Raw genomic sequence first — 72,089 nt, forward strand, 5'->3', positions numbered from 1 at the left:
GTGTGAAACAGCAAGATTTAATTGACCACTACTTTTGATGGACTGGAAAAGACACAGCACTTGGCATGGGTCACACTGGACACTGTACATGGTTAAATTGACACACTCAAGAAGCAATGTACAGTCATGTATTTTTGTGACACCATGTGTACTGAATAAGGATCAACTATGTACAGATTTGAATTTTTTACCTAACACTACTATCCCCTTGAATTAATCCCACACCCCCTCCCCCACTACCCACCCACACCCAATACCCCAACACCACCTCCCCCAATACCACAACACCCCCTACCCCCCTACACCAACTAACCCTTCCCAACTACTCCCTCCCCACATGCAGTAGTCACTTGGCCTATTTACTGCCCCTTTTTGGAGGTTGGGGGTGAGCCTTTGGTGGGCGACTGAGTTGCTGTGACCGACGCACAGGGCTACTCTGAATGGAACTGGTCGGTGTTGTGCTAGACCATGGGCCGAGTGTGGTGGTGATGTGCTGTTGTTCGGCTATAGTGGCCACCAACATGTTAATTGGACATCACTCCATTTCCCTCTCGCACATGCCTCACCAGGTGGTACAAACCCTCTGTGGCTTTGCCGAGCATTCTTCCCATGTTGCGTGAGGTGTCCTGCATTGTCTGCCATGTCAGTTGTGCCTCAGTAAGGTACTGGGTGACCAATGTCTTGAATGTGCCGGAGTCCAGGCAGTGGCAAGGGAGGTGGGCTGCGAGGGCCTGGGGGAGTGAACACAGCTTCGTCCTCATGTCCACCATCATGCTGTGTGTCGGGCCCACTGAACTCCACAGTGCTGTGTGCTCCAGAGCCATCTGTTGGTGTTGCAGGTTTGGGCGCCTGGCTGGGTGGTGGGGATTCAGGCACTTCTTGCAGGCTCTGGATAGGGAAATCAGGCTTGCTCTTCATGCAGCCTCTGGACTGGGGATTCAGGCTCTTCATGCAGGCTTTGGACTCTGGGTTCAGGCTCTTCCTGAAGTGCTGCCTGTTTGGCCGCACATGTTGCGGGCTGATATGCCTGCTTGGCCGCAGATGTTTTGGGCTGATGTGCCTGCTTGGCCACAGGTTTTGTAGACTGCCGGGGCTGCTTGGCCGCAGGTATTGGAGGCTGCCGGGGCTGCTTGGCTGCAGGTGTTGTGGACTGCCGGGGATTCTGAGCAGCTGGTGTTGTAGACTGCTGGAGATTCTGGGCAGCTTGTATTGTAGACTGCCGGGGATTCTGGGCAGCTGGTGTTGCAGACTGCCGGGGATTATGGGCAGCTGGTGTTGGTGGCTGCTGGGGATTCCGGGCAGTTGGTGTTGGTGGCTACTAGGGCTGCTTGGCAGCAGGTGTTTCCTGGTGGTGGGGGGGCTGTGCAGGAGATGTTGTGGCATGCTCTGGTCTTGCCATGGAGGTGCGTTGCTCCTGGTTAGAGGTGGTCAATTTGCTCCATCGGCAACGTGCTGCAGTGGACCTGGGTGGGGTGGCATATTCACCCTCGCTGTCAGATGATGTGCCTGTGGGGGACAGTGAGGCAGGGTATCAGTAATGAGATAGAATCCATCTGACACACATCAATGGTAGTACATTCAGAGTCATGTGCATTGTCATGGACATGGTGGAGGGCACGGCATGGTGCACACATGAATGTACAGTGTGGGAGCATTTTTGTGGTGCGGCCGTGGAGTGCGCAGTGTCTGTTGGCTGGGGTACTGGTGTTTAGTGGTTTGGGTGTTGTGGCCATGCCACAGGGGCTGTGTGACACATAGAGTTTGATTGTGAAACAGATGTGTTTCACTTGTGGGCATTGCTGCGTTGGAGTTGACTCTGCGGTAAGGGACATGATGGATGTGACAAGCGTGCGACTGGTGTCATTGATGTGTGCATCTTTACATGAGGTGGCTTTAGCAATGTGGTGGCACAGAGGTGACGGAAGCAGTTGGACAGTGATGTGTGTCTGTGTGCATGTAGATGGTACTTGCGTGGGAAATACAGGGCCCATGTGGGGTGTGTCAGTGGGGTTTGTTTCTTGTCTTCCTGCCAGGTACATTGTACTTGTGTGGAAGGAGGTTGTCGGTGGGTGGAATGGCAGCTGGGATCTAGTGCCCCTTGTACCGAGAGACCCCCGGCCGGCCCATAGATTCGGGGTTTGCTCTGCAGTACTTTAAGACGAGATAGCTGTGCCTTGAGATGGATGTGGGTGCAGGTTTTCTAACTCCAACACCAATCAATAAGGACAACTCAATGGTTTGGCAAAGGGGAGCCTGTTTAATGACAAGTACAAAAAACGGGGAAACATGGAAATCAACAGTGATGCGCTAGCCCGTCTCGCTTTAACTCCCAAAAACTTCATACAAACAGTAACATTTATACCCAAATCTCGTCATCATTGACGTGTAACACTCGTTATCATGCAATTCTATTGGTTAGGAAAAGGTCACTTTAATATAGGTGCTATATCTGTATATGGTAATGAAGTGAGGGGATTGGATAAACACTATCAGGTGGGTGTCTAAGCCCTTCTTTCACAAATGACTACGGTAGACGTCACTAAAAGTACGTCACATTGGTTCTACTATCTATAGGACCCTAGATTATTTGGTCCATTGTGATTGGGTTGGCTTCAACCCCACGCATAAATCTCCACTTTAACTAGCAGCACGCAGAATGGGCAACCAGGTACAGGATGCCCCAAAAATCACCCGGCCTCCCTTCCATCAATCATTACTTTAGTGGCGGGGGGCGTGGCCTGGAGCCGATGGCATGCAGAGGCTGATTCGCCGAGCTCCGGCCGAGACGCCGTTTCCGAATCTTTTTTCTCCGGCTTAAGTGGGACAGCAGCCCGCTGAGAAGCATGCAGCGGTGCGAGAGGCGATCCCGCATAAAACCTGCTCGAGGGGTCGGAATCTCTTGCTCCCTGGACGGCAGCGCAGGTCCTGGAATGCGCTCCCTCCCCCTGCCGTGCCTGGACCCAAGATGGCGCCCCACACAGCTTAGCGGGGCCTCCGTGCGGAGTACCCCCACCAGCACCCCCGGCTGGGAACACTGAGGAGGAGTATCACAGCGGTGCTGGCCTCCTCGCAACATCCGACTGTGGTCGGCACCAGACCCTCGCCCTTCTCTCCCCTCACCACGCCGGACGGCTCCGGTCGACACTACGTGCTGGAACCTCGCACAGCGAGAGCCGCTGTATCCCCGGAGCTCCACTGCGGCACAACACACATCCCGGAGACGGCGGAGAGGGTCTCCACGTAACATCCGACCACAGCCCACACCAGACTCTCGTTCTCCCTCCCCTCCGCCGGCGACCTACAAAAAAGCACGGCACACATCCCGAGGACGGGATCACGCGGAGGCGCTACCAGCCTCTGCCCCCCGGGCCCACATCCAACTGCAACGAGGCCGCCGCCGGGAAGCAGAGCCGGAGGAGCAACAGCCGCTGGGTCACTGCGATCCACCGCCTTATCCAAAGGATTCGGATTCCGGCTCAGAAACCAGAAACGACTCAGAAAGCTGCGACGGCGGAGCCCTGGGAGACGAGGTGCGTCAAACCACGGAACAACTGTGAGTGTGGCCCCTGTTGCTCCCCCCAGCTACAGCCTGCATTAACTCTGTGGCTGGGCCACCCAATAAGACTCACACACCAAGGGGTGACAACTCCTGCCCTCTGGTTGCGGCACACGGCTGAGCCCTAAGCGCTCCAACACTAACACCCCCGAGTCCAGGGGCAGCGACATAGGGGCCAAGGTAGCGGATAAAGCATCCGAAAGCACAGTGGAATACAGGGGAATACATAACTCCAGAGAGCTGCGCCCCGGACAGCTCGTAACCACTGACAATATTATACTTTTGGGGCACAGCCCACTCTAGTAATCCATTCCAGGCCACATAAGCGAGTGGCCCTGACTCCCAACCCACCAGTTTCAGAGCTCCAGGGCAACCGCTATTGCGCCTCTAACATGGCCGCTAAAAACAAAACCAGAGCTGCCACCATGGACTCCTTCGTCTCAGCCCGGGCAAAGACTCCCACCCAAGCCAGGGCTGGCTCCACTGAAATCATTCGCTCGCATGAGACGGAGCCCAATGATAATCACTCCCAGATAATGGACGCTATTGCCTCATTAAAGACTCATATAGACTCCAAGATAGACGAGTTCAAAATAGACATACAACTCATTCGCCAAGATGCCCGCAACTTAACGGAGAGGGTGACGGCCATGGAGAAATCTACAGAGGAAAAGTCCGGGGCCACAGCAGCCCTACAATCCGAAGTCTCGAACCTGAAAAGGAAGGTCGCATTCCTAGAAGAAAGGGCAGAGGAAGCCGAAGGTCGGGCTAGACGGGGGAACATCAGGATCCTGGGTATCCCGGAGGGAAATGAAGGCCTGAATACTACGTCCTATGTCGAAACCCTGCTGCTACAGGAGATTGGGGCCGGCAAGTTGACCCAGGGATTTGCGGTGGAGAGGGCCCACAGGTCCCTCCAGAAACGACCTCCCCCCGGCTCGCATCCACGGCCAATAATAGCCAAGATACTAAATTTCCAAGACAGAGAAACTATATTAAGATACTCCAGGGAAACAGGCCCTATCGTACAGGGCGACTCTAAGATTTCCATATACCCTGACTATACCCAGAAAGTGCAGAGGGAGAGGAACTCGTTTGTTCCGATTAAAGCAAGGCTTCGCCAACTGAACCTTAAATATAAAAATACAAAAAGTTGTGGGATCGCTAACAAGTTGCGTGCGCTCTTTTCCACTCTCAAATTTCAAACAAAATATATATAATAAAAATACGGAGGGGTCGGCAGCAAGTGATATCACTCCCTCAAACTTCCCACAAAGTTTGTACAAAGTAGACAAAAAAAATTCAGAGTTCGGGAGGATATCTCGCGCTCACACCAACAACTTCTTGTAAACCCTATTATCAATAGTGCTACAATTCTTCTGAATAGGTACAAAAAATGTCTTCAAATTGCATATATAATAGGCAAAAAGGCAATATAAATAGGAGAAAGCCAATATTGGATTAAAAAAATTTTGGAATGTTAAGACCATTGGAACATATGGCATGTTAGCAACATAGACTTTCAGGGTCTACTATACAAAGACAGAAGATATAAGCTATTGATATAGAGAGGCCTTGATAACGACCAAAGGTCGAAACACGTGTCGGCTGTTCTACACTTTGAAAGTCAAAATTAAATAATATATTTGACAACTGTTATGCAACTGTTATGCAATTTGAAGAAATTTTTTGTACCTATTCAGAAGAATTGTAGCACTATTGATAATAGGGTTTACAAGAAGTTGTTGGTGTGAGCGCGAGATATCCTCCCGAACTCTGAATTTTTTTTGTGAACCTTAAATATAGGTTGCTATACCCGTCCCGCCTGAAAGTCATCCACAAAGGGCGAGCAATATTTCTCGAAAACCCGGAAGCAGCCAACATGTGGCTAGAGGACAATAACCTCGCCGACGGTGGGGATAACCTAGGGGAGGAAGACTGAACCCCGGGGGAGGAAAACTGGACCCCAGGGACCCTCCGCACCACCCACACATGAAGCATAAACAGCCGGACCCAAGAAGGTAATCCAATTAACAGTATATCGTATGGTAACGACCCTCGTTCGGCCTCGCCGCCTCACAGAAGCCCGCCCCCACCGAAAAATCCAACCGGGCTAGTTCGGTCTTTTTTGCCCGACCCAACTCGCGCCCGATTCCCGGATGGGTTTAGACGGCGCGGGAGCGCCTGAGCACCGCGACAGTGTTGTAGTCGCTGGGCGCACCAGTTTGAGTTATGTTATTAGTTTAGTTAGTTTTACAGTCTTCGCCCCATTGATGCTTGAAAAAATCGAGATGGTCACAAGAAACGCTCCAGGAATTGACGAATCAGAGGTCCATCGCCTACAGTCTACCAACCACGCCTTGATGCCGCACCAGGCCATCGTGATTGTGCCTCACGCCAAACCCAGAACACTGAACCAATGGCATCACAACTCAACGTGATGACATGGAACGTAAGGGGAATGGGCTCGTACATCAGGAGGTGTCATGATCTCTGCTTCCAAAAGATCAGGACTTGCCCGACTCCCTTGGAAGCAGACCCATAACCCCGGTTCCGAGTGCCAGCCAGTCCCAATTGGGACCTTTTGGACCCTGTCCTGGCGCCAGTGGCACCAGGCTCATAAAGATGCCCAGTCCCAGCGCTGGAAGCGCCGGGCTCATAATGCTTGGGTGGACTTAACCTGCAGCAGACCATGCTGCTTACTTACCTGCCAGTTGAACCCCTGATCCTCTTCTGTTTGGGACTACTTTTCCTGTTGGGTGGGGCAGGAGCCACTCCCTAGGTTCAGAACACTGGAACTCTTCTGGAAAGCAGGAACTCTTTTCTTACCTAGGCGTGGCTGTGGAAGGAGACACCTAAGCACTACAGGAGGCTATTTAAACCACACCCGATGGATGAATCTTGCTTTGTGTTATTCTGCATTCTCTGCAGCAGAACGCTCATCGTGTCTTCTGCTTCTGATCTTGGGCCTAAGGGAACAAAGGCTTACCATCCTGGGATCCAGTCTTCAGCAGCACCTGTAAAGACAAAGAAAGAACAGGTTAGCACTACGGTCTTCAGTGGCAGCGCATCTCTTACCTGGTCCATCGGCTGTCACCAACGCCTCGCGCTGCATTCTGGCATCTGAAAGACAAAGGCTTACCTACTCTTTGCATGCTCCGGAGGTCTTCGCACTGCATTCCGGCATCTGAAAGACAAAAGCTTACCAGCTCTTCGCACGCTCCGGAGGCCTTCGGCGCTGCATCCCGCATCTGAAAGACAAAAGAAGGTGCGTTAAAAGACATTGGGCAACTTTATTACTCACGTGCCATTACTCCTTCCCATGCCGAATCCAGTGGGTATTCCAGCACCCTTCAGCTTCTCTAAAGCTCCGAACTTGTACCTGCAAGATAAAAGGGACAGTTAGTGCGCATCGTGAAGCAGGCTACAAGCGCTTACTTACGTGCTTCCAGGCGCTTCTATTCCTCACGCGGGTTCGATCCTCAACTCTCATCAGCCCGCCATCCGCCATCGCCGGAACCCTACAAAACAAGAGATATCATTACAAAAGACTTTTAAGACATTTGAAGTGCCCAGAACTTACCGTTCGTGCAGTTAACGACGGACAGCAGTCCTCTGAGGTCAAGAGGCCTGCACCCTTATCCAGTGAAGAAACTGGTTACGGCACCCTGCCCCGAGGCAGATGGAGAGCTAGGCGTTCACTTACCTAAGACATCTTGCTCTTCGAGTCAGACATACAGTGCACAGAGGTCCAGCCCAAAGAGCCAACCGTGTGTTACACATCACCTTTGAAGATACGGCATTCACCCAGTCAAGACCGGCGCCTCTTCGGGAATCAGGTGAGCATTACAGAACACAAAGCCTACCGCAAAACTCCCACCCAGGCGCTGTGGAAACCTCGGATACCGACCAGCTAGCCCAGTTACTTGGGGAACTAAGAGCAGAAGTGCATGCAGCCCGTCAGGAAACGAATGCTCTAAGAAGGGAACTGATTATTTCCAAGGAGCGAACAGACAATCTCGCTAGACAATTGCTACAGTCACAAGCCGGACAAACTCCGTTACCCGCATCAGGGGCAAATCTTCCTTCAACATCCTCTACGAACCCAGTGCAGATCAACCTACCTGGGAATATACCTCTGGCTCCGCCCGAACGATTTTCTGGTGACCCAAAGAGGTTTGCAGTATTTATTAATCAGTGCCGGTTGCACTTATTATGCCGGCCAGCAGCCTTTCCAACTGATCAAGCTAAGGTAGCTTTCGTGCTTTCATACCTTAGTGGCAATGCGGCAGACTGGTCGATCCCTCTAGTTAATCAAGATGATCCGGTTCTCCATGATTTTCAAGCTTTTCAGCTCAGTATGGAAAAACTGTTTGCAAGACATTCACAGGGGCAGGCCTTGGACAATGAGCTCCTTTCATTGCGACAAGGTAATCAAGACCTTTTGGCTTATATTGCGTCTTTCAACAGACTGATAGTGGAAACTCGATGGCCTGAGAACAAAAGGATTACGCTGTTTTATAGAGGTCTACGTGGAGAGCTCAAAGATGTGTTAGCCCAAGTAGTGAATCCCCCGCAAGACTGTTCGGACTATATTGACTTAGTTGTTCAAATTGACCACAGACTGCAGAACAGGAAGGCCGATCGTTCCAAGTTTGATGCTCGAGTATTTTCCAAACCACCAACTCCTACCAAAGCAAATAGGGGGCCTGAAAGGACCACTAACACAAAAGGAGAGGGAAAGGATAAAACAGCTGCAATTATGCCTCTATTCCGGAAACTCGGGGCACTTTCTTCGAGACTGTCCGGTGAAACCAGCCAAGAAGGCAGTAGGAGCTGCAGTTACCAGGGTTACAAACTCTGAGCAGGGAAACGACCTCGCCCGACAAGAATAGAGGTCCTCTTGCCGAGCGTTAAAACCAGTTCAGTGACCTCGCATTTCGTGATACCTATGGTCCTCATTAGCCCTGAACATCCGGATCGATTACATGCGATTGAAGCTTACGTCGACAGCGGTGCCATCGGCAATTATGTGGATCATGAAATGGTTTTGAGGATGAATCTGACTCTTTGTCCAAAGGCTGTAAAGGACGTCATTACTACGGTGGATGGTACGGAGATAGCCTCCGGACCAGTAACGCATACCACCCAAGAAGTGACGCTAGTAAGTCAAGATGGACACCATGAGACGATCGTGTTCGATGTGATCAAGGCCCCTCAGTTCCAGATTATTCTAGGAATTCCTTGGTTAGAGAAGCATAATCCTCAGATCGATTGGCGAGCAAGAACGGTTCAGTTTCCAGAATGTGTCTCTACTTGTCACCCTCGACCTGGTGTTGCACTGGCAGCAATTTCCTCGGAGGCTCCCCAGTTACCTCCTGAATACCTAGAATTCCAAGATGTTTTCCGGAAGGATCAGGCTAACTCTCTACCTCCTCATAGGTCTTATGACTGCCAGATAGACCTGATACCTGGATCTACTCCTCCTTGTAGTAGAATTTATGCCCTCACCGAGCCTGAGAATCTTCACCTCGGACAATACCTGGATCAATACCTAGCGAATGGGTTTATTCGTCCTTCCAAGTCCCCTGCTTCCTCAGCTTTGTTCTTCGTTCCAAAAAAAGAAGGGGACCTTAGAACTTGTATAGATTATCGCGCCCTGAACCAGATCACCGTTAAGAATAGATATCTGTTACCTTTGATCCCTGAACTCCTGGACCAAGTCAGAAAAGCATGCATATATACAAAGCTGGATCTTAGAGGAGCCTACCACTTGGTACGAGTAAAAGAGGGCGATGAATGGAAGACGGCCTTCTGCACCAAGTATGGGCTATTTGAATATCAGGTCATGCCCTTCGGACTTTGCAATGCCCCGGCCGCCTTTCAATATTTTATGAACGATGTCCTCAGAGAGCTCATAGATGTGTGTGTTGTTGTTTACTTTGACGACATCCTCGTTTATTCTTCATCGGAAACTGGACATCGGAAACACGTGAAAATGGTCCTCGAGAGATTGCGTCAACACAAACTTTTCGCTAAGTTGGAAAAATGTGTTTTCAACGTGACTGAAGTTGAATTCTTGGGATTCATATTATCACCTAGCGGAGTGCGTATGGATTCAAAGAAGGTCGATGCAATTCTCAAATGGCCATCGCCATCCTCCGTAAAAGGTGTTCAAAGCATGTTAGGCTTCGCTAACTTTTACCGCAGGTTTATCCCCGAATTCTCTCGAATAGTCCAGCCCATAACCGCCTTGTTAAAGAAAAACAAACGTTTTGAATGGTCTACCGAGGCGGAACAAGCTTTCCAGAATTTGAAGACTAGATTTATCTCTGCACCGATCTTAAAACATCCTCGCCCAGAACTCCCCTACATTGTTGAAACTGATGCTTCGAGCCTTGCCATGGGGGCAGTTCTATCACAAAAGGACCCAGTAACCAATCAGTTGCATCCCGTGGCATTTTGGTCCCGCAAATTCTCGCCTCCTGAAATCAATTACACTATTACTGATAAGGAACTTCTAGCTATCAAGTCCGCCTTTAAGGCTTGGCGGCATTATCTTCTGGGGGCCCGACACACCGTTACTGTGATTACAGATCACCGAAACCTGCAATATTTGAAAACCGCAAAAGCTCAATCCTCTAGGCAACTCTGTTGCGCACTATTCTTTGCCGAGTTTGACTTCATAATTACCTATCGACCTGGTACAAAAAACAGTAAAGCTGATGCCCTTTCTCGGATGGGAGTGGAAGAACATTTGATCAATCCTAAACCTGTACCTATCATTCCCGAACAAAGAATTCTAGGTGTAATCGCCACACAATCCATAGAGGAAGTTAAGGATAAAGCCAGGCTACTGGTAACTCCAGCAGACATACAGAATTGGCATCTGCAGGGAAAGGACTTTACGGTGAAGGACAACCTATTATATTTCCGAGAACGGTTATACCTGCCCAGCACAGATTTACAGAAAAGGGTAATCTCTTGTTATCACGATTCTTTAATGGAAGGACATCCCGGTATGACCAAGACCTCAGAAAAGATCAAGCGCTACTTCTGGTGGCCGTCTTGGAAAAAAGATATCAGAGACTTTATAATGTCCTGTGGAGTATGCGCCCAAAACAAGAGTCAAAAGGAAAAACCAGCCGGCCTCTTACGCCCTATTGACATCCCGCCTCGCCCTTGGTATACGCTTTCTATGGACGTCATCACCGATCTACCTCCATGCTCCGGATACAATACGATCCTAGTAATCGTGGACCTATTCTCCAAGATGGCGCATTTCATTCCACTCAAAGGCTTACCAACAGCAGCAACTCTGGCCCGAGAATTTCTCGAAAACATCGTCCGACTGCACGGTTTTCCTTCAGTTCTAATTTCGGATCGAGGTAGTCAATTTATTTCTCATTTTTGGCGAAGTTGCTGTCGGTCGGCTCAAATTGATGTGAGACTTTCGACCAGCCACCACCCTCAAACCGACGGACAAACCGAGAGGACCAATCAAACTCTGGAACAGTATTTGCGCTGCATGCTACAACAAACTGAAAAAACTGAAAGATATCCTTTGGATAGCCGAATATGCCTACAATAACTCTGTCCACTGGGGAACTGGGAAAACCCCGTTTTTTCTTTTATACGGTAGTCACCCTCGAACCTCGGAGTTGGATCCACTCCAAGATCTTGGAACACCAGCAGTAGACCACCTGCATTCTACAATCACCCAAGCCTTTAAGGAAGCCGTTTCTCACCTTCAAAGGGCTAAAGAACAATACAAGAAAGGAGCAGACCAATATCGGAAGGAAGCCCCCCAATATCAAGTAGGAGATCAAGTCTGGTTATCCACCAAATATCTACCTCTAAAAGGACCACGCACATTCAACCCAAGATACCTTGGTCCCTATTCCATCACTACCATAGTAAATCCAGTAGCGGTCAAGTTGGACTTGCCCCCTCACATGAAGATACATCCGGTCTTCCACGTCTCTCTATTAAAACCCGTGCAACCTCATACCCGACTAACTACATCTCCAAAACCTATTCTAGTTGATGGAGAACTCGAGTTTGAAGTCAAAAGCATCCTGGATTCCAAGATCTCCAAATCTAAACTATTTTACCTGATTGACTGGAAAGGCTACGTTCCCCAAGAAAGATCCTGGGAACCTGCAGAATATGTCCACGCGCCTCGTCTAATCAAAAGATTTCATCGAACATTTCCTAACAAGCCCAAACCCCCGGAGAAGCCCGGTTTGGGAGGGGCCTTTGGGAGGGGCTCACCTGATTCTCTGCGGGAATCAGGTGAGCGTTACAGGAGGAACCGCATACAGTCTTATCTTAGGAGGAAGAAAGTCTTGATTGCGATGCTACAGGAGACGCACCTCAACGAGGACGCTCTGTCCAAATTGGCAGACCGATGGGATGGGACTGTGAGAGGATCCCCATACTCCAAATACCCGAGGGGTGTGCTAATATGGGTAAACCCGAATGTGCCTTTCCAGTTACACGGATGTGAATCTGATAAGGACGGAAGATACGTAATAATGTGGGGAACTATAGAACAGACCCGATCTGCTTGGCTAACACATACTTCCCACAACATGGAATCCCGTCTTACCTCAGTACACTGAGCCCCAAGCTGGCACACCACCGAGGCCAAACCTTCATATGGGGAGGAGACTTTAATTGTGTCATGGATACAACTATGGACAGATCACTCCCTCCCCCCCAACCGAGCAATCCCGCAACCCGTACTATGGCGGAGACACTAGACCAACTCAATCTAGTGGACATCTGGAGGATACAACACCCAGCTGACAGGATCTACTCACATTACTCAGCCCCACACAGCGTCTACACAAGAATAGATTATTTGTTCATTGATCGGGACCAGGTCCCGCTGGCGATAGCCACAGAGTACCTGGGGAGATCTATCTCCGACCACTCTCCGTTAACCATGCAATGGCGGCAGAGGGGACCCAGACCCCCGATCCCCATGTGGAGAATGCCTTCCGCGACATTAGAGGACTCACAGTTCAGAGAAGACCTTGCCGAGAGACTAGAGGAGTACGTCGAAATCAACAAAGGATCCGTGTCCACCTGGAGCACACTGTGGGAAGCCATGAAGGTGGTTACCAGAGGAGAAATCATATCAAGAGCTGGTGGCAATCGCAGGCAACTAAAGACGTCACTTGAGGCCCAAGAATCAGAGATCACTCGTCTGGAGTCCACTTCTGACGCCTCCCCAGAGGTTGAAATGAAACTGAAAGCAGCCCGAGAAAAATGTCAGCTCTCCTGGGACAGGCTGGAAAAATTCGACTTCACAACGTACATCGCCCGATCCCACAGGGAATCAGACAAACCAGGTAGGCTGTTGGCCTGGTTGTGCAGAGGAGAGCACCCTAAACACCTACCAACGGAAATAATAGACACAGAAGGTGTATCCCACAGGACACAGATGGGGATCAACAAAGCATTTGCTAAGTTCTACTCAAAACTATATGCTCATGAAGCCCAGATCCCCACCACAGAAATAATAGATACCCTGGAAGAGATTGGTCTACCCCAAATATCCAGCGAACAGAGAACTGAACTGGACATGGAAATCACTCTCGACGATGTAAGATGGGCCATCAGGTCGCTTGCTACCAGCAAGACCCCTGGCAGCGACGGACTTACGCCGGAATTTTATAAAGCATACAAGCCCATCCTCACCCCCATCCTACACGAAGTCTACCAGGAAGCTTACGCAAACGGGATCCTCCCCAACACCATGAGAGAAACTATAATCATCCCCATGCTTAAGCCCCACAAACCGCCCACTGATTGTGACTCATACCGACCCCTGGCCATGCTCAACTACGATAGCAAGATCCTCACCTCAATACTGGCCGGCAGACTTGCTAGAGTGGTAGGGTCTATAATTCACAAAGATCAGAACGGATTTGTTCCAGGGCGCAACACCACAGCTAATTTGAGGAGGCTTCAACACATCATGGCCGAAACTCACGATTCTGTGGAAGACCTAGCGATATTGTCGCTTGACGCCATCAAGGCCTTCGACTCCATCTACTCGGAGTGGCTAGTGGAGGCCTTGCGGGCTTTTGGCTTCGGAGGTGGCTTCATCAGATGGGTCCAGGTTCTCTACAACTCTCCAGTGGCCAGGGTCAAGACAGGCGGAATAGTCTCGGAACCTTGGGAAATACAGAGAGGCACGAGACAAGGATGCCCACTTTCGCCCATGCTGTACATACTGGGACTGGAACCGATTGCCATATACTTCCGTCAACAGCTCTTCGACGCCGGCATTAAGGTGGGCAACGTTTATAACATAATATCATTGTACGCAGATGACGTTCTCCTGTATTTAAAAGACCCCGAGATCAACGCACCGACAACACTGGAGGTACTCGACAACTACGCGAGATACTCTGGAATCCAATTTAGCAGACACAAATCCTCAGCATTCCCCCTAGCCGGATTGAGAGACGTTTTAGCAGAAGACCTCCCAAATATAGGGATAAAATGGCAACCCGAGAAGTTCAGGTATTTGGGGATTGATGTCAGCCACACCCCACAGCTCACACATGAGCACAACACAGAAGTCGCTATCACCAACCTCCGGCGATCTATAAAATTCTGGTCCAAACTCCCACTGGCAATGGTGGGGAGAGCGGCGATTGTCAAGATGATAATCCTCCCCCGTTTCTTGTATTTCTTTGTGAACATTTGCCACTATGTACGGCCTCCCTTCTTCAAGAAATTGGAGGCCATCATTAAGGACTTTTTGTGGGGGCCCCACAGGCACAAACTGTCACTATCTACGTTAACCCTGCCGCATAAAGAAGGTGGAATAAAACTTCCAGATCTCCAGCTCTATTACCTGGCTGCCCAGCTCAGTCACATCACGAAGTGGCTGTCAGACGAACCTTCAGCTGAACTGGGGCTACTGAAGCAACCTCACGCCAACTTAATTCCTAAAGAAACCCTATGGAACCCCCCTTGCCGCTCCCCAGAAACCCCTTTAGTTGTAATGCTTGGCAGACAGATATGGGCCAGGTCTTGCTACATTAGGAAGGTACAACACCCGTACTCTCCAGACCATCCCATAATGGTAGACGTGTCCAAAACGGAGGCAGACCTTCCCATAGCAAGGAGGTGGGAGGAAGCTGCTATATATACATGGGGAGACTTGTTTGAAGGTGGAGTGTTCAGGGACTTTGAGTCGATACAAGTTATCGAAGGCCTATCCAAAGGCCAGTTTCTCTGGTACCATAGGCTCAAACAAACCGCCAAGAAGCAGTGGCACTCCTGGCCAGAGGAACCCACCTCTGACCCTCTACTACAGGAAATGTATGACCTCTCCGATGGATGGAGACCGGTCTCCAGGTTGTACAACAAGCTCATCGACAAACCTAACCCTAAGGGAGCGGCGCTGAGGGCAAAATGGGAAGCAGACCTTGTAGCCCCACTCACCGATAAGGAATGGGAAAGAGCATTAATATTCCCCAAGAAAGTGTCAAGAAATTCCAGATTTGGCCAAATACAGCTGAATGTCCTTTACCGAACCTACATGACTCCCCACAGAGTTGCCTCGTTCAACGCGAAGGTCCCACCGGTGTGCCCATGGTGCGGGAACGACAGGGCAGACATGATTCACATGTTCTGGACCTGCACTAAAGCGATGGCACTCTGGTCAAAAGCCAAGCAGTCCTGCAGAGACGCCGGAATGGAGAGATACGAATGGTCACCCGGAGAATGCCTACTGGGTACATACCCCAGACCAAGCAAATTCAAACACCTTGTGAAGCTAATGGACATTTCATGTATACTTGTTAAAAGGACCATAGCGATGGCCTGGAAGACACCCGCAGGCCCCAGGCACGAACGTTGGTTAAATGAAATGGCGAGATGGACAGCTGCAGAAACCAGAGCCTGGCAGGAAGGAACTACATCCAGTGGGGACACCACAAGCGGCACCCTGGTCGCCTGGAGGGCTCTTCTGATGGATATGCACTTCGACGCAGACCATAAGCCCCCCTGAGCACCTGTAGTGTTTTGTAGTAACAGGTTCCTTGCATTAACACAATGCAGATGTCCCCTGAAACTGTTCCCCTCCACTTCCTGAGAAGTCATAACCTGGACTGAACCACCATCTCGAACCCTACATGTTACATCACACGAAGACTACTGTTGTTTAAGTTGTTTTTCTCTTTGTTTGCTTTAATCCATAAGTTTGTATTGTCTCACCTTTATCACAAAACCAATAAAATACTTTGAAAAAAAAAAATCATTACTTTAGTGGCTATGTGTCAATTAGTTGGCTGTGGTCGGCCTCAAGACTGTACCTTCTTGTCAGAAAAAGTTATGATATCTCTGTCTGGGCGACAGCCAGGCGTAGGTGTGAAACTATGCCTCTTCTCGCTCGGCTATTCACGTGCTAGCACACCGTGAATCTGCCTAGTTTTCCTTCTATTTGCGCATTTAATTCTTATTCGGCTTGCCACCTGCCTGGGCCTCCTTATGTCGGCCTTCCTGAGATAGGCTGTTCTGTTCTTAAGTTTTGATTCCGCAAAGCTACTGTTCGCTCCTTCTCTTGGTCTGACCTTGGCTTCCCAGGCACAAGTTGCTCTTGCTGAGTTTCGATTCAGCCATCGCTTCTCGTTTTAGCTGGAATACGAATCCTGTCCTGTTTGACCCCTAGTAACCTGAGTTAATTCTGCTTTTGTGTAAAGTGGACTCCCACTTATATAATGTGCTTCGTTGAGGTAGATATGTTTAGGTGGCGCTTGCCGCGGTCTATCTTCTACTAAGCATAGCCAGCCGCATTGTTTTCTTAGCTTCTTGCGGTTCCAAGCATATGTACAGGCATTAGCTGGTTGAATATCTTCATCCTGCTTATGGCTTAAGTTTCTTTATATTTCAACATTGTCTCTCCTTCTAAGTTCACAATGTCCTTATTCATGGCGTTTTGTCTCTGTGTGTCATCTTTTGGTTGTCGTTTCTTTCATCTGTGAGGCTGTCCGGGCCCTGGTGTTGTCACCATTCGTCTTCAATTAAGGCCTTTTGAGTTTCTTCCGGGACAGTGTTAAAGCAATCTTCATTTTGTTTAATTTGCTGGTAGGGTTTTCTCAATGGATACCTTAATGTCCATGGTTGTCTGGTTATTGGAACTGCAATAGGTATTGTTTTTCTGATAGGTACTGGGCAGAGCCCTACTGCGACTCTCTGCTGGTTTATTTGCTCATCATACGTCAGATATCTCGGTGTGAACGTTCCTGGTACTTCAAAATGGGCAACTGGAGTGCAGGCTATATTTGGGACCTCCTCTACACTCCCCCCTCTGGTCGATACATCAGACACTTCCGCTTCCTCCTTTGGATTCATCTTACTTGGTTCTTCTGCATTAATTTCTTCTTCATCTTCTGGGTTTGTACATGATGGTTTGAAGAAGTGTCTCTTTGGAGTCCATATTTTTATCACTCCTTTCAGGCTTCCTGCTGTCCTTACATGTTCGTCTTTGTTCCATGTCATCAGCTGACATTGTCCATTTGGGCTGCAATAGATCCATTTTCCTTCATAATTTCTGCGTTTCCTGGGATAAAGAAACTTTGTGCCTTCTGGCGCTTGCTCGCTGGCCTGCACAAAGTCTCTTATTTCATCGTCAGTTAGATCTCTGGGCTTCCTCCTGCGGATTCATCTTACTTGGTTCTTCTGTATTCATTTCTTCTTCATCTTCTGGGTTTGTACATGATGGTTTGAAGAAGTGTCTCTTTGGAGTCCATATTTTTATCACTCCTTTCAGGCTTCCTCCTGTCCTTACATGTTCGTCTTTGTTCCATCTCATCAGCTGACATTGTCCATTTGGGCTGCAATAGATCCATTTTCCTTCATAATTTCTGCGTTTCCTGGGATAAAGAAACTTTGTGCCTTCTGGTGCATGCTCGCTGGGCTTCACAAAGTCTCTTATTTCATCGTCAGTTAGATCTCTGGGCTTCCATCCTGGTTTGACATCAATCATTATCTTCATCCCTATGGCTTTCTTCACAGTTTTCTGGCGTTGCAAGATTATTATCTTGATAACACAAAATCCTAGTAATATCATTACTAGCAGGGCTCCTAGGAACTTAAATGTATCCGCCATCCATTGCGGAACCCATGAAAACAGCGATCCAAACCAGCTGTCATCATCAACTTCGTCGGTTTCACTGATCATCTGGTTCTGTAGGTTTTTTCAGCATACCTATAGCCTCTGTTAAAGTTCCATTTTCTTCATCGTGAGACGGTATAAATGTGCAACATGATTTTCCAATTTTTGCACAAACTCCTCCATCCATAGCTGTGATCATGTCAAGTACATATCTGTTCTGGAGAGTAATCAGTCAGATGGCTCTTAACTCTTCCTTGATCTCATTGATTCCTTTTATTGTCGTGTTGATGGTTTGCAGTAACTCCCATCTGGTTATCTGCAACCATTTAGTATTTGCTCCAACTTGGAATCTTGGCATGAAGACTTATGAGGTGAGGCTGAACAGCCGTGTTCATATGGGATTGAATGAAATGCTTCTTCTGATTTGGCAGAAAAATAATTTTCTCGCTTCACTCCAGTTATCAGTTCCACAGATCTCCTCTTCCTGAGGTGGGCATCTGCTTTCAGGAAACTGTCAATATTCAGGTCACTTTTCAGGATCACTAGTGCTGGAATGTGGACATTCACTATTGTGCATATGCCTCCCCAGTTTTTCAGCAGTCTGATGTATGCTTTAGATCCACATGCCCAATAATGATCCATAATTACTGCAGTCCCATGAGTCATTCCCGGAGCTTAAAAAATGTGTCTGCAGTTCTGATTCTCTCCAATCTTCCTTGTGCCATTGTTCCTGAAGCACAATTTCGGGATTTCTAGTGGCACTATCTGCAAGGGTCCTCCTCTGTCTTCGACCCATGTCAGTCATTTTGTAGGTTTTGGCCATAGTGGTTTGCACAGTCTCTGTGAGTTTTCTATTGCTTCCTTGCAGGCTCCAAGGACCATCCATGCTCGGCAGATCACGACTCCTTCTATGTGACCAAGTCCTTCGCGATGTCTCTACTGTGGGACACCATAAGTGCTTCCAAACAAAGTCTCGGTTTTGGATGAATCGGGATACTGTATCTGTTTCCAATGTAAATATCCTTGGGCAAAATTTGTCGTAGTCTTTTTTCTCATCACGGCTTAAGTGTTCCAGTTCAAAGTTCAAATCAGCAAAACATGTTGTGGCTTATACGCGCAATTTTCTTCTACACCCTGCAACTAGGATGCACAGAGTGTCCGTTTTTATGTCCTTATCCCCTTTTTTGCTTAGAGGAAGTGGCTGTCATGGTGCATGCTCCCAGACATGGACATGAGGAGCAGACCATTCTACCCCAGTTACTGGCACCATGGGGACCTTAAAGGCCCCAAAAGGTTGCCTTAGGACTTCCTGGAGTCAGTCCTGGCGCTGTTGGCGCCAGGCTCATATTATTCCATCTTTTTGTAAGCAGCATGGGACTACACATAGCCCAGCCTGAAGGAACTGAGCCATTTAGTCTAGCTTCGGGTGTGGCGGGAAGGACTACTTTACCTGGGACTACTTGTGCAGGGTGTGGTTGGAGGGACTACTTTACCTGGGACTACTTGTGCAGGGCTATATAAACCATATCCTACAGACAGAACACGCTTCTGCACTGTGTCTGCTCCGCTCCAGTTACCCGATCTTCAGTCACGCCTGTCTTGGGAACCACGAACCATCAGCGCCTGTGAAGAAAGGAAAGGAAGAGGGAACAAGTACAAGAACAGCGGTTGAGTCCTTACCCGAAGCGGTCCATCCGAAAGGCCTTATCTTCAGCTGCTCTCCGGATCGTCGCATCTGCAGAAAGGAAACACACGCATAGAGAGCCAGTACTCATCCAGAGGCTGCACTCTTCCTGAATTCCATTAAAGCGGTTCACCCGATCGCTTCTGAAAGAACAGCAGGTTAGTCGCGCACAGCAAAAGAACCATTTACAGTACATTTCGACGCTGCGCACTCGCGCTAAGACTCGCCTGCAGGAATTCTGCTCAGCGTCGTCGGACACAGCAACCCTTCATCTGAAACCCTCCTAAACTGCACCTGTAAAGAAATAAAGAACAATAGTGAGAACTTTAGCAACAAAAGACATTCAAGCAAACTATACCAAGAGTCTATTGGCATAGAGACTTACCGATAGAGTCAAGTTATTCAAGACTCCGCTACAGCCCGCAGGATCAGTGAATCAACTAGATCCAGAAGAGAGGCTGGAAAAATACTGTGCCTCTGCATGCCGTTGCAGAACGGAGAACCCGCCATTGAAACACCTAAGGTGAGGCATAAGCAGAGAGGGGCACTAGGAGGTTACTGGAGGTGGGAGCCTAACCCGTCCCTCACGGCTGATTAACATCTCGTTTAGACATTCTAGGCAAACGCTCCCCTGAGAAGTAATAGTGAGAGAGAGAAGAAACATGCAGACATCCCTCGTGCAGCTTCGTGCAACACCCCCGTGGAGACCAGATGCGCGTGACAGTGTCCAGGTTAAGCCACAACTTGCAAAAAGATCTTTGTCTTCACTTTGCTGGTCATGCGTCCTTCTTCCTTGTCATGGATCTTGTCTGCGCGTGCTGTGGTTCTTCCCCGTTGTCTGTAGTCTCTTTGCGGTGGAGTGCAGGCATGGGGGTTCCTCCGATGTATGGCTTGATATCAACCAGGAAAATCCAAGCTCTTCTTCATTGTACCTTGACTGCAAAGTAACGTCTTCGACTATGAATGGTCCGTTGAACCTTGGCTCATCCTACTTTTTCCTTGTATTGTTTCTTACCAAGACGGTGTCTCCAGGGAAGACGAGTGGAACACGTAGACCTTGAGCTGAGTCTGGTGTAGTGTCTCCTTCTGTGTTCTGTGCTGCGCTGCACCCTTTTCGTCGTCGCTGCAGATGGTCTGAAATTACAATAAGGCAAGATGTCATACAGTTCAGATAGTTTTGCATTTCAGATCCTAAAACCTCTCCTGTCGACTGGGCATCACTTGTAACTTTATCTCGGGGTGTATGGGGAGTTCTCATTCTTCTTCCTGTGGCTATCTCGTGTGGCGTAAAATGATGGTTGGAGCCAGGTTGGTTCCGAAGAGCATACAGTGCCAGTGGAAGGCAGTGCAACCATCCCTTCTATAGAGTAAGCTTCAACTTTGCTATCCTTTCCTTTAACAAGCCGTTGAGCCTCTCATAGATGTCATTACCTTCTGGATGATACGCTGATGAGAACTTGTGCTTTATACCAAGCAGCAAGCTAATCTGCTCAAAGACTGCATTTACAAAGTGAGCCCCATTATCTGATCTCATGACTTCACACACCCCACACCTGGGGAATACTTCCCTCACAAAAAATGTGGCCGCACAGTTAGAGTTTGGGTGTGTACATGGACCTGCTTCTATCCATCTAGAGAATGGACACACAACAACAATTAAGTATCTGTACCCGCTGCATACTTGAATCATGTCGACGTAACCGACATGCAAGTGCTGAAAAGGCCCATTTGGCCTGGGGATGACTCCTCGCATTACTTTTAATGTGTGCCCAGCGGTGAATTGCTGGCATATTTATGCAGTTCACCATAAAGAATGCAACATGCTCAGCTAAATTCGGTATGAACCAGTCTTCTACAAGCGTTGCTGCTAGATTCTCTTTTGTCATATGCGCCGAGTAATGTAGTTGCTCCAGCGCTATTCTTAATAGGACTACAGGCATTACTGGCTTACCAGTGCTGTCTTGTCGCCACAAGCTGTCAGAGGGGTTTAAAGAACACCCTCGATGTTTCCACAGGTTTTTCTCGTCCTGCGGCACCTCCCCTTGGAGTTCCATTAGCTGCGTTTGCCCAAAATCATTGTAACCTTCAGGTGTGGTTCGTGCAACCATCATTCTTTCATGCGTGCACGCCACTTCCACTTCCATAATCATCTCACTTTTGGATGCCAAACGCTTGGCTTCCGTGTCTGCTGCGTGATTTCCACGTGAGACAAATTATGTCAGTTTCATGTGGGCGGCGCATTTCACGACCGCTATGCCCACTGGAGCATTAGTGCCTTACTCAGCCTGTCCAATAAGGCTGCGTGCTGCACTGGCATGCTGTCCACTCGGAGGTAGCACCTCCTTTTCCAGCGCGCTAAGCATGCGTGCACCGTTGAAGTCACATAGGCGGAGTCACTATACACCGTTACTTCCTAGTCTGCGTGACTCTCAATGGCGTGTATCAATCTCAATAATTCTGAAGCCTGAGCTGAATAATGAGATGGTATTCGAGTACTAAGAAGCACTTGAAACTCTCGATTCGCTGTTTGCTTTATCACAGAGATGCCTGTGTATCTTTGCCCATCACATTGTTCGATTCTCGAAGACCCGTCAATAAAGACGATCTCTCCTCCTGCCAAAGCAATTTCTTTTACCCTGGGAATTTCATCAAAGAATTCTTCATAATTCGTGCAGTCATATATTGGCTCTCCTTCAGTGACTGGCTATGCTATAAACATAGCTGGGTTCACTAATTTACATCGGACTATTTTAATCGATGGGTTTGATATGATCACTATATAGGCAGAAGCTCTCTGAGATGTCAATGTGCCCTTTGGTTTCTCTAGAATGGCAAATAATGAGTGCTCGACGTACGTCATGGAGCATCCCATTACAATGGTTGTCGCCTTCTCTATGGCGAACGCTGCGGCAGCTAAACTTTGTTCGCATGGGAAGTGGCCTCTCATTACTGGCTCCAGATTCCCACTGTAATATGCTAGGGGCTTGTACCCCAACAAGGTTTTTTGAGCGAGCACTGCCGTCATAACGCTGCCATCTGTGTGTGAAAACAGGTAAAATTCCTCTGCATAATTGGGAATTCCAAGAAATGGAGCTGTACAAATCACTCTCTTGAGTTCAGCATGGTCTCAGACCATTCAATCTTTTCTTTTGTCACTTGGGCCTTCTTTAGAGCCTGAAGTAAAGGCTTAATATAAGAGCTGTAATCGAAAACCCATGCCCTAACATAGTTGCACAGGCCTAGAAAGCTCTGCATTTGCTTTATCGTGCGTGGTTTAGCCATGTTCAATATGGCTTCAGCCCTTTCTGGGGTCACTTTCTTGCTTTCATGTGAGAGTAGCTGGCCTATGTACAGCACTTCCTGTTGACAATATTGTAACTTTTCCTTGTCAACCTTATAACCTTTCTCAGCCAGTATAGTCAGTAGCTGAACAGAATTGTACCTGCATTGCTCTTCTGTGGTGCTGCAGATTAGGATGCCATCCACATACTGCAAGAGGATACTTTCTAATGCAATATTGCTTAAGTCCATCTGCAGGACTCTGTTAAAAATAGATGGAGACTCACAGTATCCCTGTGGTAGCCTTGTGCTTTTCAGACGCATTTGTCACTGTTGTGAGTCACGGTGCAACGGGATTGAGAAAAAGGTATTTTTCAAGTCAATCACCGTGAAATATTTAGCCTCGACGGGTATATTACATAATATTGTAGCCGGGTTCGGGACTAATGGGAACTCGGCCTCAACAATATTGTTTATCGGTCTAAGATATTGAATTAGCCTCCAAGACCCCCCCTTTGATTTCTTGACAGGATAAACTGCCGTATTACATGGTGACTCTGACGTCACTAAGATGCCCTGGTCCATCTTGGCAGAAATTGTCTTAGAAATCCCTTCATCTGCCTCTCTGGACATGGGATATTGTCGGGCTCTCAGTAAAATTGCTCCTGGTTTTAGTTTAATTTTCAATTCTCCCACCCCCTTCAAGAGGCCTACATCATAGGGTCCTGTAGTCCACACTGAGACAAGCACTTTAGATATATCATCATAAAAATATTCAGGACGTTTTAGCGCCAACATCATTCTCTGAGGTACTGCTCTTTTGATCATCTTTACCCAAAGGTGAGACTTACTTCCACCATTGTCTCTCCCGTGTCTGCTTGTTCTTCAAACAGATCGTCATCAGTGACGTCAGTCACTCGATATCCTTCTTCGATGGCGATAATCGCGCACCATTGTCTGCCTTCATCATAGTAACCATCAACCAAGACCAGTTTCCCTCGCACTGCAGCTGCGTGTATCATCACGGGAAATACTTGTCCCTCCTCCTCATGCATAGGTATTCTTGGTCTGAATAAAAACTCATCAGGGGTTCTCATGATTCTGTCTGCAAGGCCTGGCAATCCCGCCATAAGCACACGCATGCAATATGCGAAAATGTCTGGCTCCAATGGTATGGCCCTCATGGCTATGTGTCCTGAGTATGCTCTAATCATTTCGCATATATTTGAGCAGTGCATTCCTGGAGTGGAGCATACTTGCCCCTCTCTGTGAACGAAATTGTCATGTTCAACTTTGTCATTAAGTCTCGACCCAAAATGTTTACTGGAGTCTGACGTGAATATGATAGAGGTACATTTATTTTGCACTCTCCTATAGAGACTGGGAGTGCATCTGTAAAGGGAACTCGACTGTGAGCTGCTGTAAAACTCTGAGTATCTATGGCCTCGCCGGACAAGGAAAACTTGCCTTCACGTATACACAAGCGTGTCGCACCAGTGTCCACTAGGAAGGAATATTCTTTACCCCCTATAATGACATCCACAAGAGGTTCCCTATGAGGGTCTGGTGTCACTAATAGGGTAGAGCACATCAGGGTTCCTAGTGAGCTGTCCTAGTTTATATATAAGTTTGGCCCACTGTGCACGTGTGGACTTTCCCCATTCCCATTGTTACTTCCCCTTCCAGGGTTCTGGGTCTGCCCTGTGCTCATTGTGTGTGACACTTGCAACGGCGCCTGTTGGCTTTGTCTTTGTGGAAAACTACCCATTCTCTGAGGTTGCACTCCTTGTTGCGCTCCTGGCGCTTGTTGTTGCACCGTGTGATTCTGTGCAATGCTCTGTTGTAAAATTGCAGGTGGACTTGCCGTGCCTGCTCCCATTCCTTGGCCGTTCCTCATCATGCCTTGACTTCTGCATGTGCGCGTCAAATACCCTGTCATTCCACACAGCCAACATACTGGCGGTGGTCGGATCATTTGCCCATTTGGCATATCTGGGTTTCCATTTTGCATATTTTGAAACCCCCCCCTTGATTATTTTGGAAACCTCCTTGATTGCTCTGCCATCCTCTTGCCCTAAATCCTCTTCCCCGTGGGTAAAACCCTACGTTACCCGGATTATTCGGTTGTGGATTAGCCACCTGCTGCATGCTTTGTTTAGCTGCGCTAATTAACATGGCTCCTTCAAGAGCATACTTTGATCATTTCTTTTGCACCAACTTTGCTTCCTCACCCTTTCGAGTTGCTTCCTTTTTGCGATTCTTTTCTTGCAACAGTCTACAATAATGTGCAATAGTCAACTGTAATTCAGCCCAAGGCTTAGCCTCAACTCCTACCAATTTCTTGAGTTGTTTCTGCACCGGTTCTGGCAACCCATGGCACAATATGTGGTAAAATACAGGTATTGATTTCGTCCAAGATTCATGCGTTTTGAGCACCCACGCGTCTTGGAAATTCTGTATATAAATTAACGGATCTTCAGAATCCTTCATTTTTTGAGTCATTATAGCTCCCATATCGAAAGTATCTGAGTAAAGTACTCATAGCGCTTTCCATACTGCTGCTCTGCAATTGTTAAATGGCTCTCCGTCATGTGCGGTGTTAATTGTGGTTACACCAGCGTACCCTGCCTGTGTCCACACATCGTCTGCTCTCTCACCAAGTATGGCGATCAGGAGATCTTTGATGTCCCCTATAGCTAGCGTGTTTCCTCCTGTCATTTTTTCTAACTCATGTATCCATTTTCCAGCTCCCGATGTCAGCATTGGAAGCTTGTTTTTCAAGTTTTCTCGATATATGTGTGGCCATGGAATATATTGTGGTTTTACTCCCCCCTGCTCTAGTAGCGGAAATTGGAATGCACAGCCCTCTTTCTCTTCTCTCATAGTTCTCCTGTCTATTGCAGGGGCAATATTTCTGCTACGCCATCTACCTGGCAATGTCCTTACCCTGTCTACATAGGGCAGTGAAGACACCCCCCTCTGACCATGAGGTACTCCTTCATGTCGGTCAGACTGCTTGGCTGACTCTGATGCTCTCGGTGCGGACTCGGTAGCATCTGACCATCGTATCCCTTTTTCCCTTGGGAGTTGTCTTTCGCTCCGTCTCCCTTCCTCGTTTTCCTTGTGCTCCTCCCTTTCGGAGTCGGGCATTGTTTGTCCCTAATTCACGCAACTTCTTGTGTCTTCATTGTTTCAACTGATTTCTAATCTATCCAGGGACAGTTCACTATTCCCACTACTTCGGGTGACATCCTCAGTGTCATACAGCTGAGTGCTTTCCAAGTGCTTTCCAAGTGCTCGTCCTCCCCCTCTCCTTGAGATATTTGTTCTAGCCCCATGTCATCATATATTTTATCGATCATTTCACCGATGCTTCTGGTGTCGAAGTCATCTTCAATATTTGCCCTAGACGTGCCTGGTACTGAATCGTAAGCAGGAAAGAATTCTTTAATGTCTTCCCACTCTACAACTGGATCGGGTTTTTTAACTTCCCTCTCGAAATATTGAAGATCGCATGCTCTCTGTCTTCGCTTACGTTCGATATTGTCATCAAATTCTTTGTGCTTCCTCCCCTCTTCTCTGACCCTATACTCTTCCTTTCTCTTTTAATTTCTACATTCATCTGCCCTTCGTATTTCCTCATCTCTTCGTCTCCTTATCCTTTTTTCACATACCCTTTGCTCTTCTTCTAACCGTTGCTGTTTCTGTCTGTCTTGATCATAGGCTGCTCTTGGGTTGCGATCACGCTGTTTTTCTTACTCCTCGCGATATAGCTGTTCTCGCCTTAGTCTATCTTTCCTTCTCATCCTCTCATCTCAAACTCCTTCTCTTTCTCCTTTCTCTGTGTCTCATCTAACCTCTCTTTTGGTCTCACACCATCACTGCCTTTCCCATCGAGTTTCAATAAGATTTGTCCTCCCATCCATTTGTCTTTTGTGAATGCTATGTCATCAGTTCTGTCTTCGCTCCCTTTCTATTTCTTCCCTTCTCTCTACTTGTTGAGAGATGCACTTGTCTTTGCCTGATCCTTCCTTTCGTCATTGCGCCTCCCCTTGTCCCTTGGGACTGCGGAGGCAAGATTCTTGTCCTTATCCTTCCCTTGATTTTCGTCACTACTATGTGTAGATGACTCATATGTGGGGTTGCTGTACCCTGTGGCTGCCTTAAATTCCCTCAACGGGTATAATCCCTCGTCCTTGCTTCTTTCAATTGTTATTTCGGGCAGGGCAAGTGGCGCGGTAGGCGTCTCACCCACTCAGTGCATACATTAAGTATCCAATCTGTTGGCGGCTCTTCCTCCTTTGTCTGTTCGTTCATTTTCCACAATTCGAGAACAGCAAGGAGTTTTTCTAGCTTCTTGCCTGTGTACGGGGCGTGCAAATATGTCGTCATATGTTGTAAGACGGCTTTAGATAAAGACCCATTTTGTGGCCATGGCATAAACATCTTGTGGGCAGTACCTTTAACCCACTCGGGCTATACTTCTTTAGCTTGGATGCGTGTTTTAGCAATTGCTTGCATAAGTGTGCTAATGGAGTTATGTCTTCCATGTTTAAATCTGTTCCTTTTCCACTTATATAACACTTGTCAATGCTTTCGTGTGGTTTAAACACCTTGTGACAATATGAGCAAGCACCAAACACCACGAGCTCCAATCCAAATTTTCCACTAAAAGTTTATATGACCAATTTGCTTAAAAACATCAATTCATGTGCGATCCAGTCTCAGCTATCGAATCGCGCAAAATATTTTAATCAGTTCTCTTAACAAAAAATGTAACATATGATGTCACAACAAAACACGTAAGACAGACACTTGACAGACTAGATGGACACCAGCTGGACACAGATATCTCTGCCTCTAATCATTACCCCTTCATGGAGTGTAAACGAACCCCTTTCATGATGTCTTTAAACTTTGTGGTAGTCTATTTGTTCCCCATTATGTGGGACTCTAGGTACACATTTCTTCTGGCCGCTATATTTAAAGTGCAGGAATAAGGCGAATCCTCTCACTTCTCAGGTGTCCGCCCTGATAACCTCTCTCTTCTTGTGTGTCCACCCCGGTAACCTTTATTTATTCAATTATTCTCGAGTCATTATCCCCTTATATATATATATACAGCCTTCTCTACTCCTAACTATATTTTGTTTTTTCCTCTTCCCTCCATTACCTTTTCCCTTTACTTGTTTCTAAAGCATGTACTGTTTGCCAAAGCACTACATTTTTGCTTCACTCACCGTTCGCATGGTTTGTCTCTGGATCCTCGGGATCACCGCCTTTGTTACTGCCTTCTTCAGATTTTTGCCCGATCGGCTGCCCGTAGGAATGGGAAGGGATGTGTTGGGAAAACGGGTCCCATCAGGCCCTGACTGCAGTCTCTTGCTTGCGCTACCATTGTCTATGGGGAGCTTCACGGTCTACTCAGCCGAAAGGCAAAAGGACTTGTGATATTGCCGAAGACCTAGAGTTACTTTATGTCGACGGTCAATAGGTTTCTTACTTCAATCAATAATCGATAGTCGATAAACCATCCGATCTTTGCTACCAAGTGTACCGAGAGACCCACGGCTGGCCCATAGCATCGGGGTTTGCTCTGCAGTACTTTAAGACAAGATAGCTGCACCTTGAGATGGATGGGGTGCAGGTTTTCTAACTCCCACACCAATCAATAAGGACAACTCAATGGTTTGGCAAAGGGGAGTCCGATTAATGACAAGTACAAAAAAACGGGGAAACATGGAAATCAACAGTGATGCGATAGCCCGTCTCGCTTCAACTCCCAAAAACTTCATACAAACAGTAACATTTATACCCAAAACTCGTCATCATTGACGTGCAGCACTCGAAAGTTAACATGCAATTCTATTGGTTAGGAAAAGGTAACTTTAATATAGGTGCTATAGCTGTATATGGTAACGGAGTGAGGGGATTGGATGAGCACTATCAGGTGGGCGTCTAAACCCTTCCTTCACAAATGACTACGGTAGACGTCACTAAAAGTACGACATCCCATTGGTTCTACTATCTATAGGACCCTAGATTATTTGGTCCATTGTGATTAGGTTGGCTTCAACCCCACGCATAAATCTCCACTTTAATTAGCAGCACGCAGAATGGTCAACCAGGTGCAGGATGCCCCAAGATTCACCCAGCCTCCCTTGCATCAATCGTTACTTTAGTGGTTATGGGCCTCATTACGAGTATGGAGGTAGCCATGGTGCTAATAGCGCCATCGCTGCCTCCATACCGGGCTCCAATACCGGGTTCCTGCAATGAGGAATTACCGGGTCATTCCGACATTGGAGGACCCAGTAATTCCTCCTTGCAGGAACCCATCCCCATTCCCATTTGATCCCCATAGGGCTCAATGGGAATGGGGAGGGAGGTAATAATGGGCACATTACAAATGGCCCGTTATTAGCTCCATCTTCCCCTCGCGGGACCTGGAAAGGACGTCTGGTTTTACCAGGCGTCTGTTCCGGGTCCCACAAAGGCAACCTCGGAATAGGCGCTCCCGTAATGAAGGGTGCCGGTCCCGTACCGGCACCCTTCATTATGGGAGCGCCAGGGTCGTAATGAGGCCTATGTGTCAATTAGTTGGCTGTGGTCAGCCTCGAGACTGTATCTTCTTGTCAGAAAAAGTTATGATCTCTGTCTGGGTGACAGCCAGGCGTAGGTGTGAAACTATGCCTCTTCTCGCTCAGCTGGTCACGTGCTAGCACACCATGAATCTGCCTAGTTTTCCTTCTATTTGCGCATTTAATTCTTATTCGGCTTGCCACCTGCCTGGGCCTCCTTATCTCGGCCTTCCTGAGATAGGCTGTTCTGTTCTTAAGTTTCGATTCCGCAAACCTACTGTTCGCTCCTTCTTTTGGTCTGACCTTGGCTTCCCAGGCACGAGTTGCTCTTGCTGAGTTTCGATTCAAAGCACAACAAAACCGGGGCGCCCGCACCTGGGGTGGGTGTGGGCACACAATTCACTGGATCATTTGACAAATCACACTTAAAAGTAATTCTGAGACAGTGGAGAATGGAAGTCCAAGGAGAATACAACCTGACTTCATAGTTCAATACAGTTAATAATGACATTTAAATAAAAAGACATTCAGTATTAAAACCAACTACATAAAAACTAACATGTAAAATCTAACACATAAAAGCTAAACAAAGTGACTAGTGCTTCCAAGTCAAAGTGCTAAGTGCTATACAGTTTTGCACAAGTACAATCTACAGCTTCAAACAAACAAAAACCACACAAAGTGCATAAATTGAGACCTTCTTTGTTAGGTGTCTCTAGTCATGATGCCCTAGTTGAGGAATACCTAAAGTGCATCAAATGAGTATTGTTCCTAAAACAAACACTTCATATTAGTATCTGTGAAAAGCCCAACATGTTTCATTCCGTTAGTCCTTTAGGTTAGTAATAGGAACTTCTTCATGGGAAAGTGTGTGGGGGTCGGGGCGAGAAATGCTCCCTGCCCGAGTTCAGATGGTAGCTGTCAGAGCTTCACAAAATAGCAACTGTCGTTGATAGTGTGGAGTCTTAATCAATAATTCTTGATGGACAATTCAGGGAGATATATGTCCATACTTTCTTGGTGTTAATACAAGAGAGCAGATCCAGGCCACACCTATTCAAGCACAACACAAGAAAACCACATCTTGATTAGTGTGGTTGCTCGATAGGTACATCAGTAATCGAATGTAATTAGAAGATGTACTTAGAGTAGGTGCTTACCATCTCTTAGTGTCGGTAAGCAGTCCTTAGGTACTGCATAGAATCATAGTGTTGCAGTCTCCAGTGAAATCCCTATAGACATACAGAGGCATAACACATAGTCCTGTCAATCCTCAGTGTAAAGGGCTAACTATAAATATTGGGGTGAATACTGTATGGTAGTAGTCAAAGACTTGTTTAAGATCACAATTAAATGAAGACTTACTTAAAACTTTCATCACAATCCGGATGTTTCTTTGTGAGTTGGAGTGCCAGTTTTAGTGTCGTAGAAAAAGGCGGTCTGGACTTAAACCAAGCTCTGTGGAGTAAATAATGGTGTATCGTGTCAGCATACAGATGGTAATGGTAAGCTAAACTAACAGCCGCTCGTTAATTGTTAAGAACGCGGCGGTCAATGGGATAGAGGTCTGTATGATAAAGTAGGGGATGTGAATCATTAGAATTGGAGGAACAGACAGTCGTTTGGTGAACCTGTGTTCCTGGAGGTTACAGAAAAGAGGCAGGTGGACGGGCTCATAGGTAGCAGAATCAAAAGCTCAACTGCGTGCAAGCAACAATTAACGTAGCTATGGAGTGGGGCTCGGTTGTTGCAAGCAGAGTAAACAATGGTAATAAGGTGACAGAGGACTGCGTTCCGCGTTACCTTCAGTATTCAATACACGAGAGCGCCATCGCGATGTGGCCGTGGCAGTGTATTCCGATGAGAGGAAGAGGCTGATGTTGTCATGGTTGCCTTCTAAACAAAGAGATGTACGCGGATTGTAACTGCGCATGTGTCAAAGAGACTAGTGTCTGGACTGCGGCGTGTGTTGGAAGCGGATATGCTAGCTCCAATCGAATGAATATGTTTAAAGCCCTATAAGTGGCATGTTCCAACAGTAATAATGGGGCTTATCTAATGTTGAATTCCGACATGCCTGTAGTCAAAATCTGTTTGTGCAAGCTCTTAGCATCAGTATCTGTGTAAGGTAAGGTACCGCACATGCGCGGCAAAACAGATACTGATCTACACTGTGACGCTTCTCTATAGAGGCAGACTGCGGTAACACTAGTGTACTGCATGTGGAGAGGACTTCGAAAAAAGTGTAAAGACACTAGTTCCTTGTGGAAAAATAAGATATGTCTGAAAATTCAGCATGAGATCAGGATCAGGTGTCATAATCACCTCGTACATCGAGGGGCCAACGTTCGAGGAAGCGCGCATGAGTGGAGAAAGATATGCTGATCTCAAGAGAAACGTCCGTGATAGCAAGATTGCATGTATACCGTGTTTAATGCCATCAAGATACTTATGTTCTAAGATCCTTGGGATAAAATTTGTAGAGTCTTCCTCTTGACGTCTTACCCGAAGGAAAAAAGTCATACAATTTGTGCAAAGTAATAAGAGGAAAAACAACCATATACGTCAGTGTTTTAGGATTAAAACCCACTAAAGTAGCTGGTAGGTGACTCTAGGTCTGAGTACTGGTGAAGGAATAACAACTCTCGAGAAGTAGTAAAAACCACCGTATGTGAGTGTGTATTATTCCAAATTGAGTTAAAGAGAGGTAGGTCCACAGATAGGAAAAAAAGTAATTTCGGCTAGTGGATAGTTTATTTTATAAATACACTCCTATCAATGTTTTCATTGAGCCCTTGTGGATAACTTTTGGTCAAGAAGATCATTTTTTGTTCTTGCACACTCAGGTTATGTTTGTCTTAATTAGGGTCTTGTGTTTGTCCAATATTCATAACCACTGTGCATCTTAATTCTTCTGGTTTGTGTCCTAGGCTTACAAAATGGCCTATCAGTGGTGCATTAATGGTGTTGTTCCTGATGCAGCTTTTGTGTTCACTTATCCTGACTTTAACTTTTCTTTCAGTCTTGCCAATGTAAAGTCTATTGCACGGGCACCAGATTACATGAACTACCATCATAGAGTTGCAGTTTGTCAACACTCTTTGTTCCCATCTTTTGTCGAGCCCTAAGTCGATGTCTTTAGAATGGATGGTTTGTGCACAGCAATTGCAGTGGCCGCAGGGGCTGTGTCCTCTGGTTCTGGGTAGACCCCAACTCTCAGTTAGGGTTTGTTGAGCACTTGTCTTTAAGGATACATCATTTCTTGTTATTAGTTCTTTAAGGTTTTTACTCCTCCGGAATGCACACTTAGGTATAGATAACGGGAAATCGCCCTTTTCTAGTACATGCCAGTTGTGTCTCACTATCTTTGTAATGGCATTTGAAAGTGGATTGAATGTGCTAACAAACACAATATTGTCATTATTTGCCTTTATCTGCCTATATTCCAGGATGGCCTCTCTGTTATTATTAGACACTCTTTTGTAAGCTGTTTTTACAATTGCTTTCGGGTAACCCCTCTGGATCAGATTTTGTTTCAAATTGTCAGCTTCTTTCACAAAATCTCTTCTAGTACTGCTGTTGCGTTTCATACACAGGAATTGGCCAAAAGGTAAATTTTGTCTTGTGTGTTTGGGATGATAACTCGAATAAAGTAGCATTGAATTCTTATCTGTTTCTTTATGAAAAGGTCTCACTTGGAACATAGATAATTCTTTGTCTACAAAGATAGTCAAGTCTAAAAAATTAATCATCTCTGCACTCACAGTTTTGGTAAATTGTAAGAAGGGATTTTGTGAGTTTAGCCATAGTACAAATAAATCAAAGTTTGACAAATCTCTCATCCAAATCAGAAAAATATTGTCAATAAACCTTTTCCATAAGTTTATATGTTTCCTGTATGGATTAAGGTTATTCATGGTGGTTATTCATGATGGTATGAACTTCAATGGTTTCTACATACAAATTGGCAAGTGTTGGTGCTACTGCGGACCCCATGGCGGTACCGTGTATTTGTTTGTAAAATGAATTGTTGAAAGAGAAGACATTTTCACATAATGCCATCTCTGTGCACCAAAGAATAAAAGAATTGGGTGTTTTACCTGTGGTTCTAGAGGACAGCAGTTTTTCTTCTACCATGTTAAGTGGTGCTGCTTGTGGGGATTTTAGTATATAGTGAAACCACATCTAATGTCACTAATAGGTCGTTGGTGTTCTTCAGTCCTTCCACCAATCCGATTACCTCTGTTGTGTCCTGAATATAGGATGCCATTAGTTTCGATTCAGCCATCTCTTCTCGTTTAAGCTGGAATACGAATCCTGTCCTGTTTGACCCCTAGTAACCTCAGTTAATTCTGCTTTTGTGTAAAGTGGACTCGCACATATATAGTGTGCTTCATTGAGGTAGATATGTATAGGTGGCACTTGCCGTGGTCTATCTTCGACTAAGCATAGCAAGCCGCACTGTTTTCTTAGCTTCCTGCGGTTCTAAGCATATGTACAGGCGTTAGCTGGTTGAATATCATCATCCAGTTTATGGCTTAAGTTTCTTTATATTTCAACATCGTCTCTCCTTCGAGGTTCACGATGTCCTTATTCATGGCGTTTCGTCTCTGTGTGTCATCTTTTGGTTGTCGTGTGTTTCATCTGTGAGTCTGTCCGGGCCTTCGTGTCGTCACCATTCGTCTTCAATTAAGGCCTTTTGAGTTTCTTCCGGGACAGTGTTTAAGCAATCTTCATTTCGTTTCATTTGCTGGGTAGGGTTTTCTCAATGGATACCTTACTGTCCATGGTTCTCTGGTTATTGGCACTTCAATAGATATTGTTTTTCTGATAGGTACTGGGCGGAGCCCTACTGCGACTCTCTGCTGGTTTATTAGCTCATCATACGTCAGATATCTCGGTGTGAACGTTCCTGGTACTTCAAAATGGGCAACTGGAGTGCAGGCTATATTTGGGACCTCCTCTACACTCCCCCCTCTGGTCGATACATCAGACACTTCTGCTTCCTCCTTTGGATTCATCTTACTTGGTTCTTCTGTATTCATTTCTTCTTCATCTTCTGGGTTTGTACATGATGGTTTGAAGAAGTGTCTCTTTGGAGTCCATATTTTTATCACTCCTTTCAGGCTTCCTGCTGTCCTTACATGTTCGTATTTGCTCATCATACGTCACTTATCTCTGTGTGAACGTTCCTGGTACTTCAAAATGGGCTACTGGAGTGCAGGCTATATTTGGGACCTCCTTTACACACTTACTTGACATTTGGACTTGACCATTGGCATTGGGGATACAAGGTGTGTGATGTGACTTTGGGATTATGGTTATGGACACTCGCCGGCATTATCGGAAGTCGCTGCTCCCGTCTCCGCATCCCCAATTCCCCCTATGCTCTCCATGTAGAGGATGGTGCTTCAGGTGTCCTCCCAGGACTGCAGTTTGATGGAAGAAGGCGCACCACCTCCTGTAGCCAGCCCCTGGTTGGGCTCTGCGGTGAGGAGGTTGCGGGCATGGAGACAGATGTCACCCCACCTCTTCCTACAATCCCAGACCGTACGTGGTGTTGTCCCCACCGCCAACACTTTGCGAGCCACATCCTCTCAAATGGCCTTCTTTCTTAGTTGTGCTGGGCGCCGCAGATCAGCACAGAACACCACATCAGCATCCTCCACAAGTGTGTCTGCCAGCATGTTAAGTCCCTGTTCACTGAAGCATGGTTTGCAGCGACGGACGGCTGCTTGCCTAACTGACATGTTCCTCAGTGTCGGTATCTACTTGGTTAGCCATTAACACTCCTGTACAATGAGGATTGCAATGGATTGTGTTTTTTGAGTGGCCACCAGTGCATTTCCCGTTCCGGCGCAATGACGTTGTTTCCGGTGCTGGTATTACCAGTACCAGTGTTTACGGCATCGTCGGTGCCGGAGTCGGTGTCTGCGGCATCGAGGATGCCAATATTGGGGGTTTATTGGCCCGTTACCGGCATACCAGTGCTACCGTTTCCAGAATGCCGGAATGCGCGTGCACGCTGACTCGGAATCTACCATAGATTCCGGCAGCAGTGCTACACGGATATGGTAGCACCGGCATGCCCGTAATTCTTCTTTTTTTACCAGCAACCTTGTAATGAGGCCCAATGTTTTACAAATCCACCAAAACACGAGTTTCATAACTGAAACTCTTAAAGACCGTCTGCTTTTATCTGTAGAATTGGTCCATATACTGCAGCAAGGGATGTCATTTCACCAAAATGCCAGGGGTAGCGGAAGTGACATCACACGACCCTTGGCCTCTGATGACATCAAAGGAAGTGATGTAATTTGACCCCACCCCAAAGTGACATCACGGGAAGCGATGTAACATGACCTTTCACCCCTTGACAAAAAAGAAAGTGGCTTCACATAACATTGTTCCTAAGTACAACACAAATAATATGGTTACGATATCACTATAATGTGATATACATTTCATACAAGAATAGATCACCATATGTATATTTAATATAAGCGCGTATAGGGCCATATTGTCAAATGACTGTGAATACAAGCAGACGTCCAAGGCCAAATGATAATGATGTGTTATTATTTAGCACTTAGGCTTAAGCACTTTATATAGAACAAATATACATACAATATCACCCAACCTGTGTTGGTACTCATTTATCGACCTCAAAAGGATAAAAGGCTGAGTTGAGGTGTTTTCGAACAGAGTAAATCAGGGACTCACCCCATGAAGTATGCCTGAAATAAACCTTTGATGAGTCTAGCAATCATTGTATAGAATTCCAAAAAGACATATTATTTGTTATTCCTATTCTTTCTTATTTAGGGACACTGCTCAAGTGCTAAACTTTTGGTACCCCCTTTAAGAAGTCTGAACAAGAAAACCAGCCACTCCAGAAACAAAGAGCCACATGGCATTTGCTATAGCCCAGCAGCTTACATCTAAAAAGTGGTAGCAAGGGAAACCACAGGGGTAGCAAGGGAGACCTCAAGGGTCGCAGCTGCAACCCTTGGTGATCCCCAAATGGCGTCCCTGACTGAAGCTGAAGGAGACCTTACTCCTTTCCAAGAAACTACTGAGAACTCTGTTGCTAGCGGAAGAATATCAATGAACCATTGAGTACACCTCTCATTCTACATGTAGACAAGATATACTGCACTGTTCTCTGGGATATGCAAATTGCTGTGGTAATGAAATCCTCTCCTGACACAGAACAGAAAAGCATTCCTCTATTTCTGTCTCTGTTGGTTTCGTACAAAAAACTCAAGAAAAAATGAATGCTTTGTCAAAAACACCTACTTATTGAAAATCTTATACCTTAGGCAGGCTGTATTGCACATTGACATAAAGCAGAGTGCAGTCAGGCCACAACTGTGCCTTCAAACCTCCCTGAGCATTACTTCAGAGTATAAGCACCTCATTGTAAAGATTGCTGCCAAACTTTGACCCCAAAAAATTGATTCCAACAGTCTCAGTTCCTTCCCCTGGACACGCGGCCGCAACAACACTATTCCAAAATATCGTTTGGGGCCTGCTGGCCAACAACAGCAGCCAGAAATGCACTTCTTGGCTTTTGGAGGCTGAAGATTCTTCTCCCAAGAACTACTCAACTGAGGGTAATTTCTGCAACTTCCCTCTCATGCTTAAGTTCCCACGGCACATCCAACACGCCATGTCTTGCACTGGGTATCTAAATGTCCTAGACCTTTGGTCCTCAGAAGCAGAAAAGCGCTTTGGTCCCCCCCTTAAAGCTAGGGTCTGGCGAGGTCACAATACGCCACTTCTTCGACCAAAATGGTGTTTATGGGTGCTGTATAAATATTTGATAACATATTGTGTGAAACACCTGTGTACAGGCGCGTTATAAATGACGTATCACATAATTTGTCATGGGCTTAACGGAAATAGCTACATTGTAATCTATGCCTAAAGGTTTCTAATGTCTGCCCAGGGGAAGTATACTTAGACAATAGTGAAAGTTTTGAGCTAACTAGTTTTGGGTTAAACAGTTGTCACCAGGTGTAAGAGGAGCAGGTATGAGCAGGCCAGGGTGGGTGATCTATGGTCTCAGTCCTCTAATACAGATGCCCGGTCTCCTGTGAAGACTAGCAGGCAGTTAAGAAACAGTAGTGCACCAGGGATAAGTACTATCCCTCTTCTACCCTCTCCCTCGTGTTCCCTTAGCTCTGTTCTGATGTACAGGGTAGGAACCAGAACTTGGCTTTTGGGAATCGGCTTGCCAGTTGCTGTCAGCAGGTGGACAAGAGGTTCCAGATGGGATGGGTCTGAGGGGTGAGTGGCGGCAACTGCTCTTTGTGGTGCAGTCAATGATCTGTGAGTATGGGGGAGTACAGGAAGTGGTGATGAAAATATAGGAGGCCTGAACAAAGTGAGTGGATCTCTGCAGTACTGTCCAATGAGGTAAGAGTAAGGGACAAGTGGGAGGTAAATTCAGATGGATGTTTATTTATGACAGAGGCATTTTAAAGACAGGTGCATGACTTGCATAGATGATGTGGGGGGAGATATATTGGGTGGTGCTCTAAAGAGGGGACAGATGGCAAGCTGGGCTGCACATTTGGGATGAAGGTATAGCAGAAGAGATGAGTCAACAACAGCTTCCTGAAGGAGAACAGGGCAGCGATCGCTCATGTTTGGACAAAAAGGGTTGGGATATGTCATACACAGATTCAGCAACGTATCAATGTCAAAGTCAACGTCTAATTAACTCATGCAAGTTTGTTTTATTTTTTACTGGACTCAATTTAAAACTTCCCAATCGGTACATTTCAGAGAAGCTGTAAAAAGAGCACCAACCTCTTGACACTAACAGGGGTTAAATAAACGGTAGCGTTTGGGAAAGCCCTGTTTTCAGGCCACTGGTGGGACACTAATTACAGTTGCACCACAGCCAAACACTGACTGTAAAACCAATCCAATTGGCAGATTAAGAGAAAACGTTTCAAATAGCATTATTGGAAACTAGTTGGTGTTTACAGGAAATATGGTGGATTCAAAAGCTATTGTGAAGCTGCAATGCATTACATGGAAATCTTCATAGGCTGAAGTTATTCTGAAAGTGGAAAGAAGTCAAGAAGCTACGTCTGGAAAATGAGCAAGTGAAAACTCCACTTCGCTATTGCTTATTTCTACATTTTAATATTACAGAGAAAATAACCCAATATAAAAATGAAGAATTATGAAGAGGTAAAAAGTATGAATGGATAGTTTCACTGAAATTAAATGGTAAAAATGTACCCAAGAATTAAACAGTAAACGTGAATGACTCAAAAATGGCATTACAACAAAATATGTTAAAAAAAAACTAGTAGCAATGCTAATATAAAAAGCATCCTAATCAATCAAAAGTGATAATTGCAATATGATGGGAGAGCTCCTGCAGATCTCTTCCCTAGATGTTGGTCTCTATCCCCTACTCAATTGCCCTACATTAGTGGTAGCGCTACCGAGGATTTTGGCATGCTGCTATTTCTGCTCCAGCCTCATCATAAGAGCTTTGCTGATTTATTTTTGTTCTTCAAATTTCTTTTTGATATTATCTGCACATAAAGCATCAGCAAATGTCAACATTTCGCAAAGTTGTCATGCCTAAGTTTCCGAGACATTCCCACTCCCTTCACGATTTCACCCCTGTGCCATACGAAACTGCCCCTCGGCCATGGCTCATATGGAAGGCCGGAATCGAACCCCCATATTTTTCTAATATAGAAAACGCCGCAATTCAGCAGTTGGGTATTAAGAAAGCTCTTGGGGCAGAGGCAGTGCTAAGAGCAACATAGCGACCAGTTGTGGACGCCTCCAAGCTTAAATTAGGCCCTGCTTTCTTAGAAGTTATGGCTCAAGGAATTAAACCATATCAAGACTATATTTCCCCGCATTATGAATAATCACTATATATGAGAGTGAGATTGGGAATGCTCCCAGTGTCTACCTTTACACATACTTGGAAAGAGGGGAATTCTGACAAATGTCAGATGTGCGGGGAGGCTGTTGAATCATTGTCACATTTTATGCTTCTCTGTGAATAAACCAAATATCTGAGGTATCTTTACCTAAGGCCGATACTTAGGGAAACAGGGATAAGAGATATAAGGACAGCAATGCTGTTCCTTTGAAAATGTTCCTTGCCCCTTGTTATTTTTGCAGTCGCTAGGTTTACACTCAGATCATGGTGGCTAAGAAAGAAGCTATTAAACCTTAGTGGTTTGGGAACAGGGAATCTAAATATACGGTCAGAGGCTGCAAGCTTAGCTCTCCTCTGAATTTAAGAACCTAAATGTTGTTTGCTTTCTAGATATGAAGTTTATAGTGTTGAAAATGTTATCCTAATGAAATGTGGAGAGTTGCTGATCAGGTTCCGTCAATTGTATGTAGAACTTTCCATTTGTATGTGCTCATTTCTATGTGTTGACTTAAAGATTTTATGTCGAATAAATGTTTTTTAACTGACTGTTATTAATAGGATGTGACAATCCAAAGCCTAAGTAGTCACATGTTGTGCGAGAGGCTTGTGGGGTTTCTCTACAGTGAAGCAATTGTTAATGTATCCGCTAGCAATAAATATGATATGAGCATGGTGTCACTTTTAGGTGGTAGAGCATTATCCTCTGGAGAATACCAGTCAACTGTACGGGGAAAATTAGCTGGAGGAAATTCACAATGGGACAGATTCTCAAAACCTTTTTTGGCGCACGTGATGAGATGCTTAAGCACTGCTGTCACACTTGCATTTCTATCACTCAAACAGGGATAGAAATGCTTCTTAAATTTGAACACATTTCACAGTGAGGGACTGCTTAAGGAAGCCTCAGTGTGAAATGCGCTCCCAGCACCTCCGTCGGTTCTAGGGGCCACTCATGTATTACTTTGCGAATGGTGATCCTGACAATAGTGTATGCAAGGGTGTTGGCCACTGCATTATTTACACTGCGGCTCACACCACACAAAATCCACATGTCATCTTTGTGAATAAGGTGACTTGCACAAGTCTCAAAGTAGCGCAAATAGTAAAGGCACATCCTCTGCACATTTTTCATCCGTGTCACTTTTGAGAATTTGGCCTAACATCTTGAAAGGAGGATCTAATTTCCAGAAATAAGTCCTTCCGGTTAGGAGATTTCCTTCAGATGTGCATGATGGAACTACAACTCCCTTTGGCAGCCATCAGACCCATCTGTTTATTTCACAGTGGTTTAAAACCATTGATAATTCAAAGTATATTACAATGTCCTGTGTTAGTCAAAATTGGAGGCCCTCCTATTAAACTTGCGCAAGTCTTTCCAGGTTTTATCATTAATCATTTCCCAATCAGTCATATACTTTTGTTCACGCCATTCCCGTCAACCAATGGCAGCACATATATAGCAGTGATTTTTCTTCGATTCGGAAGCCTGCATTCGTTTCTCGAACTATGTCAGCCCACTGTTGCTCTACTACTTTAATTTTGTATTTTTTTTATTTTTGTATTTAATCTGTTTAGCTTCAAAGTGTCTTAACTGTGTCCATAAAATACAGACCAACTACTGTTTTAGGTCGAAAGCATACTGCCTGCTCCTGGGCCTATTCTATTGTTGATGCTGCTGGCCCCCGAGGGAGGAGGAATCTGATTTGTGCTGTAAAATATTGCCATAAAGGCTATCGGATGACTATGATCATAATGGGTAAATAAACCATGATATGGGAGAAGTCTGGGAACATTATTCTATACCTACAGTACTATAATTATGTATGTGTCCGAGATGTTTGTTATTTTTCTTCTTTTTTACAGACAATAGATAGGGATACCCCTGCCTATTGGCTGTTGGTAATGCGTACACCCGCGAGCTTCTACTAAAACGGACATGCACTAAAAGACTGTTGAGGCAGTGCTTTTGGAAGCTCACGGCGGCACTGGGTGAAGGCCACGTGCACCTCCATTTTGGATCGTACTGGCCTAAACCTGCTTGGACAATGGGGCACTATTCTTAATCGGGCGTGCATCCGGCGGCGTCAGCCGACACCCTGCACCTGAGGAGAACTACACTGGATATCATCAGAATAGAGTGACTGACCCGGAAGTGAAGAGCCATGTGGTCTCAGCAGAATAGACAGAAACCGAAGATCGACTACGATCATTTACAATGTGGCCTATTGTGCTGGAACGGGGGTGGTGATACCTAAACAGAGGTATGACCAATGTAAGGAGACAAGACTGTGAAGGGCTATAAGGGAAGGCGGGTTGGGTTATTAGTTTGGGTGGTGGGCTGATAGGATGCTATCTGTTTATACTGGTTGCAACTTGTAAATAAATGTAGTCTTGCTTTGCCCAGTTCTGATAAAACTCCTGAGAACTTTATGTGATTTCTACGTTCATAGTATCAACAACCTAAATTGGGCAGCTTCAAAGTGTCTAATAGTGTCCACAAAAGACAGACCAACATCTGTCTTAGGTCGATAGCATACTGCCATCCCCCCTCTTGCTTCCCCACCCACCAGATGACAGACACAAAATCATGTTGAATCTCTGCCAGATCAGAATTCGGCAAACAAAACTGAAAGGGCTTGAAACAAATACAGCAAACTTTGAAGGCCAATATTTTGATTATCACCATCTTTCCTGTCCTAGAGAGAACCAAACTCCTGCATTTGTCTCTCCTGATATCATCAAAAAACCTGTTGAAACAGAGGTCCTTCACTCTTCAACTTTAAGAAAAAACTACTTTATTGAGCTATACGGAGGAGAGCCCCATGGTGGCTCCCAGTCATCACAGCCAACTTACCTTAGAACCTGGAATGCAAGGAAAAGAATTCAAAATTCCGAATCCCTGACATAGCACGGTGAGAGTTGCCTATGGAACCCAAGTTACAACACACACTTTATTAGTTAGACTTGTATAGAGTTTTATAATAGTCTGATTTATAGATTCCTTAGTATTTAACTTTCACTGACTGCCTTTTAAGGAGAGCAACCCTCTTCAGCCAGAAAGCATTAGCTAAAACACTTCCTGATCTATCAATATTGACTTGAATCCAGAGACCATTGAGAAGCAATAAATCTCCTAAAGTAAAGCTAGGTCACAATCAATTGGAACCCTAAGAAATAACATAATGTTTTTTGCAAAGATACACTATGCTTCCTATTGTGATTCTCTTAATCTGCTGATTCCATCTGAATTTAGTCTTCATCAGGACGAATACAGTACATACATGGGTGTCACCCTGGCATGCGCCTCTTTTCAGGCCAACCTTGTAAGTTACGCTTTAACCCCTATCTTAGTAACCAGGATCCTAATAATCGTTAGCCAGGATCATTTGTTTCATAGCTACGATTTCTCACAGCCTTGGTAAGAACACCATTCAAGGACTGCAAACCCAACCAGTCAATTGCTTTTTCAGCATGCAAGATAAGCAGACCAGCCTGACGGGGGCCGTTTTGGCTTATACAATTGCATGCAGTGCTGTCTTAATACTATTAAACACAGTCCTGTTTGAGTCAAAGCCTGATTAGTTTGGTTTCACAGGCTCAGGATAATCCCCACTAGATGGTCTGCCAGACTTTTCTCAAGCAGTCCAGTGTCAAGATTTATGAGGGCTATTAGCATGTAGGAAGCACACTCAGTAATGTCCTTACCAGACATAGGTATGAAGGTGTTAGGCAGAATCACATGCAGTACCCTTGGGGAACACTACATGCAATTAAGACTACAAGTGTCAGTACAATTTCACCTTTGGCCAAGCCTGTACTACACAGTTATGTGGTAGCAGTGGCTGAGCAGCCAGACTTATCTCAAGGGTTGAGTGAACAGTAGAACAAAGGAAAATGAATGTTGTGGCTTGGTAGGTGTGGTTTAAGGCACCAAAAATATGCAAAGAAAAAAGAAGAAAGAATAGATTTTCTGTTATAATTTCCAATATGTCACTTCTCACTGAGTTGTGGTTTAAAAAGCCACTCAAAACCACTCACAGATTGGTGAATCTCCATATAAGGAACAGGCTTCAAATAAGTGAACATAATGCCCTGATTTGAAAAAGGCTGGTTCTAGAAGCCGAAACACGTGTCATGAGCAAGGGCTAATCGTTTAAATAAAACCAGTATCTGGTTTTTTGAACTGCTAATTGGCGCAGTCTCGTTTCTGAGTATTTTTCATACGAACAGTAGAACAAGTTACACATAGGACCAACAAATACAGTGATTCAAATAAACACTTACTCAAGGTGTCTTGGTAAAATAATATACATTTATTTACACAGTCAGTTTGAAAACATTACACTAGTCAGAGCAGCTCAATATCATCTACTAATATACTACAAATACACAACCAGTAAGTTACTGAACAAGTTCAGCTCTCCTGAAGTGGGAGCACTTCAGATACTTTAAAAAGGGGTAAAAAGACAAGGTTATAAGAATCACCAGCACAAATACTTTCATAGGCAGGGCAAACGGTTTCAGTAAACTACAACCAGCAATTCAGTTCATAGGCCTGGTCCAAAGTCAATGGTTCAGAGTCTTTGTATAGGATAGTACAGTTCTGGTAGTCAACGGTTAAGTCTTTGCCACGGATCTTAGAAGAATTTGGTCAGGCGAAAAATTTAGACAAATGTTTAGGGAAGGACAATCCTTCGAAGTTGGGAAAGTTTTACAAACTTTTACCGTGGTCGAAAAGATTTCCGGACCGCGTTTGCACAGTACCCTTATAGTGAAGAAGGGCTGTAGCTGAGGCAGTTGTTCCTGGCAGTTCGAGCAGATCTCACTGTTCCTGAGCTTCAGTCGTGGGGACAAGAAGGAGGACATTGGGAGGTTCCTGCACTGCCCACGGATGAGGCCACAAGCTTGGCAAAACGTCGGTTTAAGGTGTGAGTGCATTAAATTCCACAAGCTGGTTTCCTTCCCTGTGGCTATCCGATTTTCAACCGGTTGTCCAGGAGTTGCAGCAGTCCTCTTTTTTCAGCTCGTCTTTGGTTCTTTCGTTCCAGTGGTCGACTCTGCTTTCCAAGTCCCAGAGACCTGCTTTTTAACAGTTTTCCCCCATTCATTCCAGCCTGGCTGTCACTCACACAGCAGGGTGGCTGTCCTTGCCAGACAGCTAGCCAGCCGATCACACCAGAGTGCACTCAGGTCTCCTAGGAGACTAAGCACAGGGAGTTTTGGGCACCTCCCCCACATCCTGTCCACCCCAGACACTCAGGCGCCAGAGGAGGGCTTCGGCACTGAAGCCTGCCAAAGGCCAACAAACACAGGGACCAAACCTGGTTTGGCGCGCAGAGACAAACACAAGAAGGACCTTTCCTAAAAGAAATTGCGAAAAAAGTTGACCGGAGTCTGTTTTTACAGATAGTCTTGGGCGCCATATTGAAAAACATGGCTGACCCGATTTTTAGCTACCGTTATTCTCGGTCGGGAAAAATCATGGTAGTTTGATTTAAACCACTGCCACCAGCCATTTAAAGTAGGAAAGGGTAACATTTGACTGATACATAAGTGTTTTGACTCAGGGGATGCTAGGCAGCCCCTCCAGCACTCTATAGGAAGATAGTGTGTGCTGAGTCTGTAAATTTAAAGAGACTGGTAAAGTCAATTTAACTTGACATGCTCTGGGAGACAGTAGTCAGTCTCAGAGAAGGTATTTAAACCTTAATAAGTCTGAAAGACATCCCTGTGCCACTGCACTGAAGGTGCTGTGTGACATACAGAAAAACATGATGCCTATGGAGTTGTCTTAAAACTCCATAACCAAAGAACAAAAAAGTAAAACACACATCAAAATACTTGGAAGAGTGGGAAGAAAGGCTCACACTCTTCCCAGGTAAAAATATCAAATCCTAGAAATCCAGCAAAGTTGCTGGGGGTCTCAAAAGATAAAGGAAATTAGCACATTCTTGAGAATTCTCCCTAACAGAAGGTAATCTGTGCCTCCATCAGAGAGTCAACGATCTGATCTCCATTCCGAAACATGTTAAAAAGATACACGATAGGCTGGGTTAAGGTAGAGATAAAGACTTATTAGAAAATGCAAGTGAAGTCATCTGGCCTGGGCTCTTTTTTACTTTCAATTCTTAAAATGTAGGCTAGTTCATTTTTAGAAGTGATTCAAGAACCAGGTATGTGTTTCTGTTCCACAATGTCAAGTCATCATGAAATGTAGTTGTTGGGCAGAATTCCATTTTAGAGTTCTTTCCGCCTAAATCTGTCAGTCCCCCAAACTGTTCACTGTCTTCCATTTTCTTGATTTTCTTTTTGTGACTGGAAGTGTATGGATGCAAATCCAGCATCCCGAGCGTGAAAGTACAAGTTAAGAAAATCTCTACAGCATGAGATATGGGCCACACAGGAGGCCAGTCACCTTGCCATTGTGCACAGCCTCATGTGAAGCTTGCAAAGGATAGATGAATTTCTGAGAGCAGTTCATGAAGAAATATAGAGTAGAAACCTGAAACATTTAATATAGTGTGAATGCAAGGCATGTCGAGTAATGGAGGAGCCGATTACCATGTAGCAGTGCATTAGAAATAGGATAAACTTCTAAGTAGAGGAAGGGGCATATGGCACTTCCAGTAGAAGAAGAACTGTCTGTAGAAGTATAATAGAGAATAGTATAGAAAATAGCAGGGAACACATAGAAATTTGCGTTGGCAAGCTGGTGTTTATTAGCTGAAGCATGTTCCATTTTAGAATGACTCGCATTTCAAAAAGCAGCCTTTTGTGGTAGTTAGAAAACTAGGCCGCAGAGAAGCATTTAGATTTTCTTTGGTAAAATACACTTCATTTCTGCATGTCCCATATGCTGCAAGAAGCAAGGCAGTGCCTTTGAGGGAAGGTGTGAAAACCTGTGCTGGGATTAGTCAGAAGCATAGGTCAAAGCAGGTTCCCAAGCCTTAAATGATAGAAATTATAGCAAATAATGTTCTTACACACTAGCCAAGGCTTGCAAGGTGAAGGCCACAGTTTGGTGAGAACGAGGTAGTATGATGAGATATACGCCATTCAGAATTGAACAGGCAGGAGACACACAGCCCCCGGGTGGAAAGCGGTCACGTAGATTGAATCTGCAAGTGCCAGGCAACAAGGGCGCTGTGACTACGAATATTGGGAACAGGGATTTAATGACAACAGAAGCAAGGAGACACTTGATCAAACCAGAGAATATAGTAGGGAGCCATGGAAAAGTGGGGACGTCAAATAAGTATATTTTCTTCCTTCCTGAAATAAATACATTCATAAGAACCACAACAACCCCCACAACAACACACACACACACACACACAAACACACACACACACATATGTATGCTCAAGAATTGTATTCTGTCCTAGAGTGATGTCACAGAAGTATTTCTTAGGACGTTCTGTGTTCCCATGATGGGAAAGGAAGGATATGTCCCAGAAGGTTAAACATGTTACCAAGAGAAGTCGCAATATTAACAGTCAGTTGTACAGTCACAAGGCTGAGAACGTTTTAGGGTGCCAACATTCAGGTCTCATGAGAAAGTGATGAGGTATTCATTTTTTGTTACCACACTGTCTGCACCTCACAAAATGATTGGTCAATGAAGAGGGGTGAAAACCACCATGGAATACTCAAAGGTGGCACAAGGAATGGAAAAGGGACACGCATGTTGCAAAATGAAAGAATGCACAACAGCCAATGAAGTGGAAGAAGTTTAGATAACCATATATTAGGTCATTACTACAAGGAGGGTTCTAGTTTGGTCATGATGGGTAGGTTAGGCCAATAGTGCTAGGTATGGTATAGAATTTTGTACGGGATAGCAATGATTAGCCAATCAGTGAATAATAATTTACAGGTATCTTTTAAAATTGTCAAAGCCATGATGTCACACACTCCTATATAAACTGTCATTTAATTATGATAATTTCAATGATTTATGCATTATTACCGGCCGAGGCTGCATGTAATAAACTTTTGTTTTTCTTGCTACTCAAGCACTTTTATTGCTCATTGGATTGAGTTTTTGCTAATCGGGTTTTTGCCTACCCTTACAGAAGGCGTTCTACTGAAGTCCCCCTGTCTGTTCAACACTTTTTCTAATACAACCTAAGATCCATGAGGGCAAAGACTGGCAACGCTTGTGGCGTATGGCAGATTTGCAAGGCATGGCTGCGACGGTTGCAGCTAAGTGCAACCTAGCTCCTGTTACCTCTCTCTCTATGCTCTCCCAAGCTCTCTATGAGGCAGCAGATGCAACGGCCCCGCTGCATCTCATTCACCCCCGCAGACTGCCATTCGAGCCCTGGTTCTCGGACTCTTTAAAACCTGCGCAGCTTAAACTTAGACAGAAAAAACGCAAATGGCGCAGAACCTATGACCCTGCTCTGAAAGTACACTATAAAGCCTGCTCCGCAGCCTACTCAGTAGCCATTAAAATAGCTAAAACACAGTATCTTACTGAGAAAATTGAGTCCTCCTTATGCCAACCTAAGGCCCGCTTCTCAGCAGTTAAGTCTCTTTTATCTTCGGCCAATCTTACCCCCAATATCATACATACTCAGGAACTGTGTGATGCTCTTTCTCAATTTTTAATCACGGAGATCACCACAATCCGCACAAATATTACCTTGGCAGTGAACACTCTGCCTACTAGTGAGAACAATCCTCCCCAAATGGCGGAATGTGGTGACCAGACCAGTTGGTCTTCTTTCCCCTGGTTTTCTGAAGAGATGGTAGAAGCCGCTATTCATAAAATCAAATCCTGCTCCCCCTCTGACGCTGTCCCTCTGACTGTCATGAAAACAATCTCTTCTGACATTTTGACAGAGATTACAGCGGGCATTAACTATTCCTTCTAGTCAGGACTGGTTCCTCAAGAGCTTAAATCCGCGGGGTTATTCTTCTGTTGAAGAAACCATCACTTGACCCCTCTGTTCTATCTAACTTTCGTCCAATCTCTCTTCTCCCCTTCTTGTCCAAACTCTTGGAGTCTCTGGTATCACCCTTACTATCCACTTTTCTTGAAACTTTCCACCTCCTGGATCCTGCTCAGTCGGTTTCAGACCTGGTAGAGGCACGGAGAGCATTCTGGTCTCTGTCCAGGACGATATGGCCAGGCTAGTGGATGCAGGTGGGGCGGGTGCTCTGATTCTGTCAGATCTGTCAGCAGCATTCGACACTGTCGCCCACCCCATCCTTCTATCCCGTCTTGCCCAGATAGGCATATCTGGGCAGGTACTGGCCTGGTTCACGTCGTTCCTGGCGGATCGTACTCGGACTCTCTCCATACCTCCTTTTCTCTCTGCTCCCTGTCTTCTTGGGTGTGGAGTGCCACAGGGTCTGTCCTTATCTCTGATTCTATTTAACATTTACATCTGGGCCCTTGTGTGTCTCATCCGCTCCTTCGGCGTCAGGTGCTACTCCTATGCCGACGACACTCAGATCCTGATACGGTTAGATCTTGATCAGGCTGAGATGTCGTCGTGCCTTTGGAGGTGCCTGACTGTCGTGGGAGAGTGGATGAACCACAACTGGCTTAAGTTGAACGGAGATAAAACAGAGGTGTTGGTGGTGGGCTGTGCCCCTAATCCCTCACTATGAGTGTCTTCCTTCTGGCCAGCTGCTCTTGGACCTTTGCCAGTTCCTGTGGAGAAGGTGAAAAACCTGGGTGTGCTTCTGTCATCATCGCTGTCTATGGACAACCAAGTGGCAGCTGTCTGCCAAGCTGGCGACTTTCAGCTTAAAGTTCTAAGAAAAGTGCTCCCAATGATCCCTGCCTCTCTTCACCTGCCGGTAGTAGCAGCATTGGTACTAGATTATTGTAATTCCTTATATCTAGCACAGCCTAAGGGACTGATACAACGTCTGCAACGCTTACAGAATCTAGCAGCCTGGGTGGCAACAGGCACGCCCTATGGAGCCCATATTTCAATGGTGCTTCAAACTCTTCACTGGCTTCCAGTGACAAGACGCATTAGCTTCAAAGCATTGTGCATCGGGCTCTACACACCGGCGCAGAATTTCTTCAATCAAAATTCATGCGTTACCTCCCAAATCGCAGACTGTGCTCCGCAGCCCCTGATCTGCTTGTGGTGCCCCCATATCGACGTGTGCGGCTCAGAGGCCGAGCTTTTTCTGTTGCAGCAGCAGTGCTATTGAATGAGCTCCCACTAGCTATAAAGAAAATATCTAGTCATATGGCCTTTAGGAAAGCCGTAAAGACCTTCCTGTTCTAATTGGAGCTGCATTTTGGCTCTGATTGCTGCTCTTCCTGTAGCCTTATCCTCTATCGCAATGATACCCTCGGGTGGCCGTGCGCTTTAGAAATTCATATAACATAACAATGTGCTGCCCTTGGTTGCTCATACAGATACCATAGCCGGTGTGCCTTTTAGAAACCCCATTTCGGTCCCAGGGTGAATCTATCACCCTACAATATGCCGTGGAGTAAGCTGGAGGCAGCCGTAACTTAGATTTGGCTATTCCAGGGTTGAAGAAACTTTTTACAGTGTTGATTACTCACTCAGTGTGCCTCCACTGCAGCTACTTAAGTACTAATGATTCCTGCTCCCAGCCATTATGTTTTGTGGTATTCCTTTGCCTGTGCAGACCATGAGATACAGCCAAACACTGCCATTTTGCTGATGTAGGCTGATGCTGTGCTGACAAATGCACCCTCAGTTTAGGTTTAGACCAGTGTTTAAATACTCCCAGATATCCCAATCTACATCATGTGTGGGAGGGCCCTCTGTGTTTGGCATTTTATCTGCCCAGCCCTCATTAGCTGGCCATCTAAAATCTTTGTGAGCTGCCTGGGATGTGATTGGTGGGCTAACTTATGCCAGCCCTTAAGCAGATGTGTTTATCAGTGCAAGACTGTGTTCATTCCTCATACCCATTCCTGAACTCATCTGAATATTTGCTCAGATCTCCCTTTGCTTCTTGAAGTCCTTGTGCTGGTTGGACTGACTGTCCTTGCTGGACTCTTGCTTGCCTGCAGTTTTTGTACCCAAGGTAATATCATTCTGGTCTACTTGCCTAAAGGTTGGGTGTTTCTTCTTGCTTTCCAGGGCTGGAGGCCTGAGTGGCTCCTAGCTCATCCACCACAGCTCCATTGTAGGATGTCCTGCGTCACCTCCAGAAGACTCTTTACTTGCTGCCTGGCTGTACACACCTGATGCTCTCCTGGACTGGCCTGTGGCACTTGATAGGTACTGTAGCCATGTCTTCATTTAATGGGTTGTCTCTCCAAGTGTCTTCCCCATTGGGCTTACCTCGTCTAGGTCTTGGCATGGTCGTGGGTTCGAGTGACACTGACCGGACCCCCCAACCGCTGCTCGTCTGACCTAAATCCATCACCCAAATCACACCAAACTCTGCCATTCCTGAGCCGATTTACTTCAGCAAGCACCATGACTACCTATCCCTGGGTCCTTAGATGCTGATCCTGTAGTTGGTACCATTCTTCATGCCTCCCTTAGTCAGGGAGCAGTGTGGTCTTGCAGGCCTCCTCCTTCTGTTGCAAACAGCTCTTCCTTGCCTGTTGTTTGTCACATCTTGGGCTGTGACTCTTATTTCGTGGCACCTCTGCCTTGCTAGTTGGCCGGTGTTAGGGAGAATTCTCATCTATGGCTAATTTCCCTTACCTAGTGAGTCCCTCTGCAGCTTTGCTGAATTTCTGGGGTTTATTTTTTCCACCTGGTAAGCGTGTGAGCCTTTTTTCCCACTCTTACAGTGTATTTTTTGTGTGTGTTGTACTTTTTGTGCTCATGGGCTATGGAGTGTCACCAACTCCCTAGGCATCATCTTTTTACTTGTGTGTCACACAGCACCTTTAGTGCAGTGACAGAGGGATGTCTTTTAGGCTTCCCTTGTGAATTCCATTTCTGGGGATGACTACTGTCCCCCAGAAACATGTAAATTCACCATTGGCTTTACTACTCCTTTTGAATTCAGATCCAGTACCAACCATCTTACAATGGAGTACTGGAGGGGAATATCTTTCCCCTGTCCACCTGTACCTCAAGGGGCACTTTGTGTCCCCATTCCCAACTCGACATGGCTGGTGGCAGAGCCCTCTCCTGTTTTTAAGGAGCGCACCTTTTATTCACTGTTGCTTTGCTGCTGCTGGCCTCATCCCTGGGTAGTGCAGATCGCGCCAGATGTCCTCCTTCTTGTCCCCACGACTGAAGCTTCAGGAACCATGAGTCTGCAAGAACTACCAGGAACAACTGCTGTAGCACCAGCTTTCTTCATCCGAATAAGGTACTGTGTCCATTTGGTCGTTCTCTCCGTCCGACCTTGAGGAATCGGGTTGAACCCTTTTCTTTCCCGAAGGCTTGTCCTTTCTTCCGTCCCTCTTATAAATTTTGCTTCCCTTTGACAATATCCAGTACTCCTGGCAACGTTAATCTTGAGCTGTTCTCACCGTGTGACCCTCGGCAACAGAGCCCCTGCTCCATTTGACACTGGCGCAGGCCTATTGACTTTTATCTGCCTCCTAGAACACGTCCTCTGATTCTATTGCCTTGACAAAAGTATTGCCTATGATTTTTATCCATTATTTCCTTGTTTTATTCTATGTGCTAAGTGTGTTTGACTACGGTTACATTTCTTCCCACGGGTATGCTTTCCTTTCGTAAAACCGAACTGTCATTACTGTCAAAAAGTGGTTGCATATTAACCCACGGTATTGTGTCTTTGTTTCGAAACACCGGTCTGTCAAATCCTAATGTACTTACCTTGAATTGACCTAAACAAGAGGAATTGGTTGTGTGTAGTATATTTAGAGTGTGGTTTTATCTAATAGAGGTGAAGTGTTTTGTGAACAGATGGTTTAAAAATAAATGTACTTATATTTTTTAACCAGAAACCTTGAGTCTGTGTTTGCTTGAGTCACAGTAATTGTAGTCCTTTGTGTAATCCCTACTACTGCTCATTTGCACTTGAGATAAGTCTGGCTGCTCAGCCATCACTACCACTTTACTTTGTAGTACAGGCTTGTACCAAACATGAAATTGTTCTATCACTTGTAGTCTTAATTGTCTGTAGTGTTCCCTAAGGGTACTGCAGATGATTCTGCCTAACAGCAGGTTACCCCTCAGGCTGGACCAGTGGAGTAAAACAAGAACTAACCTAACTTTTCACCATAATCGCTGCAGATAAATAGGGGTTGTCCTGTTGATCCCTATGAGAAAAAACATTTGGAGACGTTGTGAACTCCTGAAAAGCAGCTTTAGTAAGACTTACTTGGACTTAAACGTGTTCCCTATCCCCTGGAGATTCAGAAAAGAAAGCATAATTTTAGATAGTAAGAGTGAATATTTTAAATACATGTTAGTACAATGATTAATTGCTGTCTACCCATTTCTATTAGAAATAATGGTGTTTTGGTAAACATGTGTCATTTTATGGTTTCTACCTGTCCAATTTAAGTCAAGTACGTTGATTTTATCTACTACTCGATAGGTACACGGCGTTGCCAGTGGCCTGATCGAGTGGTGTCTCATGTGCCCTGGAGGATGTTGCTCTTGTCCTCTTGTCAGCAAGTCTTGCTTCAGTTTGCTCTGGTGTCTCATGTGCCCTGGAGGATGTTGCTCTTGTCCTCATGTCAGCAATTCCTGCTTCAGTTTGCTCTTCCATCTCATTTGCCCTGGAGAAAGTTGCTTTTGTCCTCTGGTCAGCAAGTTGTGCTGCTGTTTATTATTGTGTTTCAGAAGCTCTTGATATTGATTTTCGCTTTGCATCAGTGATGTTAGTTTTTTGTGTGGCATGTTTCAGTCACTCAATGGCTTCAGCACATTTGAGAAAATATCCAGGAAAGATCGATTGATTGTGCTCTCTTCTCGTGAATGAACGTAAGTAAACTGTAAGCTTGCCATTTCCCATATTTGGAGTAGCGTGATAAAAAATGTTAATTTAATAATTTTTCATTCCCTTTAAAAAATGCTTTCATAAACACTTTTGAACTGTATACAGTAGTAATCAATTTCAAAGGAATAACCAACACATGGAACATTTTGCTTCAGACACTTTTCAAAATGTTGCCTCCATCTAGTACCTACTGTAGTGAATTGGGGTGAGCATCAGTAAATGAGGGAGTCTACTAAGTGATTTTTTTGCATCCAAACATAGACTTCAATCTTGCCCGAGACAAATGAGGAATCCATGCAAAATTTGGTAGCTATAGGTTCAACAGTGTGGATTTGAATAACCGGACTAACATACAGACACACATAACGAAATTATTTTACATATAAGATTTTTGCATCCAAGTACAGACTATGATCTTGCCCAGACAAAAGAGGAATCCATGCAAAATGTGGTAGATGTGGGTTCAACGGTGTGGATTTGTATAGCCGGACAAACATACACACATACATATATTCTGCTTTATATATAAAGATATGTCGGCCTTCTCTTCCTGTTTCTGTGAGCCTGCTATTCTGCTGCGACACAGCTTTTCCATTCTCCTTTCATGGTTTCCGGCTTATTTAATTCACGATACCAATGTCCAGTTTCTGTACAATGGCGGCTTTGCCTGCATTCTATTTACTACCCATAGCTAGCCTCTATGATGACTTGATCTACCTTGCTTTTCAGAGTCTGTACATTCATTGAACATCTGTTGTCTGCAGCACTTGGTTAATGTGTAATCTTCTCTTTTTCCACATTAATAGTTTACTCGATTCTTTACTTCGCCATTTGTCCTCTAGGATCCATACATTGTCTTCATTGAGTGTCTCGGTACGTCATGCACTCTTTCTTATGACATCATCAGTTCCTTTTCTTAGCTCTTCCTCATATTCCTTCAGCGAGTTCTCCCTGCAGGTTGTCATCACTCCGGAGGTACATTCGATAGGGTTGTCTCAATGGGTATCTTCTTTCATATACTCGCTGTGGTATAAGTACGATATCTGGTGTCAGGCAGGGCACGGTCTCATGTCTCCAATACAGGGAAGGTGGGGGGGTCTCCTGCAGATTTATACAGCTGCTCCTCGACATCATCATTAATGAGGGTAGGAAGGAGTAAATCAAGGCCAGAGAAAGTGAATTAATTTAATCGATGTATTTCCTGCTTGTACATCTTCCAATTGATCAAATTTCTCATGTGCATCTCTGTGTTTCCAGCTGCTCATCCCTCTTTATCTCGTGTTTCATCATCACATTTGTGCTGCTGTACGTCCTGTGCGCAGTAAATACAAAGAGAGGTCTGTGTCACTGTAGGCAGTCCACTGAGGTCAGATGTACGATTCCAGAGGAAAGCAAGAACAAGCATTGGCGATGCCAATGGATTGAGTGTTTACTGCTGTTCTTTGCATGAGGAGGAGAGTGCAACGTTTCAAAGGAAGATGTGATAAGGGGTGCAGATGTTTAATAGAATGAGAAGGGGAATATAGCAAGGGAGGAAGCCATTGATAGAGGGTGCCATTAATGATGAGCAAGAGGAAATATGAGTGAGAAAGAGTAAGAGCGAGAGGGTAAGAAATAAAGCAAGATTGTGAGAGGAAATATGAGGGGGGTAAGGTGGGTGGGGAATAGAGGGGGTAGGGTGGGTGTTGCTAGAGTGAGGAGGGTAGGGTGTGTGGTGCAGGTAAAGAGGGAGAGGGTTGAGTAGGGAAAGAGGGGTAGGGTGGGTGGTAGAGAGAGGGGGTAGGGTGGGGTTAGAGAGAGAGGGGTGGGGTGGGTTGGTGGGGGTAGAGAGGGTGAAGTTAGGGTGGGTGAGTTTAGGTAGAGAGAGTTGTTAGGTTGTTGGGTGCGGGTAGATAGAGTTGGGTAAGTTTGGTGGGTGGGGGTGGAGAGAGTTGGGTTTTAGAGAGAGTTGGGTGGGGTAGGAAGGGAAGGTGGAGGTGGAGGTAGTGAACATGGGGTAGTGTGGGTTGGTGGGATAAAGAGATTGGGGTAGGGTTGGTGGGTTATGGTAGAGAGAGAGTGGGGGTACGGTGGGTGTGTTAGAGAGAGTGGGGGTGTGTGAGGGTGGAGAGAGTAGGGGTTGGGTGAGTGGGGCTAGAACAAGTGGTGTAAGGGTGGATGGGTGGGGCTAGAAGGAGTGGGGTTACGGTGGGTGGGTGAGGGAAAAGAGAGTGGGGGTAGGGTGGGTGGGATTAGAGAGAGTGGGGATAGGTTTGGCGGGTGGGAGTAGAGAGAGGGGGAGCAGCTGGGTGGTGGTAGAGAGAGTAGGGCTAAGGTGGGTGGGGTAGAGAGGGTGTGGGTTGGTGAGAGTAGAAAGAGTGGAAGCAGCGAGAGTGGGGGTGGGTGTGGGTATAGAGAGTTGTGGTAGGGTGCATGGGTGTACAGAGTGTCGAGGTTGGGTGGGTGGGTGTGGATAGAGAGGGTGGGGGTAGAGTGGATGGGGATAGAGAGAATGGCGGTTGGGCGGATGGGGTAGAGAGAGAGTGAGGGTATGGTAGATGGGGCTGGGGATAGAGGGATTGAGAGTAGGGTGGGTAGAGGGGAGAGGGTAGAGAGTGGCGGTAGGGAGCATAGGGTGTGTGGGTGAGAGAGTGGGGTAGGGTGGGTGGGTGAAGGTAGAGTGTGGGTAGGGTGGGTGGAGGTAGAGGGGGGTAGGGGTGGGGTGGCTGAGTGGTGGTAGTTGGTTGGGGGCAGGAAACATGAACAACAAAGCAGCCTCTGGAGGACTTGTCAAATGTAGCCCAAAAAAGCCCAAACATAGCCAACCAGTACATGTAATGAGGGTGGGGTCGGTGAGGGTAGAGAAAGTGGTGGTGGGGGTAGAGAGAGTGGGCATGGGGTGGCTAGTTGTTACTAGAGAGGCAGCCTTGGGAGTAATAAAAAAAGATCACTACCAAAAATAGCCCAAAAGTAGCCAAAGTGTATAGCTGGGAAATGCAAAGCTGATTGGAGCAAATCTTGTTAGGGAGCTCCTCATTGGGTAATGTGGCAGAGGCATTTGGGAAACATTTTTTTGTGAGTTAGCCATTTCATGCTGTGGCATTGCTGGTTGCTATGCCAACCAGATATATTCGAAATTCGGTACTCCATTTCCCCCTCTCTCTTTTTAGTAACAGGGCTTTCAATAATTTTGTGGCTTGTACCACAACAATTAGCCAAAACCAAAAATGTGTACTTTCACACCAATATGGTTGCCTTGTTCCACTGCTTCTGTGGCCACACAATGGGCTTGCTCCCACTACACAAATTACTTGCAGTGCCTTCATGACACGGCAAGGCAGATGTGTGCAGCAAAACACATAGAGGCTTTTCTGTACAGTCTGAACAGATTTCTGTGGACAACATTCATGTCTACACTCAGTTTTATGATCAAGAAACATGTCCTTTTGTTACACAGGAAGTCATACTCTTCTGGCAGGCTTTCATTTATGTCTCACGAGTGTTCCAGTGGGAAGACTTTTAAGAAGAAATAGCTTGCTCTGCCAGTAAAAGGGTGTGAATCCTTGGACTTGATTCCACTTTGATATACAGCCATCAATTCAACTGTCTCCTAATTTCCTGTGGTGGCTCACAGTTGGCATAGCACTGTGTCGCCACCCCCCTTCCCCCTGAACAAATGAGTGGTGCAGCTTGTTTTCTGTTTTCCTAAAACCTTTCAAATGTTATTAATTTGTCGGTATACAAAAGTTCCAGAACTCAGACACAGAGAAGATGCGTTCACTCCAGAGATTGCAGTCAATTTGAAAAAATGAAGTCTGATGTTGCTTAGTCCTTTATATTATAATCAGGGTAGGAACAAGACAGAGTTGAGCGCCAGTAAATGTTGCCTTGACTAAGCCCTGAAGCCCAGTAGAAACTCCCGGAAACATTCTCAAGACAAACTCTAAAGGAACGGGAGATTGAACGCAGAAACAGCCACAGCCTCACATACTGAAAAACTACTGTCCAACTTGGTATATATAACTTGCAATTTGCAGCTATTCTTTTGCTAGAGTAAGTATTATGACTATTGAAAAGAGCAGAGTCCAACTTCCTTTACTTGCTCAAAAGGGTTTCTTGCCGAATCACTCTATCAGACATGTTTCAAATTTAAAATTGTGGGTTATATATATGTTCCCATAATGCCCTTTGCTTTTATGCAAACGACCCGAGTTGTACTCTCTGAAGAGATACTGGACCTTAAATGCAAGTTTGGCGGTGCATTAACAGTGCGGTATTTGTGTTACTGACATATGTTGGGGCATTAACAGAATTAGTGCCATTTTTACCGCACTGCCAAATTCTGATTTTTGCCATTGAAGTGCAGGATTTTCCTCCAGCATAAAGCACCTAGCCTTTCTTAAATGTAAATTTTACCTTTGCCCTCTATTTCACATTATTATTTAATGCTACTTCACTTTATACACTGAAGTTATGAAGATATACGTTAGTGGTGATGTGTACACCACCATATTTGGCATGCTGGATTATTGTCTGTGGTGTATTAAAGGGTGCATGGAAAACAGATGTTTGCAGTTGAATGCATAGAAAACCGCAGTCCTTTTTCCGAACCTCCTAAATTTAGGAAGAATCCAAGGTTTACCCTTCCCCTTTCTGAATTCTTGAGTCTAATTCAGGGCCAGCACCAGTCTACAGCATCATGCCTTGAGCTGTGTCTCCCCGAAATTATCCCAGATTTCAGAGACTCAAGAATGCAGGCTCTGGCATTTGTGGCCAGAAATTTGTGATGACATGACACTAGGATTACATGCTGAATGACTACCAAACTCGGAATATTCAAGCATTGAGAAGGACAAATAACGTGGGATTGTGCAGACAGACATTGGGCCTCATTACGACTTTGGAGGTAGCCATGTCCGGGTTCCCTGAATGGGCAATTACCGGGCCATTCCGAGTTTGGAGGGCCCAGTAATTCCTCCTGCAGGGAACCCGGGCCGGACGTTCCCCATTCCCATTTGGGCCCCCATCAATGGGAATGGGCGCGGGAGCTAACAATGGGCCAATTACGACCGGCCCGCTGTTAGCTCCCTCGTCCCCTCGCGGGACCTGGTAAGGACGTCTGGTAAAACCAGACGTCCACATCGGGTCCCACGAGGGAACCTCGTAATGAGGCGGAATGGGGTTAATGGGTCCGCCACCATTAGCGGCACCCGTTAACCCATTCCACCAGGGTCGTAATGAGGCCCATTGAATTTTCAAGAATATATATCAAGCTGACTATATCTGTACACCTCAAGTCTACTCATGTCCTGAACACGATATGGCCTTGGCCACAAATGCAGATCTACTGGGGTGCTATTTTTACAGAGATCACTAAGGTGCTGGGTTTACAATCGGTCCGGTTTCCCATATTGGTGCTGGTGGTTATGAGGGGGCTCTCACGCACTGGATTCAACAAACAATTCATTTCCCTAGCTATGGTAATGGCAAAGGGGAACATAGCGATGAAATGGGGTTCTGCAAGTATACACAAAACAGCAAAAAGCATCTACAGTACAGTCTTAGGACAGCAAGATTTTGTTTGAGATATGGGGAGTGGGTGTATGGAAACTGGAACGGGTTACTGGGGATGGCATGAGACATGTCAAGGGATTTATGGATAGTTGGTGATGGGGGAGAGGGTGGCAGGTTAAAGAACAAGTGTATATTGAAATTGATATTTTATTTCTATCGTGCTCATACTCAAGTGTTTCAGAGCGCGACAAGGCAAAGGAAGAACAAAACAACGATCTTACTAGGCCCAGTGACATTGGGAACGCGCAAGTGCATGGGAGAAGGGGAGGGGAAAAAGTGCATGGAAGGGGGGGGGGGAGTGCGGAGCAAGGAGAAACAGATAAATAATAATTCATTTATAAATAATAAAGGCAACAAACAATGGTAGTGCAGCCAGCAAGTGGCAAGTGCTGGGTTTAAGGCAGCAGACTGGGTAGGTCTGATAAATGCAGGAAGAAAAAGGGGAGGGCGTATGGGTACAGATACAGACCCCAGTGCAAGGGGTGGCCCAGTGGCAGTGTGGAAGGATGGTAGGGTGAGCAGGTACCTGGGCCTGGAGGACAATGGGTGCCCAGGTGCACGGTGCCGAGGGAGAACAGAAATCAGCAGCGGAGAGGGGGGACAAAGGCAGAAGCAAAGAGGAAGGTTCTCAGGTGCTTCTGGAACTGGAAATGGTTCTCAAGTTTTAGAGTGGCAGGGAGGCTGTTCCAGAAGGAGGCCCCAGCCGAAGACAGAGATCTACCCCCAGCTCTTTTCTTTGAAAAACGACTGACCCTGAGGGAGTTAGAGGTTAGAGGTAGAGGAGCAGAGAGATCGAGAGGGGAAGTATTTGCGGAGGGATAGCTGAAGGTATGTTGGACCCAGGCACCAGAAAGCCTTGTGGACAATGCACAGGGTTTTGAATTTAATCCTTGAATCCACGGGGAGCCAATAGAGAGATCTCATAGCTGGAGAGATACGATCCCAGGGCTTGAGGCCAAGGACAAGTCTCGTAGTCCTGTTCTGGATAAGTTGCAATGGGTGGAGAGTAGAGATAGGTAGATTTAGAAAGAGGCTGTTGCAATAGTCCAACTAGAGAGAACCAGAGCTGGGGGGACAGTGAGCTTCTGGAGCAGGGGAGGAAAGGCAGAGTACCTCTGAGGAGGTGCAGTAGGAAGTTTGACTTTTTTGTGACATCAGCGATGTTGGCGGAGAAGAAAAGTGTGGAATCAAAGGTGATCCCGAGGTTCTTAGCCTAATAGGTGTGGATAGGAGGAGGGCCAAAGGAGGCCGACCACAGTGTGAGGGGAATGGATGGTGATGGTGTGCCTGTGAGGAGGATCTCCGTCTTGCTGGCATTCAGACAAAGATGGTTGGCGGCACAGCAATCTTGAATGGCAGTTAGGCAATCAGAGATGAAAGAGGTAGAGGAGGTGGCCAAGGGCAGACTGAAAATGAGTTCATTGTTGTCCGCATAGCACTGGAAGTTTGAGCAGAAATTGGCAATGCAGTGGGCGAGAGTTGCCAGGTATTGGTTGAAAAGCCAGGGAGAGAGGTTAGACCGCTGCCGATCACCACAGGTGGAGAAGAAGATATATGATAGGAAGGACCCAGGTTGGACCTGGGAGGGTCGATCAGAGAGGAAAGAGGTCAGCCAGGCCAGAGCCTGGTCGGTGATACCCAGGTTATCACGGAGACAGTTGAGAAGGATGGTATGGTTGAACGCGTCGAAGGCAGAGGAGAGATCGAGTAGGATGAGTACAGAGGGAATGCTCGAGTCAAGGTTGGAGAGCAGATACTCACGGATGTTCAGGAGAGCAGGTTCCGTGCTTCTGCCAGCTCTGAAGCCAGACTGATGGTCATGGAGACAGCCAACATATTCGGAATGGAGCTTTAGCTGAGAGATGGCCAGCTTTTCCAGGAGTTTTCCCAGAAAGGGAGTAATAGAAATTGGGCGATAGTTGGTCGGACAAGAAAGATCAGCTGTGGGTTTCTTGAGAAGAGGATGCACAAGGGAGTGCTTCAGAGGAGAGGGGAAGGATCCTGAGGCAAAGGAGTAGTTGCAGAAATCGTCAAGGGCCTGAGAGAGGGTATCCTGGCCCTTGATAGTTTTAGAGGAACAGTGATGGACCTGTTTTTATAAGGCTTACATAGATCGGACTTGTCTAGCGACCTCAACAGGTGAGAAAAGAGGAAAGGACGAGAAGGAGTGTGGGGGGATGGCTGAAGGAGGGTCAGCAAGTACAGACGGAGAGGGGAGGGAGTGGAGGAGAGGGTGGACATGATGTCCTGGGTTTTTGAGATAAAGTGAGAGGCAAGGGCATTGCAAAGTGCCTGGGAGGCAAGAGGAAGTGTAGACACTGCAGCAGGGTTGGCCAGCTCCTTGCAGATTTTAAAGAGTTCGGCCGAGTTGGTAGATGCCGCAGAGACACGGGCTTGAATGTGGACTCTCTTCTTGATATGAACAGAGAGTCGGTATTGTCTTTGGAGTAGGCGACAGGCCAGTTTGTCAGAGGATGAATAGGAATCCCTCCATTTTCTCTCAACCGCCCTACGCTTACGTTTAAGTGTAGGTAGGTCGGAGTCATACCAGGAATTGCACTTGGCTTTGGACTTCAAGCGAATCCTCATGACAGGGGCAAGAGTGTCAAGAGTATCAGAAATAGAAGAGTAGAGAAGAGACAGGGCTGTGTCAGAGTGTGAGTCAGCCAGAGGATGAGGGGGCAGGGAGAGAATGTGGCAGTAAAAGCCTCAACTGACACACCCTTAATAGGCCGGATGTCCAAGATGGTAGGTGGCAGTGTTGGGGTTGGCTTGGCGGGAAGAGAGAGAGAGAGAGAGAGAGACAGAGAGAGAGAGATGAGAGGAGAGGAGGTAGTGGTCACTCCAGGAGAGAGGAGTGGACAGAGGGACAGAGAGGGGGAGGCAAGACATCAAGTGTGTGCCCTGCAGAGTGCGTTGGGCCAAAGGGGAGGATAGAGAGGGAGAGGGAATCACAGAGGTCACGAAAGAGCAAAGATGAGGGACAGGGCAAGTCAAGGTGAATGTTGAGGTCACCAAGGAGGAGGAGTTGAGTTGTTGAGGCCAGGAGGGAGGAGGAGAGGTCAGCCCACTCGGAGAGAAAAGTGGTGATTTGACCGAGGGGCCGGTAGAGAGTAGCAACAGTAAGAGAGTGGCTAGGACAGAGGGAGAGCCTGCATACATGGCATTCAAAAGAGGAGTAAATCTGAGTGTGAATGATAGTGGCAGGAATAATTCAGGAAAGATCCGGATTACACCCCCTCCGGGCCAGGTGGATCTGTGTGAGTTAAGAAGATCAGCAGGATACCTTTCTGACATTGCAACGTTGTTATCTCCTAATATTTCCATCTGAAAGGGGTTGAGTGATGGGAGATATGGTATTTGGGTTTAAATGCACACCTTGTTTGTTTTGTTTCTCAAAAGACAATGAAATGTGTCTATAAAAAAAAGATTTACTCATGTCAGCTGTGCATGGCTTGTCCAACCCAGTTCTTTAGTTGCATTGGGAGACGTGTAGTCCTGTGTTCATAATGTGAAATACAAATCTACAATTCCCCAGATGCAAAGAATAAAACTCGCACGTGATGGGCTGCCATCTCCTGACATGGTACAGCTTGATGCTCTTGTATCTACTATAATGTGGTTGTGTAAAGTGAGAAGGATCGCAACATGGGTAGCACCCTGTCATATTGGACTAGCCAATGCAAACTGCCACAAACTCCAACTATATTACTGGCTCGCATTATTCCATAAGGTCAATTTTTGGCTTGCGTAAGGTCATTCTCCAAAACTAATTGTACAAAGCTTGAAACATTGATATACACTCAAAAAATCCATGGCGAGCTTCGTTTTTTTGAAGGTCTTCGAGAAAGCCTGTTTTGAAACTTTCTCAGTGCCTAGTCAGGACTGGACTGTCCTGACCAATAAATGTAAGAGCGAGAAAGCAAACGTTGCCAATCCCAAGTGTTCGTAAACATTTTATAAAAGGTTTGGGAAGGAACAGACCAAATGGTGCAGCCAATTTACAACCCTTTGTACTTTTAAGTGTCATGGTAGATGGATAGATGGCGAGGCGGTGCTCTGAGGTACACCTTCTCTCCCTAGGCCAGCTTTCTTGGAGAACCTATAGTAGAAAGGAATATACTGCCGCAAAGAGACAGACCATAGGATGGCAACCTGTGGGGTGGAAGGGTGACAGGAGATGGGTCGCACCACTTTTAGAATGCTCCTGAGTGTTTGGACTTTGGTGTAATTTAAGGGGGCTGATGGTTGTGATCTTTTAAAGTGCCAAGCAAGAGTGCTGTGTATAAATTGGTGAAGTGCCTCCCCCTGAAGTGGGTTGTGGCACCAAACTCCAAAGATCTCCGAATGCAACAATGAACACTACAGTAATAAACAAGCCACAATGCCAGTTGGCATTTAAAGATATACACAAGCAATGTGGTAGTGCTTCAAACACACATTCTAAGGGCATTATTATAGCTTTATAAACCTGCAGCGAGGGACATACCGGGCGTTATGAGCCCTGAAGACCGAGTATGAGGGCCCATAATGATGGTACGGCCCGAGGGTGAGGTCTATAAAGCTATTAGAACCCATGGGCAAACACACAAAATGTTTATGTAAAAATATATATTTTTTAAATATTTGCTTTTTTGGGGGGGAAATATTCCACGTGGAATATTTAAGTTTATAAAGGGGCACAGTAAGGGGGTTGGAAACATGTGCCCTCAGAGGGAGGAGTTAGCAGGTGTGAGTGTGTGACAGAGTGCAGAGAGTGGAGCCCGGAGGAGTACAAGGAAGGCAAGCGAGGACCACGGAAGAGTGAGGGACAGCAGGGAAAAGATAGCTGATGAGGGTGAGTGAGTGCACAGTGAGGAGGGAGGGGGCATAGGGAAGGTAAGTGAGGAAGCATAGCGTGAGGTGCGTGCTCGGGCTCACGGAATGGGGGGGTGACCAGGGCCGGTTTTAGGGCAGGGCGGACCGGGCGACCGCCCGGGGTGCGGTGCCCCACGGAGCACCATTAACCTCTGCCATGCCCGCTCAGTGGAGCCTTTCAAGGGCTCCCCCGAGCTGGTGTAGTGGAAGAAGGTGCAGCAGGCGCCCTTTTCCTATTAAATGCGCCCACGGTGGCAGGGCGCATTTAATTCAATAGGGTGCTGATGCTTTGCATCAGCAACATATTCACATGATTACCTCCTCTCTCCGACGTGGAAGCGAGGTGGTTTGCATTGGACTATGGCACTCATGCATTAGCATGAACGTCCTATTCCAGTGATTAGCTCCATGCGAGGCACAGGAACGTGGAGGTAGAAAATAAATGTGGCGCATCCTGTATCCACCCCGCCCTGACCAGGGGTGCGTGGGGAGGAGGGGGCTGATATGCGCAGGGTGCTGCTGCCGGTCAAGGCCAGCCCTGCGAGTGAGGGACAAGTAAAGGGGTCCCTTTCTGACTTCACTGTGACCCCCAGCTGTCATGCATTTAAACAAATTGAAAAAAGCATGGCATTTGTAGGCACATTTTATTTTAAAGAAGGCCACTAGTGGACGGTGAAGCACTGTTGGTGCTCGACTTTCCCAGCTACAAAATAAGCAAAGACCAAATGTGTGGGCTATAATGAAACTGCAAGCTATACCGTTTCTTATAGCACGCAAATTGGCCAATAGGAAAGACGTATTCACCGGCCCAGGGTTCTAATTAAGCAATATGACCCAAGCGGCGGGGGCGTTACCGACTCAGGTAATGCCCCGGGGCCCATAGGTATAGGCCCCGAGCGAAGCGAGGGCCTTACCGAAGGCCTCGGGGCATTACCTGAGTCGGTATTGCCCCCACCACGAGGGTCATATAGCTATTAGTACCCCAGCCCACAAAAACTGCGTGACCGGGGCACTAAAAGCTTTTTTTTTGTCCCGAAACGCCTCAGCAAAAAAGGAAGAAAATGGCCGCCGCCATGGCAAGGGAAAATGGAGTCCATTTTCCCTTTCCATGGCGGCCCTCGGGATCCGACACGCTGGGAACACAAGTGTTCCCAGCGCGTCCGCTCCTGAAAAAGGATCAAAAAGAAGGTAAGTGGAGTTGGGAGGGGGTCGGAAGTGGGATGGGGGGAGAAAAAAAAACGTACCTGCGTCCCCGGCGAGGGACGAAGGAAGCCTCCAGCCGTGTGGAGGCGCAGAGCGGGGGTGGCCCGGCTCCGAGTCTCCACACGGCTGCAGGCTTCCCTCGTCCCCCGCCAGGGACGCGGGGAACAAGAAGGTAAGTTGGGGGGGTGGGAGTGAGGGAAGGGAATTAAAAAAAAAGACTTACCCGAGTCCCCTGCGGGGGGCGAAGGCAGCCTCTCAGCCGCGGGGAAGCTTGGAGCGGGGATGGCCCTGCTTCGAGCCTCCTCATTGGCTGAGGGGCTGCCGTCGGGGGGATTCCCGGCCTGGTAATGACTCGGCGAGGGCCAATCAGAATGGCTCTTGCATTCTGATTGCGCCCTCGCCGGGTTCTAATTATGTCCATAACATTTCTTACACTGCTCAGGCAAATCTGTGTCCATCATTTGGTAACAGCGTATCTCTATTAAAGAGGGTCTAAACCTCAGCTGAACACATTAGACCTTTAAAGAATGCAGAAAGAGCATGGGAAAACACTGTAATAAATATGGGTGTGAAATACACATTTGGGTAAATTATTACATATTAAAGAGTTAACACGATGTGTGAAGCAAAATATACAGAATAAATACTTTTGGTATAAACTTACAATGGATACAAAAATAAATACAGAATAGATACTCTTGGCATACCCCGAAAACCCTGTTCAATAACTTAGAACAACACATAAGCAATGTAGTTAATAATTGTCCAGTTTCTGATGGATTTTCAGCAATAATTTCCAACGGAGGGTCCTAGCTCCTATGGTCCCAGCCTTCATGGCAGTTCACAAAACTCTACTCACAACATTCCACTCTTCTTGAATGTTACCTATTTTCACATTAGGTCTTACTGCTCCAAAACTCTAATTGTAACTTCTCAACTACTTGAAAGAGACAGCTACAGTATCTCTAAAATTAAAACCTAAAATAAAATACCAAAATAACCATTAGGGTGCACAAACTACAAGATAAAGAGAAGGCAGGCTTACATATGATTCACAATAATTGCTTCCTGAGTACCAGACAGCCAGAAGCCTGCTGGCTGCTATTGAAACCTGTCAGGACTGGGACATAGTCCTGGTGATGGACATTGCTTCCTTTGAGGGGTGGCCACTACAGAGTATGTTGGGCTAACAGTACTAGGGCTGATTTCTTTAAAGGGCTAGTTCAGAAATTGTGCAGTCCCAATTGATCGGGCATGTATTTTCAATCATACATCGATCCATCTTAAAAAAATGTCCTATGGATCTTTCCTTAGTTTTCCTCACTTTTATACATATTATGATACGAAATAATAGTTTATTTATATAAGGTAGGGAACAAGGGAAAATACAATGACATTCTTACAGGCCATAAACAGTAAGGATGTGAAATTAACTATCGTACTCGGCCTGACGACATTTCATATAGTGCAAGAGCTAAGACATAGATAAGGAAGAGAGGGGGAGAGTGGGAAGGAAATGGAAGCAGACAGGTGTACTAGGCCTGACAACATTTCTGGTAGAGCCGGAGAAAGCAAAAGGTGAGGTAGAGGGGTGCAAAAAGGGAGGGGAGGGGAGGAAGAAAAGTGACTATAGTACTAGGCCTGATGCCATTTCAGATAGTGCTGGGGGGGTGGAACAAGTAAGGGGAGGGAACGGGAGATGAACCAGAGACAGCGCTTCTGTCATACTAGGTCCAGGGACAATTCTGATAGAGTAAGTGCATAGAAGAAAATAATGGGAGGAGGGGAGGGGATAGGAAAAGGGAGAGGAGGAGAAAACAGAGAGTAAGCAGTCAAAAAGATTGGAGAAGCAAGAGGGGAGAGTGAATACAATTGCAGAAGTCAATAGTAAGACATAGGGCCTCATTACGATCGTGGCGGTCCGGAAATAACGGTGGCGGTAAACCCGCCGCCACCGTTGTTTCCGAACCGCCTGATCCCGACCCCTGCAGGCGGGAGGTGATGTTCCCGCCAGGTCTGACCTGGCGGGTTTAACACCGCCCGCCTGCAGGCGGACGAGGAAACACCGGCAGCATTACAAGATGCTGCCGGTGTTTCCATGATCCCGATTCCCATTGAGTCCCATAGGACTCAATGGGAATGGGGATTTACACCATTCCGCCTCCGTGATTCCCGGAAAACCGGGGTTGTGATGCCCCGGTAATTCCGGGAGTCACGGAGGCGGAATGGTAATACGAGTCCGGCGTTAACCAGGCGGTTTTACCGCCTCGGTTAACGCCGGACTCGTAATGAGGCCCATAATGTTGCAAACCAGGATACAAGAGGAAGATGGGAACAGCATAATTCATGGCCACCACGAGAAAGGGTGATGCACCGTGAATCAATGAAGTCCATAAAAGTAAAATCCAGCATTGGCCACAAGGTGATGGTGAAACCAGAATGTATCAGGACAGACTCCTGCAGAAGTAGGCTCGGGGGTGGGGTAGAAGAATCAAGCAAAACAGGCAACACCTGTGTGCGAGAAGGGGGAGTGGGGCACAAGGGAACAAGGGAACATCAAGGAGGTACCAGAGGGGTGGGGATTGCCTGTGGGGACAGAAGGAGTAAACACATGTTGGTGCATACCTATCTGCTGTCTGAGCAGGGGTTCGGGCCCTGAATCCAAACAGCCTCAAACAGGTCCAAACAGGTCCAAACAGGAATCCCACTGCTCAAACAGGAATTGTCCTTTTCTTCAACTGCCCTTTGCTTTCGACGCACGGGCGAGAGGCACCCTTGATCTAAGAGTTAAGAACAGGAAGGAAGAGGCAGGGCTAAAAAGGTGGGTGGTGCTTAGGTGAGGCGACCTAGATCCACTTGCACCTGCTCCCCGTCTGCAAAGGAAAAGAGGCTGGAGGGCTCCTTAGGTAGGGAAAAAGAGTGGCAACCAGGAAGGCACCCGGTGGGCAGGGCTTGCTAAGTGGGGAAAAAGAGCGGCAACCAGGAAGGCACCAGGTGGGAGGAGCTTAGGCCAGGTGACCTAGATCCACTTGCACCTGCTCCCCATCTGCAAAGGAAAAGAGGCTGGCGCGCTCCTTAAGTAGGGAAAAAGAGTGGCAAGAGTGCAACAATTGCTCACCTAACATGGAAGCACTTACTAACTAAAGAAAAATAGAAAGAACTCCTGTTAGGTGAACACCTGATGCTCAAATGCAATCCATCCCATAATATTATAAAAATACACTTCCAGAGTTGTTGTTTATTTCACAGAACTTCAACCTCAAAAGGTTCCAATACATCTGAACTTCAAAACTGCAATGTTCAGCCAGTGGGTCTGCATCACTGTTCTCATCTGAGACTGTTTCTGGTATCATGCGAAAACACCTGCCTGGGCACCACCATCTTGATCATAACGTTATCTAAAACAGAACAGGAACATAAACACACACATCCACACAGTATGCAAAAAGTTTATTTCTTTTCACAAAAAGGGCAGGAAACGTATATTTTGTAGAAAACTGCAATAAGCGGAATGGTAGAAAGTACTTTTATTTTTGTCATAACACTAAAAAGAGGAAATTATGTCCACAAAAACATCTTATAATGGCGATTCCGTTCAGCGATCCATTAATTACAGTCTTTGTATTGTTCACAGAAAGTTCTTATTTGACATGACCGATTTTGCATCTACGGACATTACAATCTGTTAGTGAGAAGAATGAATTCGTTTCAATTTCGAATGCAACACTTTCACATCTACACGTTTTCATAATCTATAGGCTACCATGTTGCTCCTTGTTGCTGCAATGGCGAAAGGACAGATTGCTGTCTGGCAATTATCCCAGATGATTGTTATAACAGATGCATTGTTCAATGGTATTGTCCAATTTCGGTTGAAGTAGCCATCAACAGGAAGACTCACACCATGACATGCACACATATTTTTTGTGCACATACATAATATATGAATTACAACCTCAAAATGTCAAATCAATTCAATACTTCATTAACAACTTATTGAAAAGCAAATATTTGTGTTATTTACCCTTGGTTTGTTAATTTTCCTTGGAACATTCAATTCTGATTTGCCGACCACAAGACCAAGCTGAAATACAGCATTTTGAAATTGTATCAACCATGCAATTTGCTCATCAACTTCAATATTCTCATATCCAAATCTACAAAAGTATAACCAATTTCACTGTGGTAAACATTAGAGAGGTAGATATATTACATGAATATTACAAATGATGATAACTTTGAATGTATAAATACCTTATGTATACCTCTGGTCCATGGGTCTCTTCAATTTCCAGGTCGATGTTCGATGTGCCTGTGGTTTCCTCCATGGTAACAGTGTGTACTTCCATCAGTGCGGTCGACGTAAACAGAGATGGTAAACACATTTTACAAAATGACCCGTTTGTAAATTACGCAATGTACATTTTTTGAGAAGGCTCACTTTGCACTGAAGTATTATTGTATCCCTAAACTAGGGATACGCAAAGTCATCTACATTTCTAATTGTATAAACCTTCATTGTGGCATTTGTTTCAGAGAGAAATACATCAAAGTTATTGATCTAATGCTTTGCAATTTAATGACAGTATTGCAAATTATTTGGTAAAACTATTAATATGGCACATGAGCTAAGAAGGCTGCTAGAGTTTCTGGCTCTGTCTGCCTGTCGGCTTCACACGGCGCATCCTATAGAATTTCTGCTGCATTAAACCTTAAAACTGTAACTGCGGGTAGGCAAAGCACCTGACATCCAGCGGACCGGGTTTCATGTTCTGAGGGGCCTCCTACCCGCGACCCGGCCTGTTTGCCTCTGTGTCCCTGCCTGATTGAAGCCGCGGGCGGCAGCGGCCAACTCTCCTGACCCCTCCTCCTCTTTGGAGCAGACAATTTATATGATATGATATGGCATTTATAACACACCTATATACAAGTGTTTCAAGGCGCGACGTTCCGGCAAAATTCACAGGATCGAGGGTCTACTTTACTGTGATTGCCCGAGCCGGGCAAGCCTTCTTCCCGGTGCTAAAGTGGTACATCTTCTTCAGGAACTGGAGGTCGAAGCTCATTGGCGATGATGGTTAGCTACCGCTGTTGTGCGCTCTGAGGGGTGCCGTAGGTCGGTGCCATTCGGGCCCGACATTGGAGCCGTCCCCCCTCCTGACACTAAACCCTTGGCCGCCGCCGATCCCAGCTGCAGGGTGGATCACGCGGCATCGGCTGTGGCACCGAGTTCTCGCTGCCGTACAGGCTCCACAGGGCAGCCGGTGCCTAATTGCCGGTGCCCCGGACTTGTAGCTGATTGGTGCGGTTCCTTGACCCACTTGCTGTCTAGCCTGGCTGCTCCGGCTGGGCTGGGGATACATCCTGTGGCGCTCCTTGCATCGCAACTGCTCCTCGTTCTGACGCCCCTGGCCGTGGCTCTGATTGGGGCTGGGAACTACGCCTGGTTGGACTCTGCCTGTGGACGGTTCCTGAGCTTCATGGCCTACCGTGAATCTGCACCAACTGAGGCTCTATATGTGTAGTTGGTAGGGGGGTAGCAACCACATTGCACCACAGTAAGTGGGATACGTGCGGGCAGCCCCTCTATCCCTGCTGGGCTAGCCCTGGCTCACCTCTTCAGTCCTACCTCCACCCTTTCTACATCCCGCTGTTTCCTTGGACTTGCCTGCACATTTTGGGCTGCCCCATTTCTGGGGCGACTGGCCTGTGCCATTTAAGCCAGGGTCCTGGTCTTTGGGGAGGCCTACCTCCCTCCACTTGTAGCTGGCCTCGTGTGGCCCCTGACCACGCAGACATTGTCAGGCTATGTCATCTGGCTATAGGAGCTAGAGGACCAATTACACTTCCCATATATGACGTGTGACTAGAGACTGGTGCACCCCTCTTTTTTGCCTCACGGGCAGAGTATCATCACAAGCCTCGCTCAGTCTTCCCCCAGTCGCTTTGCACTTACCGGCAACCAATGCTTCCTTGCTCTGGGCCTGCTGGGCCCAGCTGCAGCCGGTGCATACATCTTCAGCTCCTCTGGGCCTCTTGAACAGCTACATGGCTGACCTATACTGTCAGGAGACTTTCATATAACTACATCCTACATCCGACCCCCCAAAGCTTAATTCTACGCGACTATTTCCCTTAGCTCATCTGACGGGGCTGGAGTACTGGTGGTGGGCCCCACTTTGCATATGGAGGGTCGGTCCTGTACGCCTTACTCAGCCTCCATACAGGTACCAACTCCTTTCTGAAGCTCCCTGTCATAACTTCATACATAGCCTTGTGCGGCCATGACCAAGGGAGCGGGCAGGAAACAGAGCTCCATAAACATGTTCACCAAGTCAACGCCAAAGCCTGCCGAAGTGCACCCAGAGGCTGAGGCCCTCCCTGTAGTGCCTAGTGAACCCACTGAACTTCAGAAAATGATGGAGCATATGCGGGAGGGGTTTATAGCACTGCACACAAAACTGGATGACATTAAACCCCGGCTGGAGAAGACCGATACCCGGGTCACTAAGGTGGAGACTGAGGATAACAACACTCAGGTCTGAGGTTGCCTCGCTGTCAAGACAGGTCCAGGTGGTTAGCAAAAAGAACGAAGACCTGGAATCCAGGTCAAGTTGCAATAATCTGCACATAATCAGAGTCCCAGAGGACAAAATAGTTGCCCCATGGAAAATAATGTTGAACTCATCCTCCTTTCTCTACTGGATGGCACTAAACTCTCGCCACAGTTTGCGAGCGAGCAGACCCACCAATGCCTAGCTGAGAGGCCCAGACCTGGCACCCCTCCTCGACCTACCAAAGCCAGGGTCTTAGACTACTGGGATAGAGATGCACTGTTACGTGTGGCCAGAGCCAAGGCCGAGTTGCTGCTGGGCTCTGCTAGGATCCACCTGTATCCCAATTTCTCTGTAGCTTGCCAACAGGAGCGCAAGAACTTTTTGGCCACCAAGAAACGCCTTTGGGAGCTGGGGGTTTAATACTCCATGTTATATCCAGCAAAGCTGAGGGTCGAACATGCCGACATGGTCTTCTTTTTCACCATCCCAGAGGAAGCCTCCAGGTTCATTGATGAGCATTTCCCAGGCTAGCTCCTAATCTTCATTGCACCGAGCGGACCTCTCTTGTCCCTCCTTAACGCAATACCTTGCCCATGGGATGCATGGAAGCCCGCCCAGGTTTCACTTATGTTCCCTGCAATGTCACTTTGATATTCCCGATATGTGCATCATATTATGCTTCTCTACGTCTTGCTTATGTGTTGAAGCTGATCTTGACTAGCGCACAATCCCCATGCAGTTCTGCTATTGTTGTTGTTGTGGTTTATTGTTTAATCAGTGTTTCACTTCTCTAATTGGGAGGGAATGGGGGTGGAAGGGAGAGACAAAAGTTTAAAAATCTGCTTGACTTGCGATGTG

The sequence above is a fragment of the Ambystoma mexicanum genome, chromosome 1q (assembly GCF_040938575.1).
Source record: "Ambystoma mexicanum isolate Mex_15411 chromosome 1q, UKY_AmexF1_1, whole genome shotgun sequence".
In the NCBI taxonomy this organism is placed as follows: Eukaryota; Metazoa; Chordata; class Amphibia; order Caudata; family Ambystomatidae; genus Ambystoma; species Ambystoma mexicanum.